Below are 72,089 nucleotides of genomic sequence, written 5' to 3'. Positions count from 1 at the left end.
GAATAGCACCACCACCAGTCTGCTCTGCTTCTGCTTGCAACTACAAGAGCAGTACCATGTCTTTCTACTCTGCTACTGCTGCTGCTAAAAGAAGCACCATACATTACATAACACAGTTTTGTAATTGTAAATTAAACCTGTCTGTATCATCAAATCATCAACATACATATTAACAGCAACATCCTAAACTTAGTCCTTTCATCATCACATAATAAATTGATTGCCATCACCACTGGGCTGAACACAGGACTACAAGAACAACATTACAAAGCAGCAGTATATGATGTGTTGATTTGATGTTGTTCTTGTAGTTCAATATATTGCTGTTAATCTATGTGATGACTAAGTTCAACATTACAAACCCGAATTGACTGCCATCTACTGCTACTACCAAATGTACATTACAAAGCAGCAGGATACATTAACTAATTGACACAAACAGAAATTAAGCTAAGCAACTAGCATACCAGGCACCACCTGCAGCAAGCAAACAAGTTTGTTTCTTGCTACATTCTTTCGGAGCATCATCCCCTTCCCGCCAAAATAACCAGCCCGAATTTCCCCCATGCTGCGGTGGTGGCGTTCAATCTGGTTTTCATCGGAGTCCCCTGCGTCGTGAGTTTGGAAGCGTTTTTATTTCATCAACTCAATGCAGCCGCGAAATTGTGTCGAGTACTCCCTAAAACAAAACGAATCGAGTCCTTGTTGTTTCACAACCAAAATACATGCGGATAACTGACTGCAGTGGTGGCTACACAGTAGCAGTAATGCAACATGCTGAATTCAGAGTTCACACCAGCAACAAATTCCCTGCTGCATTAGCTTGAGCTTGCAGCCACATGGGAACAGCGTGGAGACAAACTAAAACAAAAAGAGGCGCCAGATGCCTCAACTCCAAACACAAGATTTTTATTCTCACCGGAGAACAAAAGCAACACATACATGCACGTGAGAGGCATCATTCCCAGTCTTTGTACTACAGATCAAACATTTACTATTACTTCATCCTCACAGTCACAGCTGCAGCTCCTCATGGATAACAACAGACAGGGTAGATTAGATTAAACCTTGTTGCCTCACCAACTAATCAATCATCACCACAAAGACCAACTGAACTCATTCTTTGCACAACTGAAACTGGGGCTACATGAACAGCACCTCTCCCCCACACTGAGCTGCTGAGCTCGCAACAGTAGCACCATAAAAAGCACCAAGCCTTCTACTCTGCTACAGCTAAAATCAACACATCATCATCACATGGATTAACAGCATATTGAACTTACTCATCCTTTCATCAACAATCATCGTCGCATAATAGATTAACTCTTTTTTCGACAAAGACATAATGGATTTAGGGTTGACTGCCATCTACTGAAACTTAGTCCTTGCACAAGTGAAACTGGAACTACAAGAAGGCTGATATGCTTAGCCACAAGTCTTGTGCTACTTCTACTGCAGTACTGCTGCTGCCACGAAGCAGCAGAATACATTAACTACTAACACTAACAGCAATTAAGCTAAGCAACCTTTGAAGCATGCCAGGCACCACCTGCAGCAAGCAAGCAAGCAAGTTTGTTTCTTGCTAGAAACCTTTGAAGCATCATCCACCTAATTCCCTCCAAAATAACCACTAACTGAATCGGTCACCAGGTTAATTAGTTACCCATTTTGCAGCCAACTTCAGAGAAGGAATGCCACCTGATGATGGGATGATCAGAGCAGGATGTCGGCCTTGGATGGCAGCCTCCGGAAGAAGTTCATGAGCGGGGACGGCATCCGGCTGCGGAACCTCGGTGGGCGCATGGCGTAGAGGCCCCACAGCCCGACCAGCAGCTTCATCGGCACGGCGTAGGCGATGACCGCAGCAGCGACGCAGGCGACGGAGAAGAGCATCGTCGCCCTCGGGTCGCGCCAGCTGAGCACCGCCTGCATCCGCTCGCCCTGCGTCGCGATGTCGCCCACCACCGTCTGTACCCTCCCGGCCACGCTGCGGAGGCGGTCGTACCTGAAGCGCACCACGTCGCCGCGGCTCGACGGGAACGTGTCGAACTCCTCGTCCAGCTCGTCCACGGTGGCCGCGTCCGCGTGGGACAGCCGCATGTCCATGTGCGGCGGGTGCCTCGGGCGCACGCGGTAGCGCCACAGCCCGGTGAAGGCCATCACCAGGAAGGCCGTCGGCAGGATCAGCTCCGGCATCAGGACGAACACCAGGAACGTGAAGACGGCGACGCATGAGTGCACCGGGTAGTGCCAGGAGCGAACCAGCTCGAACCACCGGCCAACCGCCATCACGCCGGAGAGCACGGAGACGAGGCGGAAGAAGTTGGCCTTGCTGCGCCGCATGCTCCACAGATGTGAGCGGTGGTCCAGCATGTACTCGACGACCTCCTTGCCGAGCGGCGGCTCGGTGCGGCCGAGCCGGGCGGCGACGACGCTCGTGGCCTGGAACCGCAGGCTCTCGACCTGCCGCACCAGCAGCGGCTCGACGTAGTGCATCTTGGGGAGCATCGGGCGGGCATAGGCATGGTACATGTTGCCGGCATTGCTGGAGCAGAAGCGCACGGCCAGGTGGAGCTCCCCCATCTTCTTGACACCGGACGGATGAAGCATGAGCAGAGGGTAGGCATGAGTGTACACCCTGTCGGTCTCCAGTGTCGAGAGCCTGATGCGGACCTTGCCGATGCAGTTGTCACGGACAGCCACCGTGGTGTTGTTCCCAGGCGCCGGCTTGTCGACATGGCAGTTGTCGAAGACGCCGACGGTGATGACGGTGCAGGGGTCGAACACCTCCCAGGTGTACTGCTCGTTCCACCGGGGGCACACCGAGTCGACGACGGTGCGCGTGCGGATCCACTTCTGCCCATACTTTGCGACGCAGTAGGAATCCGCCGTGGCGCCCCTGCCATCGGCCCGGCCCTTCATCGGTGTCAGACCAGTGGCACCCAGCACGCCGAGCTCGAGCACCCCGACATGCGGGTACCACAGCTGCTTGGCCGTCGGCCGGAGATCGCTGCTGTACGCCGTTGCTTCATCCAGAACATGGTAGCCGCCGTCGAGACTTAGCCGGAGATGCACCCGGCTCCCGAACCTGTTGTTCGGATTGTTGACGGCGACATTGCCGCCGCCGGCGCCGCGCTCCAGCCCGAACCACCTGGAGACAACAAGCTTCTCATCCCAGCGCCTCTCGATGGCAGTCACCGGGACGACGAGGCGGCCGAGGATGTCATCCCTGCCCGGCGACACATGATCCTCCAGAGAGACCACCAAGAACTCCTCGAATGGCTCGGCAACCACAAACATCAGGTCTTCGTTCCAGAACGGGCTCGCCGGGCCCCGGTTCGCCATGATCGGCGACGCTCGTGTGCGCAGCATCTGGCTCCCGATCTGCGCGCGCACGAAGAGCTCCGGGTACCGGCCCATCGCCATGGGCCCCTTGTCCATGGGAAGCAGGTCCTGCGCCTCGATGACGGACACACGGAGGTACCACAGCTTGGGGGCGACGTAGACCTTGGACTTGATGGATCCCAGGGGGCCGTGGCCCTGGACGCCGGCGGCCTTGGAGTGCCACGCCTCGGCGAAGGCCTCGTCGGCCTGGGTGCCGTACCACACGGCGACCATCACCTCCACGCTGCCGCGCTCGCCCTTGCGGTCCTCCATGGCGTACCACTGCGGCGCCAGCGTGCTGTCCGGCGGCGCGCGGCGGGGCACCTCGGAGAGGTCGAACCAGATGCGGCCGACGTGGTCGTCGCTGCCGCGGGCGCGCACGAACACCTCCACGAAGGAGGACTGGATGGTCTCCTTGGAGAAGGCGAAGACCTGGTCCCACTGGTGCGCGGCCGCCGGCGGCGTGACGCCGCGGTAGTTCCCGAGCTTGACCTCCGCGACGGCCTCGCCGGGCGTCGCCACGCCGCGCGCGCGCACCACGCGCACGTACAGGTACTGCATCTGCTCGACCAGGTCGTAGGTGGCGCTGGCCTTGTCGGCCGTCAGGCCGCCGCCGAGGTGGGGACGCGTCTCCTTGAGGGAGAAGTCCGCGGGGCCGCCGGGGAACATGCCGGGCACGGGGTAGTGGTCGGCGAGCATCACCGGCTTCATGGCCGCCGGCTGCGGCTGCGGCAAGACCTCCATGGGCTGCTGCGGCTGCTGCTGTTGCGTCTGATGCGGCCGCGCGGACACCACCGGCTGCTGGCGCTGGTGCTGCTGCTGCTGCTTCTTGCCCCCATTCACGGACGGCGCGGCGACCACCTCGGGGCCAGTCACCACCACCTTGGCCGCCTTCTCCTGCTTGCCCTTGGCGACCATCTCGCCGGCCCCGGCGCCGGCGCGGTAAATCTTGAGCGTGATCTCGCCGCGGATATGCGAGAAGAGGCTCCGCTTCTCGAGCGTGAAGAGCTGCGGCACGACGGGCTCCCCTGGCGCGGGCACGCCGGCGGCCGGGACGCGCACCTTGCCGAGGAAGTTGCGGCCGTGGGGGCTGTTCCCAGAAGAGGCGGCGCGGTCGTTGTAGACGCCGACGTCGATGGCGCGGTAGGGGAGGTCGTCGGGGTCGGCGACGGGGAAGACGAGGCGCTCGTTCCAGACGGGGTTGAGCTCCCTGGGGCGCGGCCGGGTGCGGCGCTTCTGGTGCTCGAACTCCACCTCCACGTAGGCCGAGGAGGAGCCCTGGCCGTCCTTGGGCATCAGGTTGTGCGCCGCCACCACCTCCACCACCAGCTTCTCCGCCTTGGCCATCACCAAGATTCAAACTCGCTCGGAGAACAGAGGAGGGAGGAGGGAGGGGGGTGGAAAGAGTGGGCTGGTCTATGCGGGGAACGAGGAGGGGGAGGCGGGCGCGCGTGGTGGAATCTCCATCATCGCAGTCGATGGGGGCGAGGGGATGAGGGCGAGGTGGGTTCTGCTGCTGCTGCTCTGCTCGCTGCCGCAGCTCGGGTGGTGGTGGTGCTTTGCTGCTCTTGGGTCGGGTGGCCGTGGCTTTGGGTGGTTTTTGAGGCGGGGGTTTTGGCGTTTGGGTTTGCTCCGCTCGGCTGGCGCTTCAATGCGGCGATTCTTTTGGAATTGGAAAAAGAAGTCGTCTTTGATAGAGTGAGCCGGATAAGGAGGGATTTTGATCTACGAATTAAACCAGCGAAATTAATCCATCAATTACCTGCTAAGATTTCATACTAACGGGACTAACGGCTAAGTAACCCGTGCTTGAAAAAGTCAGCCTTCTGTTATCTCTTCTTCCCTTTATCAAATTGATTTTGATCTACGAATTAAACCAGCAAAATTAATTCATCAATTACCTGCCAAGATTTGATAGTAACAGGCCTAACGGCTAAGTACTCATGGGTGAAAAAGTCAGCCTCCTGTTATCTCTTCTTCCCTTTATCGTCAAAAATAGTTTGCAAAATTTCAGTAGTTGTAACATAAAAATGTATCTTTTTTGCAAAGTAGATCTTATCATTAACTAAGTGAATTACGATAGTTATGTTTTTTCTAGTTTATCAATCTTTTTGCCAACGGTTATCCTACATGGCTTCACGACAAAAAGTTTAATAATCACTCTGGTGTATCTTTCATCACAATTGCAATTTATGTATTCTAGCAATTGTTGTAGTATCGTTTTAAGTCTTTTGTTTTTCTCTGACGCTAGAAGTGGAGTCATGAAATCTAAAAGCCTAAATTCAATGAACAAAACAAAAGGGGAGTGCTACGCGTCCGCCGGGCGATCTTTTCAAAAAGATCGGCCCGGTCACGACCCGTTGGATCTGGTGTGTGGAGTGCGCCTTCATCATTGCAACAGATGTATTGTTACAGAACTACTTCCACAACATAGGTCTTGTTACAGAATTTGTTTGCAACGACGGTTTTGTTGAAAAAAGATTGTAATTTTTTTTTGCAACTCGGGTCTTGTAGCAGAAAATTTCTGCAACAAAGGTTTTGCTGCAAAACACAAATCTCGTTGTAGAGCATTGCAATACCACATATATTTCAGAAGCATGGCCCTTGTTGCAGAAAAGCGTGTCCGACTAAGGGCCGCATACGAGCCTTCACTTGGACACGTCGAGGCAGCCGTTGCAATCCGGGGGATGATGGTAAACGTTTCCCATTGCTTTTTATTTATTGTCTTGATGATTACCAACCGGGCGCTGCTATTATTGAGTGGTCAAGTATCACCCGGTAGCATTGCAACATATGCCGTGTTCCAGAAAATTTCTGCAACACAGGTTATGTTGTAGAGAATTTTACAGCATAGGCCAAGTTGCAGATTTTTTTGGCAAAAGGTCTTGTTATAGTTTCTTTTTCTTGCAATTGAGGTCTTGTCTCAAAAAAATTCGTGACAAAAGTCTTCTTACAGAAGTCGGGAAATTTGCAAACAAAAATTGCAACAAAGGTCTTGTTGCAGAATTATTCTGCAACGGAAGTCTTGTTGCAGAAATTAATAGTCTTTTCACAATCGATTTCCGTGCGAACCGAGGCCCTACAACTATTCCTGGGTGAGACGAGAGTGACAGGATCGTGATTTCTAGGGAGGGAAAGGTGGACAGCGGGCAGGGCCACATGGACACGTGGTAGACAACGAAGACGGTTGACGTTTCGGAGCGATCCGCCGGTGGATACTAATCATTTCCCATAAAAAACAAGCTGGTTAATTGAAAAACATCAATGACAAAAATTGCAAACAAAAATTGCAAAAAAAAAGGTTATCCAAAAAAATTCATGACAAAAGTCTTCTTACAGAAGTCGGGAAATTTGCAAACAAAAATTGCAACAAAGGTCTTGTTGCAGAATTATTCTGCAACGGAAGTCTTGCTGCGGAAATTAATAGTCTTTTCACAATCGATTTCCGTGCGAACCGAGGCCCTGCAACTATTCCTGGGTGAGACGAGAGCGATAGGATCGTGATTTGTAGGGAGGGAAAGGTGGACAGCGGGAAGGGCCACATGGACACGTGGTAGACAATGAATACGGTTGACGTTTCGGAGCGATCTGCCGGTGGAAACTAATCATTTCCCATAAAACAAACAAGCTGGTTAATTGAAAAACATCAATGAATGCGCAGATCCTATTTAAAGAAGGTAACTATGGATATAATTTTTTATTTTTCCAAGGCCGAGTTATCCAAAAAAAGAAAGCTTAATGTCACCCTGGTGTACACGCCCTCGCGTTGCATAGACATGTGCTAACTATTTGTTTATATACGTTGGTTACTTACTTACGGCTTTTGTCTCACTTATAGCAATAAAAAGTGGAAGGATGAAAATTAATCACAAGATCCACTGAATTAAACTATTGACTACTACTCGTAGTAAATGAACGGGTTAACACTATTATCGTTAAAGTATCGATCATGTTAAAAACATCATTGAGTGCGGAGATCCCATTTAAAAATGAAAGGAGACATTTGATATGCAAAATTAATCCATCAATTACCTACCAAGATTTTATAATATCGCCAACGCTTCAATACAGCCATCTTTTTGAGGAGGGATTTGATCTGCCAATTAACCCAGCAAAATTAATCCATCAATTATCTACCAAGATTTATTAGTAAGGGGCCTAATGGCTAAGTAACCCGTGGTTGAAAAAGCCAGCCTCCTGTTATCTCTTCTTCCCTTTATCAGATTTAGTGAGTTATCTCTTTCAAAAATAGTTTGCAAAATTCTAGTAGTTGTAAAATAAAAATGAATCCTTTTCTTGAAGTATATTTTATCATCAATTAAGTGAATTAAGATAGGCATGTATTTTTAGTTTACCTATCTTTTCAGTCAATGGTTATCCTACATGGCTTCATGACAAAATATTTAATAATCACTCTGGTATATCCTCTATCACATTGCAATGTACTCGTTAGCTATTGTAGTAGTAGTGTCATTACCTATCTTTGACGTTAGAAATAGAGTCATGAAAAGCCTCCTTTCCTTTAAAAAAATGGGATCTTCGCACTCAATGATGTTTTTAACATCACCGATACTTTATGGATAATAGTGTTTACCCATTCATTTACTATGAGCAGTAGTCAATAGATTTAATTCAGTGGATCATGTTGTTAATTTTCGCTGTTTCACTTCTTAATGTTAAGTAGGACAAAAGACGTAAAGAAGTAACGTTGTATATAAATAAAGAGTTAGCACGTGTAGTGGCGAAGCGTGAGTGAAATCCAGAGAGGGGCCAAAACGGCTAGAGAGATTAGAGGTCGGGAGATCAGCAGGGAGTTTAGGCTTAGCAGGGGCACATCCTTGCAGTTTTTTCTCTTGGAGGGGGGGAGAGGACCCTTCTTGGTGCCTCTAACGCTCCGATAGTGAGTACATGTCTATGCAACCCAAGGGCGTGTACACCACATTGACATTAAGCTTTCTTTTAGTGGATAATTCGAACTTGGGAAAATAAAAAAACATGTGTCCGTAGTAATCTTGTTTAAATAGGATCTGCTCATTCATTGTTGTTTTTCGATTAACCAGCTTACTGAAGGAAATATGCCCTAGAGGCAATAATAATATTATTATTTTATTTCATTGTATCATGATAAATGTTTATTATTCATGCTAGAATTGTATTATCCGGAAACATAATACTTGTGTGAATACATAGACAAACCAAACGTCACTAGTATGCCTCTACTTGACTAGCTCATTAATCAAAGATGGTTATGTTTCCTAACCATAGACATGTGTTGTCATTTGATTAACGGGATCACGTTATTAGGAGAATGATGTGATTGACATGACCCATTCCATTAGCTTAGCACCCGATCGTTTAGTATGTTGCTATTGCTTTCTTCATGACTTATACATGTTCCTATGACTATGAGATTATGCAACTCCCGTTTGCCGGAGGAACACTTTGTGTGCTACCAAACGTCACAACGTAACTGGGTGATTATAAAGGAGCTCTACAGGTGTCTCCAAAGGTACATGTTGGGTTGGCATATTTCGAGATTAGGATTTGTCACTCCGATTGTCGGAGAGGTATCTCTGGGCCCTCTCGGTAATGCACATCACATAAGCCTTGCAAGCATTTCAACTAATGAGTTAGTTGCGAGATGATGTATTACGAAACGAGTAAAGAGACTTGCCGGTAACGAGTGAACATACCGCGATCGAATCTCGGGCTACGCGCTCCACCACTGAGCTAGTCCCCGACGCATCACAACATCTCCGGGCCCAGGTCAGCATAACCCCCCGATGAAAAGCGCCGACAACGCCCCCCCCCTCGCCCGCCGCCTCATCGCCTCCTCCCTCTTGCGGTTGACCGATAAAAGATCTTCGTAGAATATGTAGGAGCCAATATGAGCATCCAGGTTCCGCTATTGGTTATTGACCGGAGACATGTCTCGGTCATGTCTACATTGTTCTCGAACCCGTAGGGTCCGCACGCTTAAGGTTTCGATGACAGTTATATTATGAGTTTATGTTTTGATGTACCGAAGTTGTTCGGAGTCCCGGATGTGATCACGGACATGACGAGGAGTCTCGAAATGGTCGAGACATAAAGATTGATATTGGACGGCTATATTCGGACACCGGAAGTGTTCCGGATGATTTCGGAGAAAACCGGAGAGCCGGAGGGTTACCGGAACCCTCGGGAGAAGTAATGGGCCATATGGGCCTTAGTGGAGAGAGAGAGAGGGCAGCCAGGGTGGGCCGCGCCTCCTCCCCCTGGTCCGAATTGGACTAGGAGAGGGGGGCGGCGCCCCCCTTTCCTTCTCCCTCCCCACTTCCTTCCCCCTCCTAGTAGGAGTCCTACTCCTACTAGGAGGAGGACTCCTCCTGGCGCGCCAATAGGGGCCGGCCGGCCTCCTCCCCTTGCTCCTTTATATACGGGGGCAGGGGGCACCCCTAGACACCAAGTTGATACACTTGTGTGTTGGTTTCGTAGTAATTTCAAAAAAATTCCTACGCACACGCAAGATCATGTGATGCATAGCAACGAGAGGGGAGAGTGTTGTCTACGTACCCATGCAGACCGACTGCGGAAGCGTTGACACAACGTAGAGGAAGTAGTCGTACGTCTTCGATCCAACCGATCAAGCACCGAAACTACGGCACCTCCGAGTTCGAGCACACGTTCAGCTCGATGACGATCCCCGGACTCCGATCCAGCAAAGTGTCAGGGAAGAGTTCCGTCAGCACGACGGCGTGGTGACGATCTTGATGTACTACAGCAGCAGGGCTTCGCCTAAACTCCGCTACAGTATTATCGAGGAATATGGTGGCAGGGGGCACCGCACACGGCTAAGGAATAGATCACGTGGATCAACTTGTGTGTTTCTGGGGTGCCTCTGCCTCAGTATATAAAGGAGCCAAGGGGGAGGGGGGCGCCGGCCAGGAGGAGGGCGCAGGAGGAGTCCTACTCCTTCCGGGAGTAGGACTCCCCCCCAATCCTATTCCAACTAGGATTCCCAAGGGGGAAAGAGGGAGAGGGGGGCCGGCCACCTCTCCTAGTCCTAATAGGACTAGGGGGGGGAGGGCGCGCCACCTTGGGCTGCCCCTTCCTTTCCACTAAGGCCCATTAAGGCCCATATGGTTCCGGGGGGTTCCGGTAACCTCCCGGTACTCCGGTAAAATCCGATTTCACCCGGAACACTTCCGATATCCAAACATAGGCTTCCAATATATCAATCTTTATGTCTCGACCATTTCGAGACTCCTCGTCATGTCCGTGATCACATCCGGGACTCCGAACTAACTTCGGTACATCAAAATGCATAAACTCATAATAACTGTCATCGTAACGTTAAGCGTGCGGACCCTACGGTTCGAGAACAATGTAGACATGACCGAGACACATCTCCGGTCAATAACCAATAGCGGGACCTGGATGCCCATATTGGCTCCTACATATTCTACGAAGATCTTTATCGGTCAGACCGCATAACAACATACGTTGTTCCCTTTGTCATCGGTATGTTACCCAATGCTCTGCATGGAGCTACTCTAGCTAATTGCTCCCACTTTCAATATGTATCCAGATTGAGACTTAGAGTCATCTGGATTAGTGTCAAAACTTGCATCGACGTAACCCTTTACGACGAACCTTTTGTCACCTCCATAATCGAGAAACATATCCTTATTCCACTAAGGATAATTTTGACCAATGTCCAGTGATCTACTCCTAGATCACTATTGTACTCCCTTGCCAAACTCAGGGCAGGGTATACAATAGGTCTGGTACACAGCATGGCATACTTTATAGAACCTATGGCTGAGGCATAGGGAATGACTTTCATTCTCTCTCTATCTTTTGCCGTGGTCGGGTTTTGAGTCTTACTCAACTTCACACCTTGTAACACAGGCAAGAACTCCTTCTTTGACTGTTCCATTTTGAACTACTTCAAAATCTTGTCAAGGTATGTACTCATTGAAAAAACTTATCAAGCGTCTTGATCTATCTCTATAGATCTTGATGCTCAATATGTAAGCAGCTTCCGAGGTCTTTCTTTGAAAAACTCCTTTCAAACACTTCTTTATGCTTTCATCTACATATCTTCAAGAAATGTTGTAGTGCTCCACTATTTCTTGTAAATACAGGCTTCAACGCAAGTCTATAAAACTATTCTTTGACTCACTCTATCACGCGCTACTCACCCTCTTACGCGATCTCTCGACCCCAGTATACATCGCAAGGTGAGTCTGTACCCACTACGCCCCCTCCGCCTAGTCACGCACACTCTCCACGACTTGCATAAGTTAACACCTTTAGGATCGACAAAACCTTCTAGTTGCATCGTATACAACTCTTCTTTAGTAAATCCATTAAGGAATGCAGTTTTGTTTATCCATTTGCCAGATTTCATAAAATGCGGCAATTGCTAACATGATTCGGACAGACTTAAGCATAGATACGAGTGAGAAACTCTCATCGTAGTCAACACCTTGAACTTGTCGAAAACCTTTTGCGACAATTCTAGCTTTGTAGATAGTAACACTACTATCAGCGTCCGTCTTCCTCTTGAAGATCCATTTATTTTCTATGGCTTGCCGATCATCGGGCAAGTCAACCAAAGTCCATACTTTGTTCTCATACATGGAATATCTCAGATTTCATGGCTTCAAGCCATTTCGCGGAATCTGGGCTCACCATCGCTTCTTCATAGTTCGTAGGTTCATCATGATCTAGTAGCATGACTTCCAGAACAGGATTACCGTACCACTCTGGTGCGGATCTTACTCTGGTTGATCTACGAGGTTCAGTAGTATCTTGTTCTGAAGTTTCATGATCATTCATTAGCTTCCTCACTAACTGGTGTAGGTGTCACAGAAACAGTTTTCTGTGATGTACTACTTTCCAATAAGGGAGCAGGTACAGTTACCTCGTCAAGTTCTACTTTCCTCCCACTCACTTCTTTCGAGAGAAACTCCTTCTCCAGAAAGTTTCCGAATTTAGCAACAAAAGTCTTGCCTTCGGATCTGTGATAGAAGGTGTATCCAATAGTTTCCTTTGGATATCCTATGAAGACGCACTTCTCCGATTTGAGTTTGAGCTTATCAGGATGAAACTTTTTCATATAAGCATCGCAACCCCAAACTTTAAGAAACGACAGCTTAGGTTTCTTGCCAAACCATAGTTCACTGGTGTCGTCTCAACGGATTTAGATGGTGCCCTATTTAACGATGTGTAATGCCGCCACCTTTTCTTCCTCCCCCATAGTTCACACGTGTCGTCTCAACGGATTTAGATGGTGCCCTATTTAACGTGAATGCAGCTGTCTCTAATGCATAACCCCAAAACGATAGTGGTAGATCGGTAAGAGACATCATAGATTGCACTATATCCAATAAAGTACGGTTATGACGTTCGGACACACCATTATGCTGTGGTGTTCCATGTGGCATGAGTTTGTGAAACTATTCCACATTGTTTTAATTGAAGACCAAACTCGTAACTCAAATATTTGTCTCCGCGATCAGATCGTAGAAACTTTATTTTCTTGTCACGATGATTTTCCACTTCACTCTGAAATTCTTTGAACTTTTCAAATGTTCAGACTTATGTTTCATCAAGTAGATATACCATATCTGCTCAAATCATCTGTGAAGGTCAGAAAATAACGATACCCTCGCGAGCCTCAACACTCATCGGACCGCATACATCAGTATGTATTATTTCCAATAAGTCAGTTGCTCGCTCCATTGTTCGGAGAACGGAGTCTTAGTCATCTTGCCCATGAGGCATGGTTCGCAAGCATCAAGTGATTCATAATGAAGTGATTCCAATCCATCAGCATGGAGTTTCTTCATGCGCTTTACACCAATATGACCTAAACGGCAGTGCCACAAATAAGTTGCACTATCATTATTAACTTCATCTTTTGGTTTCAATATTATGAATATGTGTATCACTACGATCGAGATCCAATACTTTTCATTGGGTGTATGACCATAGAAGGTTTTATTCATGTAAACAGAACAACAATTATTCTCTGACTTTAATGAATAACCGTATTGCAATAAACATGATCAAATCATATTCATGCTCAACGCAAAAACCAAATAACACTTATTTAGGTTCAACACTAATCCCGAAAGTATAGGGGAGTGTGCGATGATGATCATATCAATCTTGGAACCACTTCCAACACACATCGTCACTTCACCCTTAACTAGTCTCTGTTTATTCTGCAACTCCGTTTCGAGTTACTAATCTTAGCAACTGAACTAGTATCAAATACTGAGGGGTTGCTATAAACACTAGTAAAGTACACATCAATAACATGTATATCAAATATACTTATGTTCACTTTGCCATCCTTCTTATCTGCCAATCACTTGGGGTAGTTCCGCTTCCAGTGACCAGTCCCTTTGCAGTAGAAACACTTAGTCCTCAGTTTCAGGCTTAGGTCCAGACTTGGGTTTCTTCTCTTGAGCAGCAACTTGCTTGCCGTTCTTCTTGAAGTTCCCCTTCTTCCCTTTGCCCTTTTATTGAAACTAGTGGTCTTGTCTACCATCAACACTTGATGCTCTTTCTTGATTTCTACCTTCGTCGATTTCAACATCACGAAGAGCTTGGGAATCACTATAGTCATCCCTTGCATATTATAGTTCATCACGAAGTTCTACTAACTTGGTGATGGTGACTAGAGAATTCTGTCAATCACTATTTTATCTGGAAGATTAACTCCCACTTGATTCAAGCGATTGTAGTACCCAGACAATCTGAGCACATGCTCACTAGTTGAGCGACTCTCCTCCATCTTTTAGCTATAGAACTTGTTGGAGACTTCATATCTCTCAACTCGGGTATTTGCTTGAAATATTAACTTCAATTCCTGGAACATCTCATATGGTCCATGACGTTCAAAACGTCTTTGAAGTCCCGATTCTAAGCCGTTAAGCATGGTGCACTAAACTATCAAGTAGTCATCATATTGAGCTAGCCAAACGTTTATAACGTCTGCATCTGCTCCTGCAATAGGTCTGTCACCTAGCGGTGCATCAAGGACATAATTCTTTTGTGCAGCAATGAGGATAATCCTCAGATCACGGATCCAATCCGCATCCTTGCTACTAACATCTTTCAACACAATTTTTCTCTAGGAACATATCAAAATAAACATATGAAAGCAACAACGCAAGCTATTGATCTACAACATAATTTGCAAAATACTACCAGGACTAAGTTCATGATAAATTTAAGTTCAATTAATCATATTACTTAAGAACTCCCACTTAGATAGACATCCCTCTAATCTTCTAAGTGATTACGTGATCCATATCAACTAAACCATAACCGATCATCACGTGAGATGGAGTAGTTTTCAATGGTGAACATCACTATGTTGATCATATCTACTATATGATTCACGCTCGACCTTTCGGTCTCCGTGTTCCGAGGCCATATCTGCATATGCTAGGCTCGTCAAGTTTAACCTGAGTATTCCGCGTGTGCAAAACTGGCTTGCACCCGTTGTAGATGGACGTAGAGCTTATCACACCCGATCATCACGTGGTGTCTGGGCACGACGAACTTTGGCAACGGTGCATACTCAGGGAGAACACTTCTTGATAATTAGTGAGAGATCATCTTAAAATGCTGCCGTCAAACTAAGCAAAATAAGATGTATAAAAGATAAACATCATATGCAATCAAAATATGTGACATGATATGGCCATCATCATCTTGCGCCTTTGATCTCCATCTCCAAAGTACTGTCATGATCTCTATCGTCACCGGCATGACACCATGATCTCCATCATCTTGATCTATATCAATGTGTTGTCACACGGTCGTCTCGCCAACTATTGCTCTTGCAACTATTGCTATCGCATAGCGATAAAGTAAAGCAATTATTTGGCGCTTGCATCTTATGCAATATAGAGACAACCATAAGGCTTTTGCCAGTTGCCGATAACTTTAACAAAACATGATCATCTCATACAACAACTTATATCTCATCACGTTTTGACCATATCACATCACAACATGCCCTGCAAAAACAAGTTAGACGTCCTCTACTTTGTTGTTGCAAGTTTTACGTGGCTGCTACGGGCTTAAGCAAGAACCAATCTTACCTATGCATCAAAACCACAACGATAGTTTGTCAAGTTGGTGCTGTTTTAACCTTCGCAAGGACCGGGCGTAGCCACACTCGGTTCAACTAAAGTTGGAGAAACTGTCACCCGCTAGCCACCTTTGTGCAAAGCACGTCGGGAGAACCGGTCTCGCGTAAGCGTACGCGTAATGTCGGTCCGGGCCGCTTCATCCAACAATACCACCGAACCAAAGTATGACATGCTGGTAAGCAGTATGACTTATATCGCCCACAACTCACTTGTGTTCTACTCGTGCATATAACATCAACATAAATAACCTAGGCTCGGATGCCACTGTTGGGTTTCGTAGTAATTTCAAAAAATTTCCTACGCACACGCAAGATCATGTGATGCATAGCAACGAGAGGGGAGAGTGTTGTCTACGTACCCACGCAGACCGACTGCGGAAGCATTGACGCAACGTAGAGGAAGTAGTCGTACGTCTTCACGATCCAACCGATCAAGCACCGAAACTACGGCACCTCCGAGTTCGAGCACACGTTCAGCTCGATGACGATCCCCGGACTCCGATCCAGCAAAGTGCCGGGAAGAGTTCCGTCAGCATGACGGCGTGGTGACGATCTTGATGTACTACAGCAGCAGGGCTTCGCCTAAACTCCGCTACAGTATTATCGAGGACTATGGTGGCAGGGGGTACCGCACACGGCTAAGGAATAGATCACGTTGATCAACTTGTGTGTTTCTGGGGTGCCTCTGCCTCAGTATATAAAGGAGCCAAGGGGGAGGGGGGCGCCGGCCAGGAGGAGGGCGCAGGAGGAGTCCTACTCCTTCCGGGAGTAGGACTCCCCCCCCCAATCCTAGTTGGACTAGGATTCCCCGAGGGGGAAAGAGGGAGAGGGGGGCCGGCCACCTCTCCTAGTCCTAATAGGACTAGGGGAAGGGGGGAGGCGCGCGGCCACCTTGGGCTGCCCCTTTCTCCTTTCCACTAAAGCCCATTAAGGCCCATATGGCTCCCGGGGGGTTCCGGTAACCTCCCGGTACTCCGGTAAAATCCCGATTTCACCCGGAACACTTCCGATATCCAAATATAGGGTTCCAATATATCAATCTTTATGTCTCGACCATTTCGAGACTCCTCATCATGTCCGTGATCACATCCGGGACTTCGAACTAACTTCGGTACATCAAAATGCATAAACTCATAATATAACTGTCATCGTAACCTTAAGCGTGCGGACCCTATGGGTTCGAGAACAATGTAGACATGACCGAGACATGTCTCCGGTCAATAACCAATAGCGGGACCTGGATGCCCATATTGGCTCCTACATATTCTACGAAGATCTTTATCGGTCAGACCGCATAACAACATACGTTGTTCCCTTTGTCATCGGTATGTTACTTGCCCGAGATTCGATCGTCGGTATCCAATACCTAGTTCAATCTCGTTACCGGCAAGTCTCTTTACTCGTTCCGTAATACATCATCCCGCAACTAACTCATTTAGTTGCAATGCTTGCAAGGCTTAAGTGATGTGCATTACCGAGAGGGCCCAGAGATACCTCTCCGACAATCGGAGTGACAAAACCTAATCTCGAAATATGCCAACCCAACATGTACCTTTGGAGACACCTGTAGTACTCCTTTATAATCACCCAGTTACGTTGTGACGTTTGGTAGTACCCAAAGTGTTCCTCCGGTAAATGGGAGTTGCATAATCTCATAGTTATAGGAACATGTATAAGTCATGAAGAAAGCAATAGCAACATACTAAACGATCGGGTGCTAAGCTAATGGAATGGGTCATGTCAATCAGATCATTCAACTAATGATGTGATCCCGTTAATCAAATAACAACTCTTTGTCCATGGTTAGGAAACATAACCATCTTTGATTAATGAGCTAGTCAAGTAGAGGCATACTAGTGACACTCTGTTTGTTTATGTATTCACACATGTATTATGTTTCCGGTTAATACAATTCTAGCATGAATAATAAACATTTATCATGAAATAAGGAAATAAATAATAACTTTATTATTGCCTCTAGGGCATATTTCCTTCAGTGATCATATTCTTAGCCGTGTGCGGTGCCCCCTTCCACCACAATCCTCGATAATATTGTAGCGGTGCTTAGGCGAAGCCCTGCGACGGTAGTACATCAAGATCGTCACCACGCCGTCGTGCTGACGGAACTCTACCCCGACACTTTGCTGGATCGGAGTCCGGGGATCGTCATCGAGCTGAACGTGTGCTAAAACTCGGAGGTGCCGTAGTTTCGGTGCTTGATTGGTCGAGCCGTGAAGACATACGACTACATCAACCGCGTTGTTATAACGCTTCCGCTGTTGGTCTACGAGGGTACGTAGACAACACTCTCCCCTCTCGTTGCTATGCATCACCATGATCTTGCGTGTGCGTAAGAAAATTTTGAAATTACCACGTTCCCCAACACTTACTTGTTTTATTCATTGAATTTAGGTTATCCAAAAAAATTCATGACAAAAGTCTTCTTACAGAAGTCGGGAAATTTGCAAACAAAAATTGCAACAAAGGTCTTGTTGCAGAATTATTCTGCAACGGAAGTCTTGTTGCAGAAATTAATAGTCTTTTCACAATCGATTTCCGTGCGAACCGAGGCCCTGCAACTATTCCTGGGTGAGACGAGAGCGATAGGATCGTGATTTCTAGGGAGGGAAAGGTGGACAGCGGGCAGGGCCACATGGACACGTGGTAGACAATGAAGACGGTTGACGTTTCGGAGCGATCCGCCGGTGGATACTAATCATTTCCCATAAAACAAACAAGCTGGTTAATTGAAAAACATCAATGAATGCGCAGATCCTATTTAAAGAAGGTAACTATGGATATAGTTTTTTATTTTTCCAAGGCCGAGTTATCCAAAAAAAGAAAGCTTAATGTCACCCTGGTGTACACGCCCTCGCGTTGCATAGACATGTGCTAACTATTTGTTTATATACGTTGGTTACTTACTTATGGCTTTTGTCTCACTTATAGCAATAAAAAGTGGAAGGATGAAAATTAATCACAAGATCCACTGAATTAAACTATTGACTACTACTCGTAGTAAATGAACGGGTTAACACTATTATCGTTAAAGTATCGATCATGTTAAAAACATCATTGAGTGCGGAGATCCCGTTTAAAAATGAAAGGAGACATTTGATATGCAAAATTAATCCATCAATTACCTACCAAGATTTTATAATATCGCCAACGCTTCAATACAGCCATCTTTTTGAGGAGGGATTTGATCTGCCAATTAACCCAGCAAAATTAATCCATCAATTATCTACCAAGATTTATTAGTAAGGGGCCTAATGGCTAAGTAACCCGTGGTTGAAAAAGCCAGCCTCCTGTTATCTCTTCTTCCCTTTATCAGATTTAGTGAGTTATCTCTTTCAAAAATAGTTTGCAAAATTCTAGTAGTTGTAAAATAAAAATGAATCCTTTTCTTGAAGTATATTTTATCATCAATTAAGTGAATTAAGATAGGCATGTATTTTTAGTTTACCTATCTTTTCAGTCAATGGTTATCCTACATGGCTTCATGACAAAATATTTAATAATCACTCTGGTATATCCTCTATCACATTGCAATGTACTCGTTAGCTATTGTAGTAGTAGTGTCATTACCTATCTTTGACGTTAGAAATAGAGTCATGAAAAGCAATAACCTAAATTCAATGAATAAAACAAGTAAGCTGGTTAGTCGAAAAACAACAATGAATGAGCAGATCCTATTTAAACAAGATTACTACGGACACATGTTCTTTTATTTTCCCAAGTTCGAATTATCCACTAAAAGAAAGCTTAGTGTCACTGTGGTGTACACGCCCTTGGGTTGCATAGACATGTACTCACTATCGGAGCGTTAGAGGGACCAAGAAGGGTCCTCTCCCCCCTCCAAGAGAAAAAACTGCAAGGATGTGCCCCTACTAAGCCTAAACTCCCTGCTGATCTCCCGACCTCTAATCTCTCTAGCCGTTTTGGCCCCTCTCTGGATTTCACTCACGCTTCGCCACCGCACGTGCTAACTATTTATTTATATACAACGTTACTTCTTTACGTCTTTTGTCCTACTTAACATTAAGAAGTGAAATAGTGAAAATTAACAACATGATCCACTGAATTAAATCTATTGACTACTGCTCATAGTAAATGAATGGGTTAACACTATTATCCATAAAGTATCGGTGATGTTAAAAACATCATTGAGTGCAGAGATCCCATTTTTTTAAAGGAAAGGAGGCTTTTGATATGTGAATTAACCCATTGAAATTAATACATCAATTACCTACCAAGATTCGATAGTAACGGACCTAACAGCTAAGTAACCCGTGGTTGAAAAATTGAGCCTCATGTTATCTCTTCTTCCCTTTGTCAGATTTATTAGTGATTTATCCCTTCAAAAAATAGTTTGTAAAAATTCAGTAGTTGTAAAATAGAAATGTATCCTTTTTTAGAAGTAGATTCTAAGATTAATCAAGTGAATTGAGGTAGATATGTTTCTTTAGTTTGATCTTCTCGCTATTGTAGTAGTATCATTTTAAGTCTTTTATTTTTTATTTGACGTTAGAAGTAGAGTCATGAAAACTGAAAACCTAAATTCAATGAATGAAAAAATGAACTGGTCAATTGAAAAACATCATTGAATGTGTATACTTAAAGAAGATATTTGTGGAAACATGTATTTTTAATTTTTCCAAGTCTGCATTATCCACTAAAAGGAAGCTTAATGTCACCTTGGTGTAAACGGCCTCGCGTTGCATAGACACATGCTCACTCGTGGAGCGTCAATGGGACCAAGAAGGGGCCCCCTTCCAACAGAAAATTTGCAAGCATGTGCTTCTGCTAATCCTAAACTCCCTGCTAATCTCCCGACCTCTAATCTCTCTAGCTGTTTTGGCCCCTCCTTCGATTTCACTCATGCTTCGCCACAACATGTGTTAAATATTTATTTATATATAGCGGTTACCTTTTTAGGGATTTTGTCTCACTTAGCATTAAAAAGTGGAGTGATGAAAATTAATAATAGATCCACTAAATTAAAATATTTACTACCGCTCGTAGTAAATGAACGGGTTAACACTATTATCGGTAAGTATCGGCGATGTTAAAAACATCACTAGTGCGGAGATCCCATTTAAAAAAAGGAAAAGAGGCATTTTATATGCAAATTAAGCTAGCGGAAATAATCCATCAATTACCGACCAAGATTTGATAGTAACGGGCCTAACGGCTAAGTAATCTGTGGGTGAAAAAGTCACCTCATGTTATCTCTTCTTCCCTTTATCAGATTTAGTGATTTATCTCTTTCAAAAAATAGTTTGTAAAAATTGAGTAGTAGTAAAATAAAAATTATCCTTTTTTCGGACTGATTTCATCATTAACTAAGTGAATTAAGAAAGATATGTATTTTCAATTTACCCATCTTTTCAGTCAATGGTTATCCTACATGGCTTCACAACAACAAAAATTAATAATCACTCTGGTGTGTCTTTCATCACATTGCAACGTACATGTGCTAGTTATTGCAGTAGTGATTCTAGAAAAGCTCTTGTAGTGGTAAATATCCGTCGTTCCACTACATTGGTTACTAAAGCTATTGTATCTTCCATCACTCTACCACTCATTTTAAGCCATTTGTTTCTCTTTGACGTTAGAAGTAGAATCGTGAAAAATAAAAACCAAATTTCAATGAATAAAAAATGAGTTGGCTAATTGAAAAGCATCAATGAATGCACATAACCTGTTTAAAGAAGGTAATTATGGAAATATTTTTTCAAGTCCTCGCTATCCACTAAAAGAAATCTTACTGTCACCCCTGGTGTACACGCCCTCGCGTTGCATAGACATGTGCTAACTATTTATTTATATACATTATTGTTTACTTATTTACTGCTTTTGTCTCACTTAACAATAAAAAGTGGAATGTTGAAAATTAATCACAATATCCATTGAATTAAACTATTGACTACTGCTCGTGGTAAATGAACGGGTTTACACTAATACCGGTAAAGTATCGACACTGTTAAAAAAAGCATTGAGTGGGAAGATCTCTTTTAAAAATATGAAAGGGGCATTTGATATGGGAATTGACCCAGCTAAATTAATCCATCAATTAACTACCAAGATTTGATAGTAACGGCCTAATGGCTAGGTAAACCGTGATTGAAAAAACCAGCCTTCTATTAGCTCTTTGCCTCTTCCCGGCATCAGATTTAGTGATTTTTCTCTTCCAAAATGAGCTTGTAAAAGTTACTAGATGTAAGATAAGAATTCATCACATTTATGGGAAATAAAATTTTATCCTTAATTAGGTGAAGATAGATATGTTCCTTTTGGTTTACCTCTTTTAAGTGAATGGTTATCCTTCTTGGGTTTACAAACATAAAACAGAAAGGTTAATATCACCCTAGTGCATATTTTATCACATTGCAAAGTGTAGTGTCAAACACATTCTTATATTATGAGGCGGAGGAATAGTACCGATTTATGTCTTTTGTTTCTCTTTGATTTTAGAAGTAGATTCCTGAAAATTAATAACTAAATGCACTAAATGAGGTGAGTGATTACGACATGTAGTAAACAAAATGGTTAATAGAAAAACATCATTGAATGTGGAGATCTCGTTGAAGTAATGTTAACTATAGAAACACTTATTTCCATTTTTCAAAGTCTGCATTGTCCACTAAGTGAAAGCTTAAGGTTGCCCTTGCGTACACCCCCTCACGTTGCGCATGCACCTGCCAGCTATTTTCTTTATATACAACGGTTACTTACTTATGTTTTTTGTCTCACTTAACGTTAAAAGTGGAATGATGAAAAATAATAACTAAATCCAACAAATGAAACTATTGACTGTTGCTAGTAGTAAATGAACAGATTAACACAATTACAAGTAAAGTATTGGTAATGTTGAAAACACACCAATGAGCGTTGAGAACCTGTTGGAAAAGATCATTCACCTACGAACCAAATTTGGCACATGCTGATAATTACATAGGCTAGTTGGTGTGGCCAAGTTTGCGAGATGGAGGCACCTATGACATGGGATGAAGGTTGGTGGCGAAACAAATGGAAGAGATTTTGTTGGAGTTAGAGCCAAGGTTGAAGTTGAAGAGTAAAAGGGTTAGATGAAATAGAGAAGATCATGAGAAGAAGATGACTGGTGAAATAAAGAACAGGATAAACCAGAGTGTGATTAGAATTGTTTTGATAATTTCCAACGGCCAAGAAATAACTATTTTTAAGTCATCGTGGTGAACCTTCAACCAGATTTTAGAATGTGTATAGATAGAAAATATGAGAAAGTCGTGATCGACAACTACTAATAGCAATAGCTGACTGAAAATACTATCCTCACCAAATTGAATTCGTCTCGACCATTGTGGATTGCATGCTCGAAGACCACCGCATTGTTCATGTGCCATTGTTGTGTTCGCTGTAGTGCCAGTCCACTACCACCAACGTCGAGCGAGCACGGAGGAAATCGATGTAGAAGGGTGGTGGAGCTCATCCAAACAACACAGGTCGAGCCGAGATCCATGACGGTTAGCAGCTTCTCATCGGATGAAAGGCATGGTTGCAGGAATTCCAAGGACGGGCGTGTTGTTTTGGGAGCAAGCCGCGCCAGTCGGCGGACGCAGACCTCTAACGAATCAGACTGCCGAAGGGGACGGGGGCGACACAGACCGCGCCTCCCTATTATTAGGTGTCATCGAGTCGGACGAACTAACCGCTGTAGCAAACCATCAAGTGTTTTGTTGCAATGATCGTGGGACCGGGACGCACTCGTATGCCATATTAGAAGGACCGAGTTGCTAATCATGCGGGTGGGAATTGTTGGGCCGGACGGAGCGCCGCCCAAGGTTATATCATGAGCGGCCGAGAAATATCTACTTCCTTCGTTCCATGATGTAATATGTACGGAATTATTGAAAAGTTAAACTTTGAAAACTTTTATGTATACAGGATTTTTTGTTTGCGGGGCTTCCTATAATGAACTTAATGGTACTATAAGGTTGGCATTCTAGACGTAAATATTTTCTACACAAATTTGATCAAACTTTGCGATGCTTGAGTTTTAAAAAATTCTATAATGAATGAAATGGATAAGCCTGCCTCCCCTGGCGTGGTACAGATCGTAAACAGTAGTACACCGTACGCACCGCGCCTGCGACGCTGACGCGCGGCGTTGAAAAGAGCACGAGCCGAGGGGCGGCGGTACGAACTTAAACGCGGTCGACACGCCCGGCCATGCATGCGAACGTGTGGTGTGTGGTGGCGAACTGGCGACGGATGACGACGTGCCGGCACCCGCCGTCGCGATCGGTCGACCTCGCTAGGAACTAGCTAGCGGAGGCGAAACCGGAGTCGGGCGCCCGCCCATGCCGCGGCGCCACGCTGTCCAAGCAAAGCCGTCCGCCCGAAGCAAGCAACACAGCGCACACACAGCACAACCGGCCGCCGCCTCGCGTTTGCCGACGTGCGCACGCGGCGCCGGCTTCTACGTGGCGGCTATCCGGTGGCGGTGCCTCGCTTCGCTTTCGCTCTGGCTCGTTTCCACCGTTCGCCTTCGCGTCGGGCAGTGCGGTCGCGTCGCAATGAACACGGCAGCGGAGACACAGGGTTGGTTGCTTGGCTACAGCAGGAGAGCAGCAGGGGGCAGCTGCATGCATGCCTACGGGCTGGGACGGACGTGTTTTTTTTAAGGAACAAAATGGTGCATGGTGCAAGTGTACGTACGTGCACATCGGTCGCGTCGGTCGCTCGTGCAGGAGTGGGTCACACAAATGGATTACTCTCGTGTTTGTACATCTACGTAAGTGTAGTATTTTTGTCCGTATATCATACAAGATGAAAGGAATTTCTTTTTTTTTTCTTGAAAGGAACACATTATATGCCATTACATTAGAACACTTGCACATCGCCAACAACAACATCGAGTACAGATTCTGGGAAATTACCAAGCCAAGTCTCATAGCAGTCGTTCTCCATGCCTAGACCATGCAAAGCTAAAACGTGTGCTGCCCTGCTACATTACACTCTCCATTACAATGTTCAAAGCTTACAACAATCAAACCTACACGCATCTGAAATTTTACATCTTGGAGTAAGGATCCCAACTTTAATAAATCATACTCCGTACTGCTGATTGCTTGCTTCAACATCATGGAATACGTTTCAAAAATTACCTGCTGGCATTCTGATCGCAATATTTGCATGTTACAGGGCAAGCGCTTCAGCGTGTAGTGGGTTAGACACATGCTTCATCTTACCCGCACCAGCAGCCAATAAAACTCCTTGGTCATTTCTCAACGTGAAACCCCATCCTCCTGCTTTTGATGCCTCGATGAAAGCCCCATCTATATTAATTTTCAGTTTTCCCTCTGGAGGTGGTTTCCATTTCTGCATTTTCCTGTTGCTCTTCTCTTTTTCTTAAGTCTTATCCTTCATGCAGTTAAAAAATATAATATTCAGCAGGAGATGAAACTTCCCCTATGGGTCTAATTTGGTTGTCATTATTGGCTTTATTTCTCTCATTCCACCACAACCACATTAAAAAGCAGACTTTGAGACATTCACCCGGTTTAGTTTAAAAATGTCCTCAAGAACCTTTTTCGAATCAGGACAATCAAGAAGTTTAATTCTAATATATTCTAACATGGATGTTCTCCACACTTTTCTTACTTTTTTGCATTTCAAAAATATATGTCCACCATCTTCATTGAATCTAAAACATAATGGGAATCTAGTATCAGTAGGCATACCTTTCCTTTTTAGATTTGTCCTTAGAGGCAGGTTGTATGTTGCAATTCTCCATAAAAAATGCCTCACTTTACTTGGTAGGGGAAGTGCCCATAACTTCTTCCAGTCAAAATCTGAATTCTCTATTGCTGCATTAGAAGTTGAAGTTAGTCCTGAAGACAATTCTCTTACTGCATTATCTACAGCAACCATGTACGTTGACTTTATCGAGAAGAGACCCTTTTTATCATAATGCCAAGCGAGGAAGTCACATGTTTGTTCTTGAATAGGTATCTGAAGGATGATATTTGCATCTTCTGGCCAAAATGTTTGCTTTATTAGGTCAACATCCCATTAGTATGTTGTAGGATTATCAATTCAGAAACTCTTCCTATTAAGTTTCTTCCTTTTGGCGAACTGATCCTCCTTGTACTTCCATACTCGAATGTTTTATCCATTTTCTACTCGCCAAATGATTCCCCTTTTGAGCAACTATACCTGTCGGTGTCAAAACCGGCAGACCTCGGGGTAGGGGGGCCCGAGCTGTGGATCTAGGATCGATGGGGAACAAGGGACGACGAATACAGTGTTTACCCAGGTTGGGCCCTCTCGAAGAGGTAATACCCTATGTCCTGCTTGATTATATTGGATGTATAGTATGGTTTACAGAGTAGATAGACCTTGAGATCAACACGAGCTAAACCCTGATGCGATGAGGTGATGAATATAGCTCTCGCCCTAAAGACTACAACCCTAGGTTTATATAGACACCGATAGGGTTATGGTTACGGGAGATAGATTACAATAAGGGATAAAAAGATCATGTCTATCCTTAACTTGGAGGATGTTAAACATTGTACTCACGGTATTATGTATAAACCGTGATAGTTGTGGCGTGTGTGTTGTAAACTTGTTAGGATAGGTTAGGTATTGAGATAAGATCCTAGTAGTTAGTTTAAGCGATCTATCTCTACCTAACCTAAACCCTAACCTCCTGTACTCCTATCGCCGCCGCACCTTGTGGCTATATTAACATGCAGCGCGCCCCTGCAGATGCATGCGCTTCAGCACCACCTTTCACAGAGGACACACCACGGCTTCATAGATCTTTCGTCGCTACGCGGCTTCACCAGTCCGGCCCATATTCAATGGGTCGGCGCCCCGAGGACCCCTTAGTCCATAACTCCCTCAGTAGTCTCCGAACTTACCTCCAACACCAAGACTTGTACCCGGCATTCGCTCACCCAACGGTATCCCGCTTGCGGGGCGAGTTCTTCAATGTGCTCTGTTCATATTCGGAGCCAAGTGATGTGCAGTAATCTGAAACGGCATTTTTACTTAACAACGAAGGCAATAACAAAAAACCGTTCAAGTGTAAATACTACCTCCGTTTCAGTTTATAAGTCCTACACGTATATTTAGGTTGCCAATTTTATCACCTTAATATAAACTATATAACACAAAAATTATACGGTTTGAAAATAGAGCATCTAAAGTTTATATTGATATATTTTTTATAATATATGGCTTGTATTAAGTTGGTCAAATTAACAACCACGCGCACGTCATGTAAAAAAACTGGGAGAGAGATAGTAGTGTCTTCATCCGACAATTTTTTTCTCTTTTAATGAAGATTCGCCTCCGGCCATAACATCGAGCAGTTACTATTTCTCGAAGCACGGCTCGAGGCTGACGCCACGTTTGGCACGTCCCCTCGAGGTGCAGATCGTGTCCCGCTTCACGTCTCTCGTCCAGGAGTGGGTCACACAGATGGATTACTGTCGTGTTTGTACATCTACGTACGCGTAGTATTTTTTTCCGTATATCATACAAGATGAAAGGAATTTCCTTTTGCGGGAAAGGTGCAAGGAATTGGCTTATCCAAACCGGGCCCGAGCCAACCTAGTACGTGCAAAAACACAGCGTGCAGCTGCGTGCGGTAGTACTGCCTCCTCCGCGTCGGCCGGTGTCCGGCGGCCTGGGGTCGATATTTGGCAATGGATAAAAGGCCGCTTCGTCCCCCTAGTGGTACACCGTACACGCACCGCCCTGCAGCAGCGCTGACGTGGTGACCAGTGTTGCGTCGCACCAAGGTCGATCGCAGACGTACGACACAAGGTAACACCGTACACAGGCATAAATGAGCTCGTTGCATGCGATCGAACACGACGTCCCGGCCGTTGCGCTAGTTGGAGCAAGGCCAACTCCACCCCGTTCGTTTTGGGTAAAAAAGACAAATCAAACGACCCAGTGTGCGGGTTGTTCGCTTTCGACCATCCTCGGCCCAAGTTTGCGCCGATTTTGAGGGAAACGGACAGCGCGCGGACAGGCGGGAAGCGCGCGCTTGTCTTCCCCTGGCCCGTCTGTCGGCGTCACAAAGCAAAAAACCCCGCGTCCCATTTGGCGCCATTCCCCCCAAACCGTCCCACGTCCCCCCCCCCCCCCCCCCCCTCCCCCGTCCATGGCTGACGTCCAGCCGAATTCTAGCGGCCCGGCCGTCGACCCGCCCGCAAAGGTGAAGAAGAAGGCGACCAAAGCTCCAAGGAAGCCGTGGTCGGAGTGCACGCCGGAGGAGATCGCCGGGTTGGACGCGGAATCGGCGAAGAGGAGGAACCGGAGGGCGGTCGTCAAGGTCAATGCCGCCGCGGCCAAGTTCGCCGCCGAGCGCGATGCGATGGAGGCCGCGGTCAACGAGAAGGAGGACACCGTCAACAAAGCGCACGCCCTCCTCATGCTTGGCATGTGCCGTCCGGCTGGTTTCCCTACAGCGGCCGTCGGTGCGGCGAGCACAGGCTCGTCGGCCGCCCGGCCTCCGCACTGCCAGTGGCCGACGTCGCGGACCACGCCTATGTCGTCCGGCTTTTCTCCGCCAAGGCACGACGCCCAAACCCGTTTCTCAGCGTCGCCGGACGTTGGCATGATCGCGCCGTCCACCCCGCGCCCCTCGGCCGTCATCGACCTCAACGTCACGCCTAGGTCCAGCAGCGACGACCGTCCGTCCGTCGAGATGCATAGAAAGCAAGCACGGCCACCATTCACGGGCACCATGTCGTCCCCCCGCGTCTTGTTCGATGGAATGCCAACACCAACGCCACCGATCGACGATCCCTTCTACGACCATTTCATGGAAGATGTCCAAGATGAGCGACAAGATGAGGGCCTGGTTTGAGGCTAGGCAGAAGAAGATGCTCGACGCCGACGGCCTGAACTAGGTCGTCCAATCGGCCGTGGCCGTTCTTTTTGGAGGCTGGAATGGGTGCCGCCCGCTCGTTGGGCCGCTGGATGTGTGCCGGCGAGAAGAACATTCATTTTGAAGGCCGGCTGTGTTGCCGGCCGCTGGCTCTGTTGCCGGCATGAACTAGGACCGCTGGCCATGAACTAGGCATGGCATTTGAAACGTTGCTCTTTTTTAAAATGGAGATGGACAAGATGGAGCAAACGAATGCGGCCGCGCGCTGGGCGCACAGCCATTGCATCCCAGGACGCGTCCGGATACGACCTAATTGTCCTACCCAAATGGACATAATTCGAACCAAACGGACGTCTGTTTGGGGTCGCGCAGCGAAGTTGGCCTAACGGAAACGATGGGCATGCATGCATCCATGGGGGAGGCCGCGGCGTGTGGTTGCCGATGTGCATGGACAGGGTCAGCCCTGAGGGGGGGGGGGGCAGAGGGGGCGGCCGCCCCGGGCCCCCCAAATACAGGGGCCCCGCGCCAGGTATTCTGTATGCTACGTAGGTAGCCCATCCTTACCTAAAAACGTATGTACCCGAGCCATCAGTGGCGAATCTAGGAAGGAAATGAAGGGTAGGCTAAAGTCAACAGTGAGAAAACTAAGCTCTCTTTTTTTTCTAAAAAAAACATGATGTCCCAACCTTGTTATCAAAATAAGCTCAGAATTTCCCATATTACTACTTAAAACATGTAGTATTAACTATATTTTTTCTAGGATTTTTGAAAAAATATATGAAAACTTTAATCAAAATTTGAATTTATCTTGCAAAATAGTCGTTATATCCCCTTCTTGTGGTCCATATAAGTTGGAAGAGGGACTACAACCACAATAGTTGAGGAAAGAGTATCTGGGTTCAAATTAGCTGGGATAGGTTTAGGTTGAGTGCGAGGAGTACATGCATGCATACTCATTTTTGTACACTTCTTTTTTGCAAATAAGTTGCATTGGACACTAAATTAGTTAACAGTACATGAACTAGTGGTTACAGTAGATAGAGGCTGGGCATTCCGGTGTGGTGCATGTTTGGTGTGCGTGTGTGGCGTTGTGTGTTTGCTACTCCCTCCGTCTCAAAATTCTTGTTTTATATTTGTCTAGATACGGATATATCTAATACTAAAATGTGACTTGATATATCCGTATTTAGACAAATCTAAGACAAGAATTTTGGGACGGATGAAGTACTTAATAGTAGATATACTATTGAGCTGGGATGAAAGTACTACTAGTAGTAGTAAAAAATTGTTGTTATTTGGAGGGTAAGCTTGAGCCTGTTTAAGCCCTGCTAGTAGACTCGCCACTGCCAGCCACGCAAATGCAGCTAACCAACGCAGGTTTCCCTAAAAAAAAGCTAACCAACGCAGGCAATCAGCGGTTTCTTTCTTTCCTTAATCAGTGATTTCTTTCTTTGAATCGTGCGTCTCTGGCTCTTTCCCACGATCTGTAGTTCAGGGCCCCGATCGTGAGTTGCCGTCAGGCAAGCGCTGGACGATCTAACTCCATGGCCCTGACTGCGGCAATACGTCGATGAACTCCGCTACCCTGTCCTTGGGCCTTGAACACACACGCACATCATAGAGTGTCCCGCCAGATTCCAGTTAACACGGTGCCATTGCCGAGCCAAGCCGCCGAGCACTTGACAAGCGTTCGCCATGAGGCGACACCGATCTGTATGATTCAAGGTATGCCATACAATCAATCCCTATATCCTATACGTATATTGCTAATTTACGTAATTTACATGATGCATAGCATGCATCGTTCAACCTTCGATGCAATTTTTTTCCTAACAATTTGTGCTATATATTACTGTCATTTACAATGTATGTTATCCAGTACTCCCTTCGTAAATAAATACGAACTGAAATGAGTGAATAAATACATTAAAATGTATGCTACTTTCTAATAAGAAAACAGTTAGAATATTTTATATTTGTTTACAGAGGGAGTAGATTGAAGAAAAGGAAGAGAAAATGATGAGTTGGGGATACTTGTTGTGGAGGAAAAGAAACCAACTAAGAAAACTTCTAAATTGAAGCGGAAGAAATTTTTGGCATCAACATCGACGATAAAAATGTAAGAGGCCCTAAGAACATAGTTAATTCGTTAATGACAAGGACATTTATTGAAAACATCTTGTATACGATACTGATTTGTCATGATGTTTGTATTAAAGGCCCTAAACTTGTAGACTCGCCCCGGGCCCTGAAATCTCAGGACCGGCCCTGTGCATGGAGTCTCATGTGCATGCAACTCCAGGGAGACACAGCCTGTCAGACCGGGGCCGAGAACACAGAAACGTTTTCATTCCGGCGTCAGGGCGCGTGGCAGCATCGGGCTGGCTCTGTTGGCCTCGAGCGTCTCCAATACCAAATGCGCATGGACATGTACGAGTATTTATTCACTACTGGGAGCAGGACGCCGCAGGGCGTCGCTACAGGAGCACGAGCTGTTGCCTGTTGGCCCCAGCTCTGGGCACCTCTCGCCTGTTTGGTTAGTTAAAGTGCTCATAGTACTTGTACACGAGTGGGTCACGTACGCACACGGATTAACGTCCTGTCATGTGTCCATGTCCCGTTATCCTGTCTCTCGTTAAATGTTAATCAAGTTGCTAATGACGAGCTAGTAGCTAGGTCTCTACCGCTCGGCGTGCTCCTGTTTGAAGGAACAAACACACTCCTCGGGAGCACCAATGTTTTCGCCTCATCCTCTTCCATCCTTGCTAGTACTGCAGAACCCCAGGCCACGACGATGACATGCGGGCCATGGTGGCGGGGTGCGCTTGGGGAGGCGCACGGTCAAGCGAGAGGGAGCGAGCGCGTGGAAAGTTGCGTCGTGCCCGCTGCTGCCCCGGCGTGTCTCGTGAGCAGCTAGGCGTTGCTTCCCTTTCCCATTTTCCTCTCGTCTCCTAGCGCCAGTAGCCTCGTGGCCGCAAGAGAGCGAGATCGCTGCCAGAAGACGGGGGAGAGGTGTTCCGGTCGGGGGCATAAGCGCCATTTGACACATGCCAGAGAGCACTGACAGCAGGCTCAGGGCAGGGCCTCAGACTCTGACTAGCTGCAATGCTACAAGGTAGACTGTTTGGCTTTTGGGATTAAAGCTGGACGGGCCCCATTATCCATGCCAACGTACGCCTCCGTGCGTCGTGTGCGATGATGACGATGATGCCCGCCGGCCACTTGTCTTCCACGCCTTTGGAGCCGCTGGCTTTCGGGACAGAGAGACCCAGAAATGGGCGGTGTATCTTTTGGGTGCGAGCGTCCGCGCGCGCTCATGCCCTAGGTCGTCGCGGGAGAGGAAAAATATGGCATGCGGGGTAGGGTGGCCGGCCGGCGAGTGAGCTCACCGGATCGGCCGCTGGCCTGCCCGGGCGGCCAGTGCACGTGAGCGGCTCTTGCAGTATTGTGTACCGCCACCGCCATCGCGTGAACGGAGACCGAGGGATGAAAAAACCGACGCACATACACAGAAAATGAGCTAGTGGTAGTACTAACATTTTTCATTGGCAATGCACCGCTGCATCCGTACCTCGTACTCGTATAGAAAAGCTCTGTACGCACGCACGCCATTGATTTATCGACTGATTATTTCGCCTTCTGGTTGTGGTTTGGCTGGCGTGCTTCTCTTCTTTTCCGCGGGCGGCGACGTACACACGTGCCCGCGCCACACTAGACGTGCTGACTGGCCGGGCGAGCAGGGCCGCCACCATCCTGCATGCCCCCTGCGTTGCTTGCTTGCTTGACAGCAATCGAGTGGGCAATGGCGAGGAGGGCATGATGGCATGCCCGTCGTAGTACTTTTCACTTCATCGGTTCGGGTACAACCTAATTTGCACCCGCGTATGCAAGTACTCCCTCTAGTCCTTTTTACTCTACATATTGGATTTACCGAAAGTCAAACTTTGCTAAATTTAACCAAATTTATATTAAAAATTATTAACATCTATATATCTAATAAATATAATATGAAAATATATTCTAAGATGAATCTAATGATATTGGTGTTGTTATGTGAATGTCTATAATTTTTTATATAAACTTGGTTAAAGTTGGATGAGATTGACTTCGGACAAACTTAATATGCAGAGTAAAAAGAACCGAAGGAAGTACTAGAGTAGTATTGTGAAGTTACAGGGGGCACGTCTCACACTGTCGCTAGCTTTTAGTTGACCTCTGCTCTTGCTTGCCGTACGTGCTTCAGTTGTCGCCGTCAAGCTGCCGTTCCTGCTACTATATAATTGAAAACTTTTTTTAACACAAATTCACTTATATAAATTTTGTTCCCGTCGTAGTCGGCGTCGTTGGTTAAATTTATGATTAAAATTGAAGCGCTAAAACCGAGGATGCACTATACTTTGGAACAGAGGGAATACTTACTGACAATGGCATTGGCAGCAGCACCACGACGGGCTATAGCTACTCGCTGAGCCTCTCCCGACTCTCTGCTCCTACTCAGCTAGTACTACGGCTCTCCTTGCTGGGCTAAATTTCATGTTTTGACCCTTTTTTGAAAGTTAATTGAGATCTGACCTCAGTTTGCAAAAAATCCGGGATCTGACCCTTTTACTACCGCCAGAGTCCATGACGGTAGGGTGTACAGCCTACCATCAGGGACCTTGGCAGTAGGAAACACCCCTATCGCCAAGGTGCATGACGGTAGGTGCGAGCATGTACTGTGTGTAATACTTAGGAAAATTTTGCGGTAGGACGTGCAACCCTACCGTTAGGGACCTTGATGGTAGACTGTTATATCCATATAGAAAGTAGAGGGCTAATCTCAATCGAGGAAAAAGAGAAAGAGGAAGATAAACATGACACATGGGTTCAAGTGGGATCGTACCTTTTATCTAAAACAATACAAAAGATTTAACATTTTCATTAATTAAGAGAAAGTGAGTTGCCTAGTTACTTAGAGAAAAACCGCGCGAAAACCTCGAATACAGACCCCACATGGGGCACACGTGGACGACCTGGCCACACACGTGAAACAATTATTGAGGCACTTTAGCTATATGTAAGTTGCCTGAAAATTGAATTATGGTCAGTCAATTTTCTGACCTTTGATTGATGATTATAGATCCGTGCTTCCTTTTTTTTCTTGTTGTGTATTGTGTCTGATTTGGGCTGGGAATTCAACAAACCACTGTTTTGGGCGAGTCAAACCTTAGCAGGCTGAAGCCCATCGGCCCATCAGATGACCCAACCTTCCTCTATCTTTTTTTTATTTTTGTCTATCTTATTTTTCAGTTTTTATTTGCTTTTTATTTTATTTTTTCTTTGTATTTATTAGATGGTTTTAAAATTTTCTTTTGTCGGTATTTTTAGGATTATTGGTGGGTGTAAATGTATGTACATAAATACTATATAATATGTGCAAAAATTGCACTATTATATAATTATTCTTTGCATATTATAAAAAGTGCCATTTTAGTGCAAAGTTGTGTGTAAGTTTTTCTTATTTTTTTCTTTTCAAAGGGTAATACGAATGCCACTAATTAATCCTTTCTTTTAAAACTTTATTGCTTTGATTTTTTATATTTCATTTTCTTTCTTCTTTATGGGTAACACCAATGCTACTAATTCATTGCTTCTTAGAAAACTTCTTTTTTGCCATAGTTGCACTATTGTATGCTTATCCTTGTATATTTTTAATATGCGCAATTTTAGTGTATATTTTGTGCAGATTTTTCATTGTTTTACTTTTATTTCTGCTTAAAGGGTAAATACGAATGCCACTAGTTTATTCATCATTAGAATACTTCATTATTTTTATTAGGTTTTAGTTTTTATTTGATTTTCTTTATTTTAAAAGATGATACCAAAGCCATGAAATTCTTTCTTAGAAAACTCCATATTTTTAGTTTATTTAGTTTTTGTTTCGTTTTCTTTCTTCTTTAAGGGTATTACCAAAGCCACTAATCCATTATTTCTTACAAAACTTAGTTACCTTGATTTTATTTTAGGTTTTTTTTTCATTTCCTTTCTTCTTTAAGGGTAATACCAAGGTCACACATTTGTTCTTCCTTTTTTTATGAAATTTCCACTATTATATGCCTATTCTTGCATATTATTTAAAAGCGCAATGTTCGTGTATGCTTGGTGCAAATTTTGTCATTTTTTGTTTTAGATTTTAGATTTATGTTTTAGTTTTTATTTCATTCTATTTCTTCTTAAAGGGTAATATGAAAGCCACTAATTCATTCATTCTTAGTTATTATTTTGATTTTTTAGCTTTTGTTTCATATTGTTTCTTCTTTAAGAGTAATACCAATGCCTCTAATCAATTCTTCTTATGAATATTGTTTTTTGCAAAAAAAAAATCCACTATTATGTGCTTATTCTTGCATATATTTTAAAAAAGCACAATTTTCTAGGAAAGAATCCACTATTATGTGCTTATTCTTGCATATATTTTTCTTATTCTTTGTTTGACACTTCTTTCTTTTGAAGGGTAACACCATGCCACAAATTATTCCTTCTTAGAAAACTTTTTTTTGGAAACTTTCAGTTTATTCTTGCACATTATGAATAAGCGCAATTTCTCTGTAAACTGTGTGCAATTTTTGTCTTTATTTTATTTGGTTTTTTCTTTCCTTTTTTTGAAGGGTAATACCAATGCCACTAGCTCATTCTTTCTTGGAAAAGTTATTTTCTTTTGTTGGACTGTGATTATTTTCGTGCTCTATTGCATTCGATTACTACAGGATGTGCCAAAAAGTTGAGAGATTATACAATTTAGATATGATTTTTAGCACATGCGTGTATCTATATAGTAGGTTCTACTTTATTCATTTCGTTGATCACTTACCCACGTACACTTGGAGCTGTTGTACGCATGCATAATCATTCGTTTTTGTGTAAAATAGTTGGCCGCAGTGGCCGAGAATGAAAAATGAAAACTAGGCCGGCCAGCCTAGAGGAGAACGCAGAAAAAAAAGTCTTGCATGTGCCTGTGCAGTGTTGCTTGCTAGTGTAGTTTAGCTGATAATAAAAAAATTCTTGCATGTTGGACTGATCAGCTGGTTCTAACTAGCTAGCTAATAGTAGCCGACTTGACAGATAGTTGGTGTGAACCAAGGATATTCAGTACTCTCTCCGTAAACTAATATAAAAGCGTTTACATCACTAAAATAATTATTTAAATGCTATTATATTAATTTACGAAGGGAATATTGGCGAAGCGAGCCAACGTCGTACGTACTCATGCACTGTGGGACTGCACATGCCCTCGAGTAGCTCCCGTCTGTGGTTAGCTAGTTGTTAAAGAAAAAAAGTGACTGACTCAAATTTTAGATTCAGTCACCTGGCGTTTAGTCGCTCCCTTCTTGAGGACAAGGCAGCTCCGATTTTGATAACGAGCTTCACATAAGAAAGTTGCAAGCCACCGACCTAGTCCAAGGCAAACATCCGAAAGATCGCCGGCACCGCGGAGTCGTCGTTGCCGTCGTGGCCTCGCCGCCCGCAGCTCAAACTTCTCTGTCATAATCAGAAATCAACATGGGCGCACCGGACCGTCCACGTCCGAAGGAAAAGCCGCGACTCGGTTTCGCTTGGACCGTGTGGAGCTGTGCGGCGTGCTTGGCTTCCTTCGCGTCGTGATAAACAATGCAGGGCCTTCCGCGTGCGTGCAACAGAGAAAGACACAGGGTTGGTTAGAGGGGCGGAGCAGGATTTAGGCATAGGGGGGGCGAGATGAAGGTGAGGCCAAAAAAAACACGGTCTACTGCAGGAGAGCAATGAACACGGCAGCGGAGACACAGGGTTGGTTGCTTGGCTACAGCAGGAGAGCAGCAGGGGGCAGCTGCATGCATGCCTACGGGCTGGGACGGACGTGTTTTTTTTAAGGAACAAAATGGTGCATGGTGCAAGTGTACGTACGTGCACATCGGTCGCGTCGGTCGTATTGCAGCAGGGTCCCGCTTCATGTCTGCTCCGCCCCCGTGTGGCTCGTCCAGGTCCAGGAGTGGGTCACACAAATGGATTAGCGTCGAAACAACCGTGCGGATTAGTGGACGGCTACGAAACAAAAGCACATTTAACGTGTTCGCGTCAGGACAAATGCTGCCCCGTACGTACCATACAAGACGAAAGGTGTTCTTTTTTTTGCGGGGAAAGATGAAAGGAATTGGTGAACCTAGTACGTGCAAGAACACGGCGTGCAGCTGCGGCACCCGCGTCGGTATTTGGCAACGGACAAAAAAGCCGCTTCGATCCCTAGCGTGGTACTCCGACGGCCGGCACTGCTCGAACACGCACCGCCCTGCTGCAGCGCTGACGCGGTGGCCAGTGTTGCGTCCCACCAAGGTCGATCGCAGCACCATTGAACACGACACAAGGTACGCAGGCGTAAATGAGGTCGTTGCATGCGACCGAACACGACGCCCCTGCCGGCCACCGATCGTGCCGTCACTCCGGCCGTACCACGGCGAGGAACGGCTCCGGCGACCGGTCATTTGCCAGTACCCGCTCGCTCGCTCGTACCGCCGACGTGCAGCGGACAGGGAGGACGCCTGAAGCTGTCAAGCTGAAGGGTTTGGATTCATGTTTAGGGGGTGTTTGGTTCAAGGGATTTTTTTGTGTTGGGATTAGAAAAAAGTCCCTAGCAAACCAAATAGGGTGGGACTTTTTTGGGACTTTTTGCTAAAAGTCCGTAGGCCCTGTTTGGTTCATAAGTCCTAGGACTTTTTCTAGTCCCAACTAAAAAGTCACTAGTCCCTAAAAAATCCCTTCATGTTTGTTTCCAGAGACTAAAAAGTCCCTAGTCCCTTCCTAGAGGTTATTAAATGACCATGTTGCCCTAGTATATAGAAAAATAATAATGAAACAACACCGTGGGATGGCGGGCCATTGAATGCATGGAGGGACATTGTTGGAAAAGTCCCAAAAAATCCCAAAAAAGACTCTCTTTGAGAGTCTTCTTCATTTAGTCCCAAATGCCTAGTTTAGTCCCTAAAAAGGCCCTCCCGTTTGATAAAAAAGTCTCTAAAAGGGACTTTTTCTAGTTCCTAAACAAAAAAGTCCCTGAAAACAAACACCCCTCTAGAAGCACCTCCATAAGAGTCTTTTTTAAAAAAGTCCTAAGGACTAGAAAAAGTTTTAGGACTAAAGAAACAAACACCTCCTTATATTGCACGAGTGGTCGGTCTGTGCGCCGTCTGCCACGGCGCCCATGCCGATGGCCATGCATGCATGCATGCCGGAGGCCGCGCCGTGTGGTTGCCGAGGTTGGTGCAACTCCATAGAGACGAGACGATGAGACCGGCCGGGGCCGCGGGGCCGACAACACGGAAACGTTTTATTTCCGGCGTCGGGGCGCGTGGCGGCATCCGGCTGGCTCTGTTGGCCTCCCGGCGTGCTCAACGAACAGCGGCCTCGATCGTCTCCAGTACCAAATGCGCATGGAGCATGGACATGCACGGCTATGTTTTTTATTTACTGGGAGCAGGAGGCCGCAGGTAGGCAGAGCAGCACAGCGACACAGCGTCGCAACAGCAGCAGCAGCATGCTTTTGCTACACGTACACATACACTACTGAGTACAGTATCCTCTTGGCGCCTGCTCTCGGCAAGCTCTGGCCGGTTTGGTTAGTTAAAGTGGGTCACCTGCGCGCACACGGATTAGTGTCCCGCCGGCCTCTCGTTACAGGCTAATCAAGTTGTTAATGCCGAGCTAGCTAGTGCTCTACACCTAGCTTGGCGTGCTCCTGTTTCTAGGAACGAAACACTCTCCTCGGGAGCACCAATGTTTTCGCCTCATCCTCTTCCATCCTTTCTAGTAGTACTATACTGTAGAACCCTTTTCCAGTAGCCCCGGGCGGCCAGGCCACGACGATGGCATGCGGGCCATGGCGGTGGGGTCGGGAATTCATGTGGGCAACGGTCAAGCGAGAGGGCGCGAGCCAGCGCGTGGAAAGGCAGCGAGGCCTGGCTCCGCCTGCCGCCACCCCTTTCCCTCTCGTCTCCTACTCCTCTCTCCTTGGCCGTAGGCCGCCTCGTAGCAGCCAGCAGGAGAGAGGGGGTCGGGGGCATAAGCGCCATTTGACACATGCCAGAGAGCACTGACAGCAGGCTCAGGGCAGGGCCTCAGACTCTGACTAGCTGCAATGCTACAAGGTAGACTGTTTGGCTTTTGGGATTAAAGCTGGACGGGCCCCATTATCCATGCCAACGTACGCCTCCGTGCGTCGTGTGCGATGATGACAGCGAGGCGATGCCCGCCGGCCGGACGGACGGGTTCCAGTTCCACGCCTTTGGAGCTGGTGGCTTTTTGGGTACAGAGACCCAGAAATGGGCGGTGTATCTTTTGCGTGCGTGCGTCCGCGGGCGCACATGCCACCGTAGGTGGGACGGAATGGGAGTGGGAGGGAGGAGAAAATATGGGCATGCCAGACTCTGAGGTAGGGTGCCGGCCGAGTGAGCTCACCGGATCGGCCACTGGCATGCCCGGCCGGTGCACGTGAGCGGCTCTCGTGAACTACCACCGCCCGCACGCCTAGACGCTCACCATGCGCGACTAGAGATGGAAAGAAAACGTGCAACAGAAAACTGCCGCGCATACACATCATATAGTAGAAAAATGAGTAGGCATATCTCGTATCAACACGCTAGTATTTCCTCCATTCCGAATTATTTGTCTTGGATTTATCTAGATACGGATGTATCTTATACCTCTGTATCTAGACAAATCTAAGACAAGTACTCCCTCCGTCCGAAAATACTTGTCCAAGGAATAAAGGTATCTAGATGTATTTTAGTTCTAGATACATTCATTTGTATCCATTTTTACGACAAGTATTTCCGGACAGAGGAAGTAATTCAAAACGGAGGGAGTAGTAGGTACTAGTACAGTGCAATCGAAAATGCTCTGCACGCACACGCTCGATTGTTGATAGATTAGTTCGCGGGCGCCACACTGGACGTGGCCGGCAGCTTTGGCGGACTGCTTTGTGTCTGCTCCATTGCTTTCTTTGCTTGCTTCCTGCAGCGGAGAGCAATGGAGTGGACGCTGGCCAAGTGTGCTTTTCGGTTTATCACTTGGAACCAACACACGACACGAGCACCGGTGTAGTACAAAGCAGCAGTAGGAGACGTATATCGTCAAGTCCTAGGAGCACGTCTCGCACAGTCACAGTGTTGCTAGCTTTTGGCCATCTGCTCGCTGCTCTTGCTTGCCGTACGTGCTTCGGTTGTCGCCGTCAGCCGGCCGCTGCTGCTACGATGATACTTACTGGCAATGGCAATGGCAGCAGCAGCTGCTGGCAGCACCACGGCGGGCTATAGCTACTCGCCGAGCCTCTCCCTGCTGCTACTCAGGCGCTCAGCTACTAGCACTGTACCGCTCTTGCTGCTGCTGCTGCTACTTATGGTGATAGGGACCGTCTTCATTTTGGACTGGGACGGACGTCGCCGGCGTACTTCTTGTCAGCGTTTTCAAATCCACTCCGCGCTCCGCGTTGTTCGACCATATAGTTTGGTTACTTCTTTTTTTTAGGATAGGAGTATGGTGTTTTACAAAAAGTTCGAAATTTCATGGTTTCAAAATAATCTCAAAATTTTGGATAAGTAAACAAGGATGTGAGGTGTGTGTGTGAATTTTTTTAAGATGAAATACGTTGCAATGTGAGCTACTCTCTCCTTCCATCTATATAGGGTATAATGTGTTTTTCAAGACCGTCTTTGACTATTGATAATATTAATGGTACATGAGATGTATAATGTGAAAATTATATCATTGCAAGCTCTTTTCACATACAAATTTGATGGTATGCTTTGTGTAAGTTGCATGCCATATATTATTGCTCTAACATTTGATCAAAGTTAGTCTCGAAAAACGCATTAGGCCCTATAGATGGAAGGAGGGGGTATAACAAAAGACAAATTAATGCTCTGGGAGGATGAATAGTATCATGTGTCAAAAAGCCTCATTTTGTTTTTGCACAACCCTCATTCCAATGTATTTTTGTCCTGAAAATCTACACACTTGTGCATTATGTCTTCATGTTGTATGTCCGTTTTTTACAAGATTTTTTTGTCGAAATTTATTAACATTGGATCTAGTTTCAAAGGTCTCGTCGCAAGAAATCAAACGGTGAAAACAATATTGTATTTGGGTGCACGGTTTGAAAGATAAAACATTTTATACAAACGAATTTATAAAAAAAAACTCTTAGATTGTGACAAGTGACGCATATGTAGTGCGCCCACTTATCGACACCTAAGAAGGTGTGCAGTGAATTTTCGAGGGGTAACCCTTAATTGGCGACTTCAGACTTTGTCTCGCTTAGAGCGTGACCTACCTACACTCACATCAAGGATGCACTGATGGGACTACTCAATATTCCCAACCGCAAGTAATGGGCCGACCCAACTTTCAAGTTAGTTATTTATGTTTCTGTTTCCAAATATATTTAGGCCCTGTTCGGGATCCCTCCGTGGAGCTGACTATGTGGAGTTGTAGAGCTCGATTTTAGCTGCTCCTTGAAAATTAGCTAGAGACTGATCCGCTCCGGGAGCGCGGTCCAGGGAGCGGAGAGGAGCCAAACGCGGCCTTAAGATACATATACTCCAAAACTTATTTCACTTCAAAATATTTATAAATGAGAGTTTAGAAAATGTTAATGCAGTGAAAATGTTTTGTTAGCATAACTTTAAAATAGTGTTGACGACTTTAACAAAATGTTCACACGTTCTAAAACCTGTACAATGATTTAAGAAAAATTATACTATGTACCAAAATGCTCCTGTGATTTAATATTTTTAAACATGTATATAAATGTTTCACATGTATCAAAAAAAATATAACTACATGGAAAAAGTAGACATAAAAACATATATTTGGAAAAAATTGCTATGACTTATATAAAAGATATTTTAGATGTTTATAAAAAATGTACAATGTGCATGAAAACAATAGACATCAAAACATATATTTGAAAAAAAGTACTCCCTCTATAAACAAATATAAGAGCATTTAGATCATTACTTTAGTTATCTAAATGCTCTTATATTTCTTTACAGAGGGAGTATACAAGGAAGGCCGAACAAAAACAATAGAAAAAATGAAAAGTAAAACCCATAGAAAACCAACGAAAAACTACAGCTAACGAGTTCTTCGATCGAAACCCGAGCGATTCGCCTGGAAGCGGAAAAAAAAAATGGCCGGCCCAATACCCGTGCGAGGGAGAAAAAACTTCAGACAAGGGGAGCATGTATCTCGCTACAAGCGAGATATAGAGCTGGTTTGGTTGGTGACCTGGCTTTGTGCCTGGAGAAAAACTAGCACCTGGCCTGGGCCTGAGTAGGTGTTGATTTGTGCCTGGCCAGGCCAGCCTGGGCTTGAAGTATTTGGATTGATTCTTGCCTGCAGTTGCCTCCTTAGCCTTTAAAAATATTGAATCAGTGAGCCATTTTATTTGATGGAGCCAGGCTAATGCAGTTGCTTGGGAGGGCCAAGCGAGGCAGCAATTTTTCTTTCCAGGCACCAACCAAACGGTTATCAGGCACGTTCCAGTCACATGCCAGGCAAGGCATATTGTGGCATGGACACAAACCAAACTAGCCCCTAGCTCCTGTGCTCTGCGTCGCCTCTGATGCTGGATGGGAGGTGGCTTTAGTTGCAGGCCCATTAATATAGTTACGGGAATGTTCTTTAGACCGGTTCTATAACTTTTCATGCAATTTGTTTCGTTTTTCGGTTGTCTATGATTTTTTAAGTGTTGGCTGTTTTCTTTTTGTAAACACATGTCTACTTCTTTTAATACAAGTTATATATTTTTATACATGTAGAACATTATTTACGCACGTTTGAACATTTTTACAGTTACAAGTTTGGGCCTTTGTTTAATACACAAGAAACAGTTTTTAGAATTCGTTGGATTTTTTGAATGCATATTAAATAATTTCAAAAACTTGTTAAACATTTTTATGACTGGTATGATTTTTTTTAAAATTATGTGAATATTTTTTTACAATGGATAAACATTTTTTAAAATGTCATGAAGATATTTTTTAAACATGTGAGTATTTTTATAAATGTCACGTTTATTTTTGAATTCTATGGTAAAAAAATTAAAACTACACTAACATTTTTTACACTGTATAAAGTTTTATAAAATGGCATGAACATTTTCTTCTTAATGCTTAAACATTCTTTTAACATTACGCTAATAAAATATTACACCATGTTCCCATTTCTGTTTTTTTGCTACAGTTTATTTTTAAGTAAATTAAGTTTTGAGGTATTTAGAATATCTCAAACACGGAAATGGAAATCAAATTAAAAAAAAAGAAAACACTACTAGGCCGGTCCAATAGTACCTACCCGAGGCGCCCTTGAGGCGAGACCTACTTCAGTCTCGCTGCAACCAAAGCAAATCGTTGCCCTGGAAAATTGCCTAGGTCATTCGTAAAGGGATTTGAAGTGCGGAGCTCGGCCGGTTACAAATGTGTTGCCCTTTTCCTTCCAGTCAAATAGAGAGAGAGAATATGTTGCCACTATGTTGCTCACAATGCCTCATATGTTATGTTTCTTTTGACTTTGCCGGAATGTAGCAGGAAAGGGTGAAGCATGTCTACCAATAGCACTGGAAGCAGTTGTGAGTGAAATTGAACAGGTGTAACAAATCATATTTGTTGGATTTCTCATGAATTCATTGTGAAAATAAAAATACCATTTCAAGTTGCTTTTATGAAGGCCAATACGAACCAGCAACTCACACAACTTGCAAATGGACCTCAGAGATGACACGCCCTTTGTCCTTCTGGATGTTGTGTGCAGTTGAGAAGTTTGAGCGTGCCTTCCTATGGGCGGGTTCTCACAAGCTTCTGGTGGTGAATGCAACTCCGGGATGGCATCGCTGGTGACATTGTTTGGAGGCTTACCGCAAGGGGAAGGCCTAGTTCCATTAGTAAGCCTCCGTTGTCGTGAAGACGACGTTTCCAAGCAGCTGTGTGCCTCCCAAGTGCAAATCCTCCTCTCCGCTTGGTTGTTCCTCAATAATATAATTTTGGCGATATGGCGTAGAGAAATTGCTGCACATTGTAGTGTAATTCGCCTAGAGTTATGGAACGAGCGGAATGCTAGGGCCTTGTGCAGCAAGTCAACAATGCCGACTATCATCGTTGCAACTGTCGAAAATGAGGCAAAGGATTGGATCACTGCCAGCGTGCCGCGAGAGTGGGTGATGGCCGGATTCGGTCACTCTTTGGAACTGAACAACTTCCACATGAATTTAAAAAAAAATCTGGATGGACTTTATATGGAGAAGAAAAGTACGGCAGTGGAGCAGGCTCACATTTGCCCGGCCCACCTGAGAGACGAGTTGGACGGCGCCACCGACCCCAAGCCAGCCCGCGCGACGTTCGTCAGTCACAGAGGAGCGAGCCAAGTCACGAGCCAGCACGAGGCCCCGCTGGGCGCAGTTTTCCTGGCGCCGAAGTCGTCGCAACGTCGGTATCGGACAGGACCACCGGCTCGGCCCTTGAGGCCTTGACCATCGCCGGCCGCAGGCACAACAGCAGCCGAGCTTTTCCCCAGCCGACGATGCATTCGTGTGAACGGAAGACATTTTTATCTTCTCTCTCTCTCGCAGAACGGATTTACCCGAATGAACGAACGCTCTAGTACTGCACACATACCTGTTGTCTTATTTCCCGGGACACCCATACCTGCTACTGTATGCAGGCAGCACCGCCGGGGTACGTGCCCCCGGGACCCGGCCGGTTGGTTGGAGCAACGGAAGACATTTTTATCTTATTTCCTGTAGCTGTAGGCGTCTGCTGCGTGCTGCTTCCAGCTCGCCGTAACGGTAGTGTATGCATCTCAGATATGCTGGAACCAAAGAATGAACTAGCGTCCCCGCAAAAAAGTATATGAATTAATGGTATATGAAGTAAACACCCACCACCGGTTTCCACGGTGCCGTATGCGCAATACTGTTCTTCTTTCCCCGCAATTTTCTTTTCGAATTAAGGCGCGGGTCTTCCAATTTCATTTCATTCAAATTGAAATTGATAACACAGCGTAGCTCCAACCCCCACCCCATAAAAATAGTAATAATATTGGTTTTCTTCTCTGAAACAACAGAGACGTTTTTAGGTATTTTGATTGAGAACTACTACTCCATACAGAAAAACGAAACAATATTATTACTATGTCCATGCCCGAATTGGAATGCTTTTATTATTACTATGTCCATACGGAATATCTCACATAAAAAGAAACCAAATACTTAGATGAAACTACAAAAGAAACGATAAAGGCCCCTCTGTGAAATAATAAAAGCATTCCAATTCGGGCATGGACATAGTAGATTTTCTGTATCGGGGCGGATTTGTGGGTATCTTGTAAAATATTGCCTCGAAGATGTCACAATATATTAAAACTAAGTCTCCTTGTTTGAAAGAAACAAATTAGTGTAAAATTTATGACCTTACCTCGTCTAAATTCAATTGAGATCACGTGACAAAGACAATGCAATAACATGGATATCATTAAGTATAGATGTCGAGAATCAAAGATAGTACAACCTTACTCATTTAAGGAGACTGTAGATTAAGCATGATAGTAATGCAACCCATATTATCATACAAGGAAGCTTGAAGATGGGAGTAGCCTAAGTGGATGAAAGGTCCTCGCTAAAACACAATTGCACGTTTGGAAAACTTTTTATTGACTAGACTTGTTCCAAGTCGTTAATCCACAACTGTAACCAGCTCGCCCTGTGTCTACCCCCTCATCTTCTCTCCTTAGGGTATGGGTGAATGTGTGGTACCAATTTTCACCGCTACCGTCCACTCATTTGTATAATGTTGTCTATCTCTAAATATTTTAAACCCAATTTATACCCCCTATGGGCATCCCCCCCCCCCCCCCCCCCCAAGAAGGTAAAATCCATGAGGCATGTGCCTTTTTTCCTTTCACAAACCGTTCAACATTAACGTCTTGAGTGCCGTATGGATAAAATTTATCTTTTGCTAGAGCCAGGATGCATGCAGAGACTAAAAGAATAGCCTCCCCCCTGTGTAAAAAGCATATACAAACTACAAAGCCCATCGAATAAATTATGACAATATTCGTATTGCACCACACACAAAAGTAGCTTCATATGTACGGAATCTCCCGATATAATTATAAAAGGAAACTATTTCCTTCGCGACTGAAGTACCAATGCGAGAGGCCCTCAACAAAATAATAAAAGCATTCCAATTTAGATCTGAACACGATATATATTTCATAATGAGGTGGATTTTCTAGTATCTTACAAAATATCACCTGGAAAATGTTGTCATACCAAAATACATTAGTCTGATTGTTTTAGGGAAGCAAACTTAATGGTTTAGGTTAACGTTATGTTGTCACACGTGTGATGAAGGCACGCCAGCCCCGTTACATGTTTGACTTACCCTATACTAACTAGGCACGCTCCAAGTTGTCGATCCATAATTGCAACATCGCCCCTGCCCCACCCACTCACCCTTCCTTCTCAAGGTAAGCGGTGAACGAGGTGGCATTACAAACTTTACCCTATACTAAGGCCCTCTTTGATTCACAGGATTTTTAAATCGTAGGAATAGGAAAAGTATAGGGTTGGAGTGGCATGCACACATGAATCCTACAGGATTAGCATGGAGTGTTTGATGGCACAGGAAAAGCAAAGGAATTGTAAAAAGAGGTTGGAGTGGATGTTAGATTTCCTATGAAATGTAGTACAAAAGATTCCATAGGAAAATTTTCTATGGGATCCAATCCTATGAATCAAAGGACCAACATAGGAAAAATTCTTAAGGATTTCAATCCTCCAGAAATCCTATAGAATTCCTTTGAATCAAAGGAGCCCTAACTAGGCATGCTCCAAGTCGTCGATCCATAATTGCAACGTCGCCCCTGCCCTACCCACTCACCCTTCCTTCTCAAGGTAAGCGGTGAACGAGGTGGCATTACAAACTTTTGAGGTCAAACGGATGCGTTGGAGGCTGAGGGGAGAAAGGCTTGGTTTTTTCCTCCATTGCGGTGACCGAATGCCAAGGCCAGACGTCACATGCCGACGTGTGCACGGATGTGTAAGCGATGATTCGAGTCGTTCGGCCAAATTGGCGTTACCCATGTGGTTCCGCATACCAGGGGAATATTCCCTTTAGCGGAACCACCTCACCGAACACCGGGATCGGCCCAACTAACAGGACCGTTCCCTTACGTTTCATTTGATGCATCCAATCAAGCACACCGAGACGTGAGAAGAGTCCAATTTATGGCCCCGTCTCGAGTAAATAACATGCTAATAACCACAGATAGCGGGAATAAAATATATAGTACCACAACGATGATACCCTCGTAAAATCAATGACACTTATTTGGAAACAGAGGGAGTACATGATTAATCATGCATTGACGGTAATGCAATTCAACATTATCATTCAATTATACAAGTACATTGTTCTAAGTCGTTAATCCATAACCACACCCTCATCCTCCCTCCACCATCAAGGTAAGGGCTGAAAACATCGGTACCCATTTTCGCCGCTGATGATACACCCATTTGCTACACGGAAACATCATCTGGATAACCCGCAAAAATATAATAAAAAATAAACATGGATAAAATTTGGCTGTGTGTAGCAAGGTCGTCGGAGCACTCAACATTACCCGAAAAACATGTAAAAACAAGCAAGATTCGCGCACACAAAGTCGCACGGCCCGGATAAAAAGGCTGTCGTGTCAGTAGTCTCAGTCCAAGCGTGCACGGACGACGGTCTGGCCGCGTTGACACCGGCCGACCCGAGCTTCCCATCCCAAGAGGGGCAAGGCTCCAACGCAGCCGCGTCGGTCCGCCAGAGACAGTCAAAGCGAGCGGCTCCCTTCTTCCCTCCCTCTTTGCCCCGTCTCCTCCCCGCCACCGGTAAAGCGCGGCTCGCCGGATGGATGGATGGATGGATTCGTAATCCATCTTCTCATCCCCCACTAACCCCGCGTCTGCGATTAGGATGAGCAGCGGAGCGCATTAACTCCAGTAGGGAATTAACACCTTCCTTTCCTCTCCTTTGCTTCCGAGGTTAAGCAAACCAGCCCACCCCAGCGCCCAAAATTTATTGCCTTCCCCCTCCCTCCCTCCCCCACCTCCAGCGCCCCTCGCATCGCCTCTCCTCTCGCTCGCCGCAGGCCTCGCCGACCTAAGACCCCCGTCGACGCCGCGCCCAGATCCGCCGCGCGGGCGACGGCAATGGCGTAGCGCGCGCGCCGGGCACCCGGGACGCGATGGGCCGCCGCGGAGGGCTCCTCTTCCTCCTGCTGCGGGTGCTCCTGCTCCTCCCCGCCGCCGCCTCCGCGCTCCACGGTATGCTTGTCCACTCGCTCCCTTCCTTCCTTGCTCCGCTTGCTTGGTTTCGGACCGCGCTCTCGTTGGGTTGGGTTTGGGTTTGGGGAGTTCGGGCGGGCGGGGCGGGGCGGGGTTGGTGGCTCGCTCTGCTCCGCGGCCGCGCTTGTGTTGCGCGCTCCGAGTCGGGTGGGGTGGGGTTAGGTTTGGAGTGAGGGCGTGGGGGTTGCTTGCGCCCGTGGGGGCGGCATTTTCGGTGCGAATTCCAGCTCCTCGTCACTAGCCTGTGGAGTGGACGGTGGACATAGCAGCAGCAGCAGCAAGATGCGACGTTGCTGTCGCGTGCTCTGGGGATTGGGGGAAGCTGGGAATTGGGGTTCGGGTGGGGGTTCTGTCGGTCCGTGTGCGTGAGCGCCGTGTATTATTAGGGGAATTCTGCTCTCTGTCAGAGGTATGCCCGACAGTATTGTTTCTAGATTCTGCCATGATCGATGGTTTTGACTACTAGAGGAAGGATCCAGCAAGGTGGGTACATGCGGCTGGAGCTCTGTGTACGGTCTGTGAGAGGGAAGGCGGTTTTAGCCTGACATTGTTTTTTCATGCCTGAAAGTAACAGATGACAATGGCTACCACTGCTTGTTCCTTATGCCAAGGAGGCATGGGACTGGTGGACAGTTTGTGCTCCCACTGCCGCTGGAGCACTACACTGGACCCTGTACATGCATTTTTGAGTTTAATTTGGGTTTGTGGCGCGCGTAAAACAGCACAGGGGGGTGCCCATCTGTGTGAAAAACCAGCCAAGAGACCACAGCACAAAACCTTAAGGTAAAAGGCGCGCAATAGTTCGAATCCGACATGTAGTATGGTCTCTTAATAGTCAGCCAACACTTGCTTTGCTTGCAAGTAACACTTGCCGATCTTCTCTTAACTAAATCTGTGGTACTAGATTTTATAGTTGTATTCTTCCATCCCGGTGAAGCTATCGACAATAGCTGAGTGTAGTATGATGACCCCTCTTGATTGGCAGCTATAAGTTGCAAGGATACGGCAGGAAACCAGCGTATCAGGGGTTAGATACGTCTGAATACTCGAATACGTTCTGATACCCGCCAAAACGTATCGGACACGTTTGGGTACCAATTCAGTGTCATTCTCGGAGTTAATTACTAACACCGTTACTTTCTGGAATAGTTATTGCACTTGGTGTCTCTCATGCTCTTAGCTTTGGATCGCAACCATGAAGCCTTTTTTTTTGGCGATTACAAGGACGACGCACACGTGAACACACACCAGTGACACCACCACACGCACACACCTCACCCAAGCCAGTGCCTCCTAACCAACTGCTAGAATTTGAGTGAAATGCTAACTTTCACTCAAAACTCCAAAAAGTGCATGACACAGCAGCAGCATGCGCTGGAAAGGCATTTCATGTTTTGATTCCATGTATGAGGAATAAAAAGTGTCACTGTGATGTAAAATTTGGATAAATTGAGAACATACGCAGAATTCAAACATTTCCAGATGCAGAACAAAACTTCTAGAAAATGTCTTATTACCTTTCCAGTTCATATGCTCTTATTTTAGAAATAGACACTGCCAACGGGCATTGCCTATATAGGTCGCAAATGCAAATGTACGATTGTACAGTGTGCCTGAGCTTCTTGAAGTAACCATTTGAAAGTGTATATGTTAATCTGAACATGATGCTACCCATATGGTTGGTCGAAGTTTTTCTCTTATGAGATTTTTGCAATTCGTTTCTGTCAAACGTAAACTTATTACCTTTCGTTCTCCAGCAAACATACAGCCTAGTCCAGCGCCACATCCGTCAAATCCCCCTGAAGCAAGAGTGTTTGGACCTCGAATTTCCCCGGCATTTTCTCCTGCAGTGCTGTCTCCAAGATCTCCTGGTATGTAACCGTGACAACGTCAGTGCTAAAAGTTCATGCTTAAATTTCCCATAAACTATCAATTATTTAATATCTGCTATTCTTACAGGCATCGCTGTGCATTCACACAAACACCACAGACGCCCACACCATGCCCCTCCGCCATCCCTATCTCTCCCACCTGAAGGTTTGCCATTTATGTTTACAATTTCATACTGCATCCTCGAGTTAGTTCACCTAATCCCAGATATTATCCATCCCTCTGGACTATTCTTTTTAGTACTGCTGCTTTTGACATGCAGACTAATTGTTGATCAGAGTATAAGCTTGTTTGTTTTGTTGTAACTTTTTGTGTTGAATAGTTTTTTTTTGGTACCTTCAGCAGGTTGCTCTAGCACTGTTTGTACTGAGCCATTGAGTTCAACACCGATCGGTTCCCCCTGTGGCTGTGTGATGCCCCTTAGTGTTATTGTTGACATTGCTGTAGCTCCATATTTACTATTCATGCACACAGCAGAATTGGAAGTTGAAGTTGCAGCTGGCACCTTTCTTAAACAGAGCCAAGTGAAGATTATGGCTGCTATTCCAAGTGTCCAAGATGACCAGAAGACAAGAGTCACCTTTTATTTGGTGCCACTAAGAGAACATTTTGATCGCTATACTGCATCACTAATATCAGATAGGTTCTGGAATAAAAAGGTTCAGATTAATTCATCTGTTTTTGGAGCTTACGAGGTTATAAATATTACCTATCCAGGTAAGAAACCTCTGTGTGGAGTATTTGCTTCTTAGGTTATTTACTTGAATTTATGATTTAGATGCGCAATGTCATCACTGCAGGGCTGGGACCTGCACCACCAGCTATGTCATCTCTTACGTCAGGTCCTCCAGGAAATGAAGAATACCCTATAACCGCAGATGTGCACCATCAGAAGAAGAAATTAGATAGCTGGATCATCGTGGTAGTTGCAGGGTCCTCTCTGGTACTAATCGTGGCATGCATTGCGCTCATTATTTTAATAGTAAAATGGAAGAAACTTAAGCGCTTTCATGAAGCTGGGAACCATGTGATCACCCCGTCAGTTAAAAGAAGACATGGTAAAATCGACAGCTTTTGTTGTCGTTAAGTATGCTATTTATTATTGTTGCTACTTTAACCATTGTACACATATTTTGAAACCTGATGGGCAATGTTAGAATCCTTTAATAGAGTGTTCTTGTTGGCTGTGCACAAATGATATTTCAGTTATTCCCGTGATAGATCAAATTTACCTACTTACACCCGTTACCAAAGAGTGAAGAAAGCATTGTTCCTGATTCTTTTATTTTAGATCGTCTTCAAGATACAACCTTGATCATTTTTCTTACAAAAATACACTAGTTAAAAGCATAAAAACATGATACTATGTAAAGTATCTACACTCCCATAAATATGCCGCCAATTGGTGGTGATTGTCTGTTCACCTTCGGGTTACATTACATGTTGGATTTCACACAAATGGTTAGGAGCCTATATGAATATCTTGATATGGCACAGATGGTAAAATTAAAGATATTCTTTTTTTCGCAGGGGAAATTAAAGATATTCTTGAATATACAGTATAATTTCCCCAGTATAGCAACACACAGACATTTGCCGGCTTTATACAAGAATCTGTTACGATCATCTTGAGAACCACGTAGTGGGCAGTTGGTTAGAGCCCCTGTTTTTGAGTCGAACGACTAGTCGGGACTAGTCGTTGAGTCGTAAAAAAAGTCGAGTCGTAAAAAAGTCGACTCAACAACGTGTTGACTAGTCGACGAGTCACGACTACTCGCATCTGCAGGGTGGACTATTCAAGAGTCGCTACCCCAGAACGACTCGTCGACTCGAAAACTATGGTTAGAGCAAGCTCCACAGGGTTCCTCATTTCTACATGACAATGTACATTTAAGGGAGGGAACTTCTCCCTTTAACCACGTTAAGATCATCTTCATGTGGGCAATAGGGATATTTATAATATTTACTGGTGGGTAATATTTCCACTTGAATGATTCTATTGCCACATAGATATTGGTAATCAGACTTACACTTATCGGCGAGGCAGAACAATTGGACACTTCTTTTTATAAATTTGTCCGAATCCTAAAATTGATAAAAATATATATTTTAGTCTAGAGTTCTCATATGCTATGTCCTATGTGCCTATGTTCTGCGTGGAAATAACCGTTTTAATATTTGTTAGTTACCCCCTATTGTGAAAAAAGAATGTCACTTTGCATGCATGGCACATGAACTTTTTAAAACCTATAACCCCCTGTTTCACAACAAAATTCGCTAGTAATGGCAGTTATGCTAAGTTGCTAACGACCTAATGTGTGGTACACAGGTGGCAGATCTCAGTCAACTAGCTTGGTGAGCTCTGCATCAGCGTCAATGCTCTCAACAGTGGCCACTTGTGCCGCATCAGTGAAGACATTTTCGCTTGCACAGCTTGAAAAGGCTACTGATGGTTTTAGTTCAAGAAGAGTTTTGGGTCAAGGTGGATTTGGGCGTGTTTATCACGGGACCATGGATGATGGAAACGAGATCGCTGTTAAAATGCTCACAAGAGAGGACAGGAGTGGTGACCGTGAGTTCATCGCGGAGGTGGAAATGCTCAGTCGATTGCACCATCGTAATCTCGTCAAATTGATTGGCATTTGCACTGAACGTGCAAAAAGGTGTCTTGTTTACGAGCTTATACGCAACGGAAGTGTGGAATCCCATCTTCATGGTATGTTCTAGTATTAGTAATACATGCTATGTTTGGTAAGTCTTAACTAGTGAAACCATAGCAAGAAATTCGTATATATTAATGCATAGCAGCCAAAATGGAAATATTTAACTAAGCGTCCAATTTTCTCGTAATACTACCTCTTTTCCAGTTTATTAGGCTTGCGCTGTTGAGCATATCCCTAGATCAATAATTTGACCAACATAGGATGAGTTGTATAGTCCAAAAATTATCCATTAGAAAGTATACAATTTAAAGTTTCTAATGATATATTTTTTGTGATATATAACTTGTATTACGTTGATCTACTTCTCAACCTAGATATACACGCAGGCCTAATAAACCGGAAAGGAGGTAGTAGAATGACTAGATGAGTCTGGTCCAACAATTTCTTTTAGCTAAGCTTAGATTGGCAGGACCAGCTGCTATTCTTGTTATAAGATTTCAAAATTCAGAAAGTCGCTTTGGAGGACGGGCTCTAGGGAGGACTGTAAAGAGAAGTTCAAAAATATTAACTTTATAGCTCGATTATGTGTAGATATAGATGTGTAGTATAGCTGTACTAAGTTTCATTAATGTACATATTTGTATGTGATGCATATAAAAGGACAAATACATGAACAAAAATGGGCTTATTTTTGTCTTTTTTGGGCATTGCACATATAGATGTGTAGTATATCTGTACTAAGTTTCTAATGTGTATATCGTATATAGATGTGTAGTATATCTGTACTAACTTTCTAATGTGTATATCCTATTATTTAGGAAAATTTACATATACACAGAGAACATCCATATGTACTCGTAGAAACAATTTCAACTTTTGTTTGGAACTTTGAAATAACATTTTTGTTTATTTTCAAATTCTGGGCTCCATGGAACCCGATGCCAAAAGGTCCAAAACGCTGCACTATATTATCTTTTTTTGAAAGATCAGAATATTATCTCATTAATGATATGAGTAAAGAAAACTGCATGGATGAAACAGGATCAACTACCGTTACTAATCTACTAACATCTGAACTTTCTCCAGTGGCGTGTCTCAAAGAAAGCAGTGAGCTATCTTAGAAAACAAAAATTGACCTCATAATTATCACTGCCACATGTAAGCCTAGGATTAGGAGTGTGTACACTCAGCATGACTCTTTGTGTTAATCTGATCCTTTGTGTGTCCAGGTGCTGACAAGGATAAGGGCATGCTGAACTGGGATGTCAGGATGAAAATTGCTTTGGGTGCTGCTAGAGGCCTGGCGTACCTACATGAAGATTCAAACCCACATGTCATACACCGCGACTTCAAAGGTAGCAATATATTGCTGGAGGATGATTTCACTCCCAAGGTTACCGATTTTGGATTAGCAAGGGAAGCAACCAATGGAATCAATCCCATTTCCACAAGGGTAATGGGCACTTTCGGGTAAGAAACTTCGCTTATGTCCAGCCCCTATAATATCGTCAATACACACTATTAATGAAAATAAATGATATATATAGCACCTATTCTTTTGGTATTTTGTGATGCTGTGATCGAATGATTTTGTGTCTCTTTGTGATTAATACTGCCTTCCATACACATTTGTTGATATTGTAAGAATGTCTTCATGTCAAACAACAATAATGCTTGGTAGGGTCGTTCATGAATTACACTTCTCTAAAGCTATATGAATTTCGGTACATAAATTTGCTCAAGAGTAGCTTGTCTTAATTCCATTCTAATTATCCTTGGCTTTCAAAAGCTAAAATTTCTCTGTTGATCATGCAGGTATGTTGCTCCAGAGTATGCCATGACAGGGCATCTTCTTGTCAAGAGCGATGTCTACAGTTATGGGGTTGTCTTGCTGGAGCTTTTATCAGGAAGGAAGCCCGTAGGCATCTCCGACAACATGGATCCTGAGAACCTTGTGACTTGGGCTCGTCCTCTTCTAGGCAATAGAGAGGGCTTGGAGAGGCTGATCGACCCTTCTCTGAACGGCAACTACAAATTCGACAACGTAGCCAAAGTGGCGTCCATCGCTTCGGTGTGCGTTCACAGCGATCCGTCACAGAGGCCGTTCATGGGTGAAGTAGTCCAGGCACTGAAGCTGATTTACAATGATGCAGAGGAGGCCGTCGGTGATTCCTACAGCCACAGGGAGTCATCATGTGACCCGGACGACGACCTCCCGGCGGGCTTCATCTTTGACAGTGGTAGCGGCAGCTGGTGGAACAGCGGAGCTTCCGGGTGCCTGGACTACCGGAACCCTTCGCCATTCATAAACATGGAGTACAGCTCTGGCCGAATAGAAGCGAGGCAGGAGCGTGAAGGTGGCCCTTACTCGGCAGCATCGACGGGCGGCCGTGTACAAAAACCAGCATCCCAGAGTAGATCAGCCCCTCTGCAAATCAGGAAGCTCTCCCCGTCTCACTGGTCAAGAGGCAGCTTCAGCGAGCATGGGCGGCGGCCTCGCCATTGATTTGATAAACTAGCGTTAGACCGACTGTTAGCTTCGGTTTTTTAGACTTGATGAGACAGAGGCTAGGGGGAATGCCATTCGCTGATTCGCCCCCGTCCATTCTTGCCTCTGGTCAGTGTACAGTTTTCCGACAGAGTCCCAGCCAGTGACTCTCTCTCTGGTAGTCTGATGATGTTTGTAATCTGCCTTGAGCTGCCCTGCTTCCCTAGAAGAAAGGGCGATGGGCCGGCGGCGTGGCTGGCAGGTGCTGTCTAATTTTTGGAAACCGCAGTTCGGTTGTCATGTGTCAGGTTTGTGTGGTCTTGGTAGGAGGATTATTGCCAGAAATCTGGGCGATATCATTCTTGTTGTTGTATCCTGCGTGCCTTGCCGATGTACTGGACTGTTAAATGTTGATGAAGTGATCTTCCTCTCATTGGTGAGGTGAAAAAGATATAGTTTCCAGTTCAGTTGACTTTTTACTCTTGCTGTCGTTCTGTAGCTGTAGCCTGTAGGGTGTGTGCGGTGCGGTGGGTGGCTTATGGTTTTGTGTTTGCGTCCGAGTTTATGCAAGATATGCAACATCTGCTTCATAAGTTGGAAGCATAAATATTGCAGTAGAAATTTCACATGGAACGGCCCATATGTTGTGCATCTTTTAGAGAGAACGTTGGGGAAGTTGGCATGCCGTATTCCGTTCTGCATTCTTATTTAGCAAACACACTATGTTCCGTAATTTTTTGTAGCATGTGGAAGGGCTTACATGTGTGTATCAAGATGGATGGAGAACATACGAAGACAGCACTGGGCCGGGCATCAAGAGCATGCTAATCTAGATAGATAGAAGAGGAATATAGCTTCGGTCACTCATTATGATTATATCCCTCGATTGCTACTTAGTTAATAAAAAAATGCCTTTTATGAAAAAATGATTTTTTTATAGAGGGTGAATTTTATTGGCTCAAAATGAAGCATCAAGATGATACAAACACAAAGAGCACATATTCGGCCTCTTTACAGTTAGGATGCACACAATTGTCATTAACGCACACATAAAAAACGCGCCAACAACTAGCAAAGTCATATAAAAACAAAGCGATGCAGCTGAAGAAAAAAAGAAAAAGAAATCTAAAGTGATCAGATCTGTGGTCGACAAATTACAACAACGATAATATCTGTACCAATCATGTCATAGCACGACACGGACAATGAGACTTTTCAATAGCAACACCTTCCGAAAGGATCGACGCCCAAGCGCCACCGTCCAAGCTCCAGCATCGAAAGCATGTGTGTATCAAGATGGATGGAGAACGTTCACAGACAGCACTGGGCCGGACATCAGGACCACGCTAATCTAGAATAGATAGAGAGGAATGTACAGTAGATCACTAGCTTTGTCATGAATCGACTGCTGACGCAGCCGACGAAATGAGGCCAACGGAGAACGAAGGAGGTTGTTCCATCGGCAGACGTTGACATGGAGTGAAATCAACGGAGTGACGGGTTAAAAAAGGGGGCCGTGCGTAGTAGCCATTATTCCATTTATTATATATGTAAAAACATGCATACACAGGAGCTGGCGACACTTCAAAAATACATCCTGATGATCTAGAGAGCGTGTGTGCTAGCCCTGATTTGCCATATACGTGGTGTGCGTACATAAACGCACATGCGTACGACTAGTAGTATAACAAAACGGGAAAGGGTGTCCATGCAACCATATGTGCTGGACCTTATTACTATTGCTTTAAGTATATTTACCCCCATCCTAATGTGTTTAGACAAATCTAAGACAAGTGATTCGGACAAAGAGAGTATATTTCTAGCATGTCGCACAGGCGCACGCGCTAGCTAGTTACCGTCGCTCACGGCGACATCGTTGCCGTCCTTCTTCCTCGCCGAGTGCGCCGGCGCCGACATGGATGGACCGGTGAGACCTGCACCGTCTTTAGGCACGCACTTGCAATAGATTTTGAATGCAACGAGTTCACATTTCTGTACTGTGCCGTCCGGACACGGCCACCACGGCTCTAGATCGTTGAGCACCTTTGTCACTTGGACTTGATCGGTAGGACCACCTGAGGCCATCCGTGAGTTAGTTTATCCACGTGGCACAATAGTTAGTTAAAATGTTCCAATTAAGAATTTTTTTTCTAACAATAACAATAGTTCTTCCGCGACAGCATCTCCTCACCGATCTTCCTCGGCGAGCCCGCCACCGCCGACATGGCTTGACCAGCGGGGCCAACACCTTTTTCACGCACGCAACCACAATACCATTGTAACGCAATGACTCTGCATTTCAGCACCTTGCCATCCGGACAAGTATAGAATGGATCCTCTATGCCGATCACCTTTGACGACCCGACTTGATCAACAGAATCACCTGAGATCTTCCATGCTTACAGTGAGTCCATCCGTGATAAGCAATAAACGAAGTAGAAATAGCATGTAGTCCCTCCGGCCCGTAATGCAAGACATTTTTCGACATTACAAAAATGTCATGCATTATGGCAACAAACAGTAGTTCACGGGCACTTGTGTCAGTCACGAACCTCTGCCATCGCTCGGAAGCCGGATCACGCCGCCAGGGGAGAGGCGGCGGGCGTCCGCGGCGGCCTGGAGCCAGAGCACCACCACGATGGCCGTGGCAATGCACCTCTTGGTAGTGTACATGGCTGGCTCTCTCTATGATCTTCCCAGTCTTGCCTTTCACTCTCTCTCGAAGCGCCGGGCAGCATTTTATAGCCAGCAAGATCGGCCTCGCGGCACGTACTGGCTGCCAGGTAATCTGCCAGATAGATCAGTGTGTGGCTGTGTATAACGTGCCAGTGTGAATACGCGAGACCTGGATATCCAGTGCCTTCCCGGCCTGGACGCGTGTGTGCACTGTGCCCAATTCTGATCCATCATGTCCCTATGCTCGTAGGAAGATGCCCGTGTCCTTTTGTGATGTGAGCTCTCGCAATTTCCACTTGTGAGTGTGATTCACGCCAGCCATGGGACTAGTGCCTCTCACCCATATGTACATACACAAACGTCCATGCTTACACCCAAGCTCGTAGGCCATTGGAGACGATGCACATACGGTGGAGAAACCAAACGTCACGATTTGCCCTCGCTACCGCCCGACGATTTGAGGCCCCATTTTGCTCTCAAGTACTATTAGTATTGCTTAGTGACGGATATTCTATTAGTTGCAAATAATCATTGAATTCATGAGAGCGCTTTTTTGGAAGAAGGATATTCTAGTTGTCCGTGAGAATTAATGTTTTCCATACAGACGTACCTTTGGATCAAAGAACAGGGCATCGCAATTTGCTATGTATCACTTTTGTAGGTCACCAATTCTTTTGTGAGCACACTGAATTAACTCCGCAGCCAACGCAGTGCACTCCTTACAGTCTGGGTTTCTGAAAGGACGCTCCATTGTCGAAAATTTTGCGTTGGCTGCGGAGTTAATTTAGTGTGCTCACAAAAGAAAACTGCCTGTTGTTGCGTTGAAGCTCGACTTCCACAAAGCCTTCGATAGCGTCAGCTGGGACTGTCTCAAGCAGGTTATGGAAGCACGGGGTTTCCCACAACAATGGAGGCAGTGGGTCGACAACTTGCTCTCCTCTGCCAGCTCCAGAGTCATGATCAACGGGGAGCTGGGCCCACCCATCCTTGCCAAGCGTGGTTTTCGGCAGGGTGACTCCTTGTCGCCTTATCTCTTTCTGTTGGTGGCAGATGTGTTGCAAAGACTATGCTGTCTGCATTTCCAAAGTGGGTCTCTGCAACATCCACTCAACGCCGACTGTTTCTTTCCTGTGCTGCAGTACGCGGATGACACTTTGATCATCTTCAAGGGGGACATGCAGCAGGCCACGATCATCAAGGACATCCTCAACTCCTTCTCAGCCTTCTCCGGTTTGACTATTAATTTTCACAAAAGCACTTTAGTGCCGGTCTGCTTGGTTGCCCCATCTCCTCCACCCCCTGCACCTACCTTGGTCTGCCCTTGTCACTCAACAAGATCACGCATGGGTTGCTGCTTCCTGTTATCCACAAGGTGGATCGTCATTTGTCAGGCTGGCTGGCCACCTTCCTCTCTCTAGGTGGGAGGCTCACCCTCATCAACTCTGTGCTGGCTGGCATTCCTACATACTTCATGGCATGTTTCCCATGGCCTAAGGAGTCAATCTGCTCCCTGGAGAGCCTGCTACGAGCATTCCTTTGGCAAGGAAAGAACAAAGTAAAAGGGGGACAATGCCTCGTGGCCTGGGACAAGGTGACTCTTCATCGCCAGAATGGAGGTCTGGGTGTGAGAAACCTGCAAGCTCATAACCAAGCCATGCTCTGCAAGTTTCTCTCCAAGGTTCTACAACACTCTGACATCCCGTGCTACCAATGGTTCGCCTTGCAACACTGTCAGTCTACCTTGCCTCTTGGGCCTTCCGGGAGGGATACTGCTTTGTGGCATGGCTTCAAAGACTGCATCCCCTTTGTCTTTAACTCCTCACGATGCATCCTCGGCTCGGGCCAGTTCATCTCCTTCTGGCATGATCTTTGGGTCGAAGAAGGCAGGCTACGTTTGCTGCTGCCTGTTCTATACTCCTTCGCCAGGAACCGCTGCTGCTCCGTGTCCTCACAATACTCAGATGGCACCTGGTCAGTACAGTTACACCCCAACCTCTCCCGTTCTGATGAGCGCGAGCTCGTCCTTCTGCAGCAGCTGCTTGCCCCGCTCGCCCCTGATGGGTCAGCTAAAGATGTTCGCTTGCCGTCGGCCACTGGCAAATATCTGAGCACAGGTTACTTCTACAGCCTGCTGACTTTCCGTGGTGTTTCTTGCGTCTTCCATGACTTGATCTGGGACGCCCTGATCCCTTTGAAGCATAAAACCTTCCTATGGCTCGCTTTTTGGGGCCGGCTCAATACCAGAGACAACATGATCAGGAAGAACTGGGCTGCCATCACTACTGACTCTGGTTGTGACATCTGCCCTGCTATGGAGTCGGTTCACCACATTTTGCTACATTGTCGGGCGGCATCCTCTCTCTGGCAGCACCTTCAACTTGCTACGTTAGCTGGCAGGGCGCCTGGCATCCTCTCCTTCGTCCGGCAAGCTGCTGCTCATCTTCAGTACAAACGCAAGTGGAATGTTGCTTTTGCCGCCTGTGCCATCTCCCTTTGGCATGCCCGTAACGATCGTGTTTTCAACTCACGATCTTGGACAGATGCATACGTACGTTTTCATGCCGCAGATATGATCCGTCTTTGGTCCTACAGAGCCAGGAAGTTGCAAGACAAGGAGGACCTCAAGTTCTGGGGCGATTTAGTAGCAATGTAGCTTGTTTTTGTTTATGTTTTGGCTTTTGGCTATCGGTTCTCCTCTTCTTCTACTCCTGTCTGAGCAACTCCTTTTCTATCAGGTTATCTTGTGGCCTTGCACTAAAGTGCACCCCACAAGCCTCATGTTGTATGCTACTCAGGCTTCGGCCTGTTTTGAAATATAAAGGTGGCTCGAGCCCCTTTCGTTTTCAAAAAAAAAGACTAGTTGGTACCCTGGGTAGGACTAGCTATTCCGACAACGCATGCCCCTTGAGTCATAGTCACAAGGGTCATCTTTATGTTTGTGGGCCAACATTCTTGAGTCTTGATGATTCCGTCTATTGTTGTTGGAGCTCTTCACACTTGCCTTGAGGTTATTCGCTCTTGACGTAGGAATCCTTCAACTTTTAGGAGAAACTAGCTAAATGCATGTGCGTTGCCATAGAAAACAAAAATAAATCAATGAAATAATTGTTTTGATTTATAAATATATGCTGAATATGAAAGCATGCCATCTCTGTTCATATAGCGATAAATACTAATTCTCTCTATCCTCATCTTTTTCTGGTCGACATTCCGTCTCCTTAACCATCACCTCCTTGCAAAAATATAAAGTGGCATATATCTTGATGTACCCTAACCCTATTCATCTCTATTCTCTTGACCCGACCTTACTCGAGAATTATCACCGCTTTGAAACTTATTCATCTTGCCTTAACATTATATTCTTTGTATTCTCATAAAATTGAAAAACATGACATGCAACTCATGGATGATGAAGTCAATGATAGCTGCAGAATATGGTGAACGTTGACAAGACAAACAAGCTCCTATATGACCCTTTGTTATCCATTGAATATTTATGGCACTTTAAACCCATTTTAGTTACTCAAGACTTTATTTATTCCATTTTTGACTTTTATGTACACATGATCTTCGATGCTTTGCCTCCCCCGTCCAAGTTCACCACCTCTATCGATATTACTCTTCCTTCCCAATCCAAGTTAGCCACCACAGTCAATGACACATTCTGCTCGCAATGCCCCCTTCCACCACCACCCGCCCATAGTTTTCATTCAAACACATAAACAGAGAGTTGTATTAAGATAGACAACCACACATGGGTCACTTATAAGGTTGCAATAAATAAAATAAATATTTTGCAGCCACTTAGGCTAGCACCTCCGGCGCGTTCTTCTCTGCTCTTTATACCTCACCCGTATCTATCTCTTCCATGACTGACACAAGGGATGGGGTGGCCGACTTCTCCCTTGGAAAAAACGTCACAAATTGCACTCGCTACCACCGGACGATTTGCGGCCCCATTTTGCTCTCAAGTACTACTAGTATTGCTTACTGACAAATATTCTATTAGTTGCAAATAATCATTGAGTGAGAGTTTTTTTTGTAGAAGGATATTCTAGCTGTCCATGAGAAGTAGTGTTTTCTATACAGACGTACCTTTGGATCAAAGAACAAGACATTGAAATTTGCTATGTACTACCTCCATTGCGAATTATAAGATGTTTTGGATATTTCAATACATAGTACATGTTTACTAAAATGAGTGAACAAATTAACACACTAAAACCCATCCACATACATCCGATTTAGAAAAGTAAGTAGAACACCTTCAGAACAGAGGACGATGTAACTCCTAAGTCATAATTTTATACAACTATTTTCCAAAAAAAAACATATATCAAAACTTTGTCTATGCAAACCATGGGATGCACTCAACCCTTAAAGTAAATTCTTGAGTTTTCCTATAGTACACAACCAAATAACTTTTGTTAATGAGATGAAGCCATGTTTTCTTCATCGTGACAACATGAGATTAGGGGGGATTTTTAGTAACATAGTCGCAACAATAACTACTGAAAGTTGTGTATGGAGCTTATAAGGAAGGTTATTGTACACCGATAAAATTAACACTTTGATTTTTCTTAAATATGTTCAATCACCTTGACGGAGTGTGATCTACACCAATGTTACAAAGGTGACACCGGAGGATTTTGATTGATGGCTCAATTGTTCCTGGAAATCAAGCCCGACTCCAAATTATTGTTCCTCGACCTTGGTGCAACTTGTGCTCGACTCCTTGGACTCGACCCCCAAGCTCCCCAATCTCGTCTCTAGTGTCCTCCCCTGTTTTGTATTCAAATGAGATGACACAGAAGACTAGTTGCTTCCCTAGGTAGGACTAGCTATTCCAACAACGTAAGCCCCTTGGGTCATAGTCACAAAGGTCATCTTTATGTTTGTGGGTCAAAATTCTTGAGTCTTGATGATTCCTTGTATTGTTGTTCGATCTTTTCACACTTGCCTTGAGGTTATTCGTAATTGACATAGGAATCCTTCAACTTTTAGAAGCAATATTGGCGATGGGTTGATGGGTAGCAGGGGAATGGCTCTTTCTTCTAGAAAGATGAGTGTGGTTGAGTAGAAACATCCAGGGTGGAGGGGGGAGGGGGTCTAGAAGTCTCAAACATTTTTCTTTTTTGCAATGATGATGCTACATGTATGCATCATGTCACAAAAAATAAAATGTAAATTCAATTTGTAACTCGGCAAAAAGAAGACAAAGTCAGCGATCATAGCGATAATTGGCCATAATCTACATCCCAATTTAATTAAACTACCATTCACAGCTAGATCTTTCCTTTTTCAACATTTGAGCTTTAAATTTTGTGACATGATGGTTGATGCATGATGTGTGTATGTCATGATTTTTTTATTGAAATTTGGACATGTTTTAAAATAGTGTTTCCATAGCTAGAAGTGCCAGGAGTACTCTAACCTACCGAGCACCAGATGCATTCTCGATGAAATCATTGTGATTGATTGTTTTGCACGGTGGTTTCGTCTTCTCTTTCCTACATGGATATATGATAAAGCCGCTTAATTTGGTCATTATGTCGTCGTTATTTATAGTGGTAACAATGGTGTCATCATTAGTAATAAATGAATAACACGGTCTATGAGGTGACCAGGAAGAGTTGGAGCTTGGTGAATCACAATACACTGTCAAACTAAGACTGCTCACAGTGGAGAGTAACATAGAGTAGTAATAACTTGCCGATGTTACTAGTCTATGTTACTACCTCCATAGTGGATAGTAACATATGAATGGTATCATGAAAGAGTTCATTTATTAGGCTATAGACTCATTATGCCTTGAAATGTGTGATGTTACAGTAACTAGCTAAGTTACCACAAATCTCTCTCTCCTCATTAATTAACTGCCACATAAGCAATCTTGTATTGAAATGTGTGATGTTACTAGTTAAGTTACTCCTATTGTGACTAGTCTAAGTAGACCGTCAGTGACTTTGCACACAAATTTAACATTCAAAATTAGGTATTCAATTTATGATTGGAGAACAAAGCGCCTGCCCCTGGCTTGCTTGATGGGGCCATCTTTGAGTTGCTTTGGGAGCTTGAATATTTTGGCTTGCAGAGTTTGAATTTTGCGGAGGTGCCAAATGCTCCCAAATTACTCCAAGGAAGAACATACCTTTTTATCGGGTACAAATATGTGCCGTGCTTATTCAGTCGCTGGAGCAACACCTCCCCTGCTTCTGCATCTATATGATCTGAAGTCCGAAATGAAACTGCGGCAAAAAGTTAAAAAAAAAATAGACCGGATTAGGATCGGGGGTATTGAACCCGACGTGAATCGAACACGCAACCTTCTGATCTGGAGTCAGACGCGCTACCATTGCGCCACGGATCCGGTGTGCTGTTGCTCGCTAATCAAGCTACAAAACCGAAAGCACGAGCACGGGTACTGCACGTTCGCTCTTCACCACGTACAGAGCATACCCTCTTATCTTATCATATCACAACCCACGTGCCTTTCCAAATTACAGTTACTTCGAAGCTTATCTTAAGGATCTGGAGGATGTGCTCATGGCCTCATGGGTTTCGTGGCTGGTCAGGCCGGCAGTCCAGCTAAAGTGCAAAACACAGGAGATTTAACAGGAACGCGTGGAAAAACAGGGAGCTGAACTGGGTAATTCTGGGAGCAGCAGCCAGTGGAGGAGAGGGTTGTGTACATGAGTTTCTGCAAAGTTGTAGTTTCTGTCTCGTTTCGATGTGCTACCCCTACAAGGTTACGTTGGCGACGGCGCCGGCCGGCTACATCCACGGCGACTCTCGACCGGGGCACTTCCTCATCGGCTCCCACCGCCCACCTCGCCAATGGGCGGGGGACGCTTGCCTACAGCGTATGTTAGATAGTCTGGGCCTAAGTTCCCACTCGCCTAGCGCCCGTCTCTATTTTTTTTTCACTTCCAATTTTTGTTTTTTAGGTTTTCTCTATTCATAAAAGTTATTGTATTTTTATTAAACTACGAAAATTATTTCATATTTTTGGTAAAAAATAGATCACAATGTTTCAAAATAATAAGATGAAAACATCAAAAACTATTCGCGTATTTTTTTAAAAACCATTCGAACCAGTCATAGGAGCACGTCTCTCTTTTTTCTAAAACTCAGCAACGTCTCTTTACTGATACACTAGCTTGTTGTATACGCCTTCTCAAGTCTTTGATTTTCTTTTTCTTTTTTGCGAGGAAAAAAGGAGGACAAAATTAAGAGTTCCTGGGACTCAAACCCAAGACCTCTCGGTTGAAAACCAAGGGTGCGAGTTACTTATGTGACTAGAGGAAGACGGCAGACAAACACATTTTCCTCGCAGTTTTAGTTGCGATGCAAGATCGAACGGTCGTAGTTTCGGAAATGTTATTAGGCGAACGAGCTCAGTTTTTCTTTTCTTCCTATATATAAAAAGTATGCTACTTGGTGTCGTCTTAGTCAAAAACAATTGTGCCAACCTTAACTATTGGATTGACATTTAACGTCTGTCGTGTTTCTTCAATCTCTTCTTCCTCCAACCGTTAAAGCCAAACCAGCGCCTGCGGGACCGCCTGCTCCCGCCTTCCACGGCTGGTTGTGCTGCCGCGCACGAATCGTGGCCACATCACACCCTAAAACTCTGCGCATCTTCTCCGGCTCCTGTTCGTTCCCGTCCGAGGCCTCACCATCGTCCTCCGCCTTGGTTCGCTCGCCGCGGCGCCGCCCTCCGGTGTTGTCAATATGGTTAACAACCGAGAGGAATAAGGAGATGACTGTACATGGTGAGGATGACGGTAGGGATCCAGCAACGCGCGCAGTAATTTTATTTTTTCGGGACGGAGAAGGGTATCAACTGGGTTGTGCGGGAGCTGTGGCCCGTCTAGCCCAGACTTTTATTTCATATGTTCACGACATGACCAGCCCAGTTTGGTTTTTTTCCTTTCTGAAAATGTCTAGCCCAGCTATTTTGTTTTTTTAAGAAAATAAACCATAAGTAATAATTAGTACAAATGCCCGTGCGTTGCAACGTGCAAAAAAAAAGCGAAGCCTTTCTTATAGCAGTTATGATAAACATCGGTAATAAGATTACACTCTTATTGTTGTTCGGAGCATAAAGTGTGGATGTGAAGAAGCTAGCCTAACTTCCTTCGTCTATGGAATAGTATAGTGGTGCATGAAATAGTTTGTCTATCATTTTTTATGTTTTGTTATTAGAGTTGAAACATGTTTTGAAGCCCAACATTTTATGAACACATGATTTTTTTTAGTGATTTTGTAATATTACAGGGTGACCAGACACAAAAGATAAATAAAACCGTGCAAGAAATATTCTATCTATATATACAGCCCAATGCTAGCTAGTAGTTCAAGCACTTGTCACCTGTATGTACACATTTTGATGCATTCACTTGATTAATTGTTTGTTTGTTCTTGGGCATACGTTCATGGCGGATGGCTGAGCCTGATCGTCTTCATGACCATCGCCATCATCTGCATCTACACCGGGCTTCTAGAACCTTGTTGCTGCTTTGTTTGCTTCTTCACATGATGCAATATATTTGTCCTGCTAGCCTTCCCACGGTGGCTATATATACACTAAAAGAGAACAATCAGACTTGGCAGTTTTCAGCTTTCCAGTGACATGAATAGCAGCAGCGATGCATAGGACCTCTCCAGCCTGAAGATTTTCACAGGAAAATAATTTGATTATGACCAGATTATAGAAGGCAAAAACTGGTCTATTACAAAAGTAGAAAATGTTAGCACAACACTGAAATTTGAAAGTGCTTAACGTAAGTAAAATTTTGTAACATAACACAGAAATTTTCAATCACTTAGTCTGTAGGTCAAAAATTGTTTGCCGCAGTGCATAACACTAACCACATTGGTTTGAACGCCAAAGATTTTTTGATTGCAGTATACAACACTTAATTTATTTGTTTGCAGACCTAACATTATATTCCATGCCAGCGATTTCAATTACCTCTAGTGGCTATAGCTTTGCATCAGAAACGTTGGAAGATCCGAGTCGGCGGCGTATGTGCTTCTGCCTTCCCCCACAACGGTGCGGCTCTCCAAACTCTCCATGGCAGTCTCTCTCCCTCTCGGCAGCGCCGCTCGTCCATCAGACCCTCGCCTCCGTCACATGGTGCGAGAGAACTCAATCCCGCCTCGCTTCCTCTCTTTTCTTTCCTGAATCCCGCCTTGTTCATATGTATTGCGGTTCCGGCGTCCATTTGCCTTGTCCCTCGTTCATATATATGCCCTCAATGGAGGTAATTCATTCCTGATGATATTTGTAATTAAACAGGACCCACTACACTCTGCTTATTGAACCTCAAGGTGGTTTACTGATTTCAAGTCAAAGACATACTCCCTCCGGCAAATGAATGTATCTAGAACTAAAGTATGTCTAGATACATCCATTTCTCCGACAAGATTTTCGGACGGAGGGAGTATATAAATTGATCAGTTAGGGTTTTAGAAAGCAGAAGGGACTATTTAATAGACAGACGAATCAGAACTTAGGAACACAACCTGATGCTAGTTCGGTGGTAGTTGTTGCTCGTAACAGAGCCCAGGTTAGGAGTTCGATCCCCTTGTCCCACACCTGACGGACGAAAGCACTTTTGACATACGAAAGAAAGGAAGACAAACGTACAAAAAATCAGGAGGAAGAAGTGTTATTCTCTTTAATAGTAGGTATAGACATGAGAAAGAAAGAAAGGAAGACTGCACAGTGTTATTTCAGAATCTTGCTTGCAACTGTTTGAATTGAAGAGAAGAATTGCTTCTTTCGAGAACAAGCCTCTAGATTATTTTTACATGAAGATATAGTGTGTGCACAATAGAAGACCAAATTACCTGTAGTAGATCGAACAGATCATGCCAATTTTTTCCTTCTTTCTTGAGCCAGAGAGGTTTTTGTGTGTGTGTGTGTGTGTGTGTGTGGGGGGGGGGGGGGTGGTTTTAAGATTTCCAATACTCCTCTTTGTCCTATACACACATGAATCAAGAAATCAAAATCAATTGAAATTGGAGGAAGCAATGATATTGGTATGTAAAATAATGACAGTAAAGTTTCACGTGCCTTAGATTGAAAAACAACATAAAGCCTTGAGTAGCCCATATGTTCGAATATTATGAAAAAAGAGGCACCCTCATTCTTGCATTACCTCATAGTGTTGTTTTTATACTCATTCATAAAGATGGCTGCAATAACTGTCCAAAAAATCCAAATTTCTCCTGAAACATAATAGAAACGCTGCTGGCACCCTGATCTTTACTGCAATTTTTTCCTGAAACATCATTTTAAAAAGGGTCACCTCCATCATTTCCTAATGGATATATGGGCAGCTCATCCGCTTAAAATGTATAAGAATTCTAGAGAACAAAGCAAATATCTATAACTGAAGGTGTGTATGAATCTAAGAAATTCTTCAAGTTCGTGTACTTGGAGATGGTTGTTGGTATGGTAGACTGTCAGGCCATCCAAGTTCATCAACTTCAGAACCCCCTTTTGAGTCACATCTGCAAGTGTTGGATGCCATGATAAAAGCAGTGACATTCCATGGAACATGGCAGCGGAAAATCGTGTTGGACGGTACTCGTCTAAGATGACGACGAAGCAGCCGCGCCGCCGACCCTTGATCATCTTCTTGCGGAGTCGCGAACAACCATGACTGCCCCTGATGAATAATTGTTTTTTGACGAGCAGTCAACAATGAAAAGTTGGGAGTGCAGGAACCATGCTGAATCTATTTTCAAGTGTTTTACTTCTATAATATACATGCACCAATTTAGCTGCAAAGTTCTCAAATAGATATTTACAAGAAACATGGTAATAATATTATTAATATATCAAGCTGAAATCAAAACTTCATATGGAACAGAAAGTTTCCAGAAAATACTGATCCATTGACCATTTGTTGAACGTGCACTAAATCATAATGCATATTCTAGTGTCGATAAAGTACTAATATTCAAGTGTCGATAACATCAGTACATATTTTGATTTAATGAGAGCTTAAAGCAAGTGGCATTCTTTTAAAAATAAAAATACTAATACCATGCCATTTTGGATGCAGTAGTTTTATGCATCAGTACCAACACTCCAGAACAAAAGAAAACACAATCTGTTTTACAAACAAAACTCCAGAACACCCCAGGTAGTAAAATAAGTTGGCTAAGTAAATGATAAATAAAAGAGAGCAATTTTCGACATACCTGACATTAACAGTGCTATGAAATATCACCTAACTGTCAGCATTGTCTATTCTCTTACTGGAACCGTCGAGCTTGGAGCACAGACGGACGGCGACGTCGACCGGGGAGACTCATGGCGGCCGTTGGGACCGTGCTGGCGGCGGCGGCACATCCCGTAACTATAGAGAGGGACGGGGTATTGAGAGCGAGCGAAATGAGATTTTGGAATTAGGCATCGACGGGATTAATAGATGGCTTCTAAATATCATGACAGAGATGGAGATAGAGATAATTGAGAGAGAGGCGTCCCTAGCAGCTAGCTCAACCGACGCCGAACCCTGTCGTTGCTTGTCGATGCCTCAAACACCTGCAACATGTAGCAGAAAAATCAGAGAAGGAAGTGCAGCAGGAGCTCCTCCAATGCAAGCGTTGGCTGCCGTCACCGAAGGGGAGGGTGGGATGCAACATAGCATGGATCAATTAACACATAAACCGTACCCAAAAATTGGGCTCAAACAGTAGCAAGTTCCAATTTTTTTTTCATCTTTCAGTAGCAGCTCCCTAAATTGAAGATTGAACAATTCAACTAACAACTGCGGTTCAGTCAGGCATCAATTCAACTAACAAATTCATGGTTAACCTTGCTGTTCAATTCAAGGAACAATCCACACTTAACAGTATCAACAAAATTGACCTCAAACAGTAGCCAATTGAGCCCAAACAGTGGTAAATCCTAACCAAGAGCAATGCCTCAATGGCCACGTACAAGAGCAGAGAGAGGAGGAGGTGAACTCACCTGAAGATAGAAAGGAGGAAGCTCCATGGGTGGTCGCCCCGAGCTGCAGCAAGGCAAGGTCGACCCCTCCTTCCTCAAGCATCCAATCCTTGCCCTGCACATCTACCATGGAGGATCAAACCAGATACATGTACCATGGAGGATCAAACCATATATTAGAGAGAGAAAGGGGGAGAGATATGGGAGGGGATGAACTCACCCCATGGCCACCAGGCGGAGGAGCAACATCCTAGAGATGGAGCTGCGTGTGAGGGCGCGGTGGGCGTCGGAGAGGAGTCGCTGGAGGCGCGGGAGCCACGCCAGTGTGGAGGCGCCCGAAACCCTAGCCATGGTGAGGGCTTAAGGTCATCGCTGGTGGCCGATAGCGGCGAATCCCGCTGGGGGAGAAGTGTTGGGTTTCGTAGTAATTTCAAAATTTTCCTACGCACACGCAAGACCATGTGATGCATAGCAACGAGAGGGGAGAGTGTTGTCTACGTACCCACGCAGACCGACTGCGGAAGCGTTGACGCAACGTAGAGGAAGTAGTCGTACGTCTTCACGATCCAACCGATCAAGCACCGAAACTACGGCACCTCCGAGTTCGAGCACACGTTCAGCTCGATGACGATCCCCGGACTCCGATCCAGCAAAGTGTCGGGGAAGAGTTCCGTCAGCACGACGGCGTGGTGACGATCTTGATGTACTACAGCAGCAGGGCTTCGCCTAAACTCCGCTACAGTATTATCGAGGACTATGGTGGCTGGGGGCACCGCACACAGCTAAGGAATAGATCACGTGGATCAACTTGTGTGTTCTAGGGTGCCTCTACCTCAGTATATAAAGGACCAAAAGGGGGGGAGGCTGGCCGGCCACAAGGGGTGCGCCAGGAGAGTCCTACTCCCTCCGGGAGTAGGATTCCCCCCCAATCGTAGTTGGAATAGGATTCACGGAGGGGGAAAAGAGAGAGAGGGGGCCGGCCACCTCTCCTAGTCCTAATAGGACTAGGGGAAGGAGGAGGCGCGCAGCCCATGTAGGGCTGCCTCTTCTTTTTTCCACTAAGGCCCATCATGGCCCATTTAGCTCCCGGGGGGTTCCGGTAACCTTCCCGGTACTCTGGTAAAATCCCGATTTCACCCGGAACACTTTCGATATCCAAACATAGGCTTCCAATATATCAATCTTTACGTCTCGACCATTTCGAGAATCCTCATGATGTCCGTGATCACATCCGGGACTCCGAACAACCTTCGGTACATCAAAATGCATAAACTCATATTATAACTGTCATCGTAACCTTAAGCGTGCGGACCCTACGGGTTCGAGAACAATGTAGACATGACCGAGACACGTCTCCGGTCAATAACCAATAGCGGGACCTGGATGCCCATATTGGCTCCTACATATTCTACGAAGATCTTTATCGGTCAGACCGCATAACAACATACGTTGTTCCCTTTGTCATCGGTATGTTACTTGCCCGAGATTCGATCGTCGGTATCCAATACCTAGTTCAATCTCGTTACCGGCAAGTCTCTTTACTCGTTCCGTAATACATCATCCCGCAACTAAATCATTAGTTGCAATGCTTGCAAGGCTTAAGTGATGTGCATTACCGAGAGGGCCCAGAGATACCTCTCCGACAATCGGAGTGACAAATCCTAATCTCGAAATATGCCAACCCAACATGTACCTTTGGAGACACCTGTAGAGCTCCTTTATAATCACCCAGTTACGTTGTGACGTTTGGTAGCACACAAAGTGTTCCTCCGGCAAACGGGAGTTGCATAATCTCATAGTCATAGGAACATGTATAAGTCATGAAGAAAGCAATAGCAACATACTAAACGATCGGGTGCTAAGCTAATGGAATGGGTCATGTCAATCACATCATTCTCCTAATAACGTGATCCCGTTAATCAAATGACAACACATGTCTATGGTTAGGAAACATAACCATCTTTGATTAATGAGCTAGTCAAGTAGAGGCATACTAGTGACGTTTGGTTTGTCTATGTATTCACACAAGTATTATGTTTCCGGATAATACAATTCTAGCATGAATAATAAACATTTATCATGATACAATGAAATAAAATAATAATATTATTATTGCCTCTAGGGCATATTTCCTTCAGTAAGCTGGTTAATCGAAAAACAACAATGAATGAGCAGATCCTATTTAAACAAGATTACTACGGACACATGTTTTTTTATTTTCCCAAGTTCGAATTATCCACTAAAAGAAAGCTTAATGTCAATGTGGTGTACACGCCCTTGGGTTGCATAGACATGTACTCACTATCGGAGCGTTAGAGGCACCAAGAAGGGTCCTCTCCCCCCCTCCAAGAGAAAAAACTGCAAGGATGTGCCCCTGCTAAGCCTAAACTCCCTGCTGATCTCCCGACCTCTAATCTCTCTAGCCGTTTTGGCCCCTCTCTGGATTTCACTCACGCTTCGCCACTACACGTGCTAACTCTTTATTTATATACAACGTTACTTCTTTACGTCTTTTGTCCTACTTAACATTAAGAAGTGAAACAGCGAAAATTAACAACATGATCCA

The 72,089-nt window shown here is 45.1% G+C and overlaps 3 protein-coding genes and 1 non-coding gene across 5 annotated transcripts; 1 reads left to right on the top strand and 3 right to left on the bottom strand.

Annotated features, from left to right (window-relative positions):
• Positions 1-1,289: 1,289 nt before the first annotated feature.
• LOC125515389 (FT-interacting protein 3-like) lies at positions 1,290-4,875 on the bottom strand. Its single transcript, XM_048680854.1, has one exon. The coding sequence runs from the start codon at positions 4,729-4,731 to the stop codon at positions 1,714-1,716; it is 3,018 nt and encodes a 1,005-aa protein (XP_048536811.1). The 5' UTR covers positions 4,732-4,875; the 3' UTR covers positions 1,290-1,713.
• Positions 4,876-47,311: 42,436 nt separating this feature from the next.
• Positions 47,312-55,348, top strand: LOC125515388 (receptor-like serine/threonine-protein kinase ALE2). Of its 2 annotated transcripts, none has more exons than XM_048680853.1 (8): positions 47,312-47,811; positions 49,590-49,703; positions 49,792-49,869; positions 50,068-50,439; positions 50,523-50,780; positions 52,052-52,438; positions 53,615-53,855; positions 54,201-55,348. In XM_048680853.1, exons 1-8 carry the CDS (start codon positions 47,733-47,735, stop codon positions 54,889-54,891), a joined length of 2,220 nt encoding a protein of 739 aa, XP_048536810.1. In that variant the 5' UTR covers positions 47,312-47,732; the 3' UTR covers positions 54,892-55,348. The 2 variants fall into 2 exon arrangements, with proteins under 2 accessions (XP_048536810.1, XP_048536809.1); XM_048680852.1 differs by having other exon boundaries at positions 47,313-47,811; positions 50,065-50,439.
• Positions 55,349-56,388: 1,040 nt separating this feature from the next.
• Positions 56,389-57,573, bottom strand: LOC125512993. The gene is made up of 3 exons (XM_048678041.1): positions 57,426-57,573; positions 57,065-57,256; positions 56,389-56,948 (listed from the first exon to the last, which is right to left on the bottom strand). Exons 1-3 carry the CDS (start codon positions 57,544-57,546, stop codon positions 56,722-56,724), a joined length of 540 nt encoding a protein of 179 aa, XP_048533998.1. The 5' UTR covers positions 57,547-57,573; the 3' UTR covers positions 56,389-56,721.
• Positions 57,574-63,847: 6,274 nt separating this feature from the next.
• TRNAW-CCA lies at positions 63,848-63,919 on the bottom strand. Its single transcript has one exon. It is a non-coding gene; the product is annotated as a tRNA-Trp (tRNA).
• Between the last annotated feature and the right edge of the window lie 8,170 nt (positions 63,920-72,089).

The sequence above is a fragment of the Triticum urartu genome, chromosome 6 (assembly GCF_003073215.2).
Source record: "Triticum urartu cultivar G1812 chromosome 6, Tu2.1, whole genome shotgun sequence".
NCBI classification, from domain to species: Eukaryota; Viridiplantae; Streptophyta; class Magnoliopsida; order Poales; family Poaceae; genus Triticum; species Triticum urartu.
This window is presented reverse-complemented; position numbering and strand designations above follow the sequence as displayed.

Bases quoted from the DNA above. Each gene is read 5' to 3' on its own strand.
- LOC125515389 (XM_048680854.1), bottom strand. From the start codon at position 4,731: ATGGCCAAGGCGGAGAAGCTGGTGGTGGAGGTGGTGGCGGCGCACAAC.
- LOC125515388 (XM_048680852.1), top strand. From the start codon at position 47,733: ATGGGCCGCCGCGGAGGGCTCCTCTTCCTCCTGCTGCGGGTGCTCCTG. The intron at 47,812-49,589 runs GTATGCTTGTCC...TTCGTTCTCCAG, and splicing joins CGCCGCCTCCGCGCTCCACG to CAAACATACAGCCTAGTCCA. The intron at 52,439-53,614 runs GTATGTTCTAGT...TTGTGTGTCCAG, and splicing joins TGTGGAATCCCATCTTCATG to GTGCTGACAAGGATAAGGGC.
- LOC125512993 (XM_048678041.1), bottom strand. From the start codon at position 57,546: ATGTACACTACCAAGAGGTGCATTGCCACGGCCATCGTGGTGGTGCTC. The intron at 57,257-57,425 runs GTTCGTGACTGA...GGAAGATCTCAG, and splicing joins GCTTCCGAGCGATGGCAGAG to GTGATTCTGTTGATCAAGTC. The intron at 56,949-57,064 runs GTGAGGAGATGC...GGATGGCCTCAG, and splicing joins GGGCTCGCCGAGGAAGATCG to GTGGTCCTACCGATCAAGTC.